This window comes from Malaclemys terrapin, chromosome 3 (assembly GCF_027887155.1).
Source record: "Malaclemys terrapin pileata isolate rMalTer1 chromosome 3, rMalTer1.hap1, whole genome shotgun sequence".
Classification (NCBI taxonomy): domain Eukaryota; kingdom Metazoa; phylum Chordata; order Testudines; family Emydidae; genus Malaclemys; species Malaclemys terrapin.
In genome coordinates this window covers 180,341,212-180,413,300 of record NC_071507.1, presented here as the reverse complement: position 1 = coordinate 180,413,300, position 72,089 = coordinate 180,341,212, and the positions used below count along the sequence as shown (strand labels likewise).

The 72,089-nt window shown below is 42.6% G+C and overlaps 1 protein-coding gene across 2 annotated transcripts; it reads right to left on the bottom strand.

Annotated features, from left to right (window-relative positions):
- Positions 1 to 20,843: 20,843 nt before the first annotated feature.
- Positions 20,844 to 42,516, bottom strand: TRIB2 (tribbles pseudokinase 2). Of its 2 annotated transcripts, none has more exons than XM_054023132.1 (3): positions 40,902 to 42,516; positions 36,621 to 36,913; positions 20,844 to 23,216 (listed from the first exon to the last, which is right to left on the bottom strand). In XM_054023132.1, the coding sequence occupies exons 1-3, from the start codon at positions 41,169 to 41,171 to the stop codon at positions 22,748 to 22,750; spliced, it is 1,032 nt and encodes a 343-aa protein (XP_053879107.1). In that variant the 5' UTR covers positions 41,172 to 42,516; the 3' UTR covers positions 20,844 to 22,747. The 2 variants fall into 2 exon arrangements, with proteins under 2 accessions (XP_053879107.1, XP_053879108.1); XM_054023133.1 differs by having other exon boundaries at positions 42,374 to 42,511.
- Positions 42,517 to 72,089: the final 29,573 nt, after the last annotated feature.

Sequence of the window (72,089 nt, the reverse complement as noted above, 5' to 3'; positions counted from 1 at the left end):
AGCAAAGTTTATTGGCATAATAGAGAAAATACAGGGAAAGTCATACAATGAAACTGGTTAAACAAATTGATATTAACTAAGCATGCAATCACAAAAGGTGCTGTTAAAGTGGCTTAAGCAAAATTAACAACTTAACAGGCACAATGACCCATCTTCACAGCAGGTAGTCTCTGATCTTTATCCCCAGCAACAAGCATGGTTCAAGTCCCAAAATGTCTGGGTAGATCAATAGGGGATTTTTTAAACTTTTTAAATTTTTTTTGCTGTATAGGAAAAACAGATTATCTTTCACAAAAATATATGGTTTATCCCATAATCTTTGTAAGTAACAGACCATCTCTTCTTTCAGGCACCTCTTTTCAAAACTGCAGTTATTAGCCTAAACGACCCACCATCACCTTTGTTCCCCTCTATGGCCCTTAGGTTTGAACATTTCAGCCCTTGCTTCTATAATGATACCTAGCTCTTATACAGTGCTCTTTATCAGTAGGTCTCAAAACACTTTACAAAAGAGGTAGGTATTACTAATATTAATTTACAGATGGGGAAACTGAGGCACATAGAGGTGACATGACTTGCCCAAGGTCACCCAGCAGACCAGCAGTAAAGCCCAGAATAGAATCCAGGTCGCCTGAATCCCAACACAGTATTCTGTCCACTAGGCCACACTGCTTCCCATCTGAGTCATTTTGGGATGTCCCAGCAATGTTTTGTACCTAGTGGGATACCTCCCTTACCTTTATTTCTGCAAATGTAGCCATTTTGGATGCCAGAGAGAAGGGCTACAGTGGGTCTCAAACCCCTGTATTTTACTTCCGTACACAAACAGCTATGCAAGATCTGCTACACATGCAGCCTTTACTGTGGAAAAGGGAACTGCAGTAGAACTTCTCTTTACATTTAGCCTTCCCCTGTGTTTCCAGATGCTTTACTCACACATATATTTGTGGATCCCAAAATATCACTAATAGTGAAATTTAAACAACAGTAGACAAATTTCACACAGAATGAAATTCACTGGTGTGCATGTGACAAGAGCAAGGCCTTTGCACCACCTGAGTTCCAAGTAAGCCTATTTTTTAGGACTTATGTGGTGACGAGTCCTTGTGCTGGCTCTCTGCATGTGGGTGAATTTTCATCCTATGAAGAAGTCATGGTTGTGTTGATGGCCTGGTCAGCTGGAGGGAACAAAATTGTTTATGAATCTCAGAATTCCAGTTTCATCAGCTGCAGATGGTACCAAGCTATCAGTGGACTTCTCTGAATCATGGGGGCAGGTGATAACAACGTTCTTGTGGTCTGCCCTGTTACGTGCTAAGGCACAACCATCATCATCAAACCAGCATGTGAATGTCGCTCAGCAAAGTCCTGGATTCAACAGCAATGGAAATAGTTACTCTGCAAACAATGACTGCTTCCAGAGTCATCTTACAAGAACTGTAGGCCCAATTCTATCGATTTGTCAACTGAACCTCAAAGGTTTCTCCTGATGTGGAAGTGACTACCTAGCTCACATTACGCAAGACAACAACTAGTTCCTAGTCAATTAAATAGCTATTTCATGGCATTTTTATTCTGCTGTAAAATCCCAGTTGCAATCTATGCTATAGTACTTCAAGGATGTATTCCTTTGATCAAATCACATAATGCGTAAGAAATAACATCTGGCATAGCATGCAAGTGACCTTAGATATGTTGATTTGAGTGGCCTTCAATTACTGAAGCAGTGCAGGTACTTGATGCAACTAGCATTTTGAAGTGTATGGTTACTTTAATAACATGCTGTTTGATACGTTAAACTATACACCAATACAGACTGACTTCTGCAGCTATACTAGACACCAAGAAGTTGGACCCTTTCTCTACATATACATTCCACCTTTCATAATACCCCATTGTAAAAGGATCTACTAAATGATAGGTCTCAGGCACCTTTCATCAGAACAAGTTGAAAAGCCAACATGATTAATGAACAATGTAACCAAACTCTATGGAAAATCTAGATATAATCTGCAGTTACTGTGATTACACATATGAGTGGGTAGTATACAAGAAACACATTGATACAGGTACCTGGATTAGTCAGCTGGGGTCTAGTAAATATTCTTTCTCCTTTTCCCTCCTTAAGACTAGACAGATCTCACACTGGACTTCTAAAATTAATGTTTACAATATGAAACATCAAATTGTACTGTACAAAACCCACTTAGATCCAAGATACTAATTTCTGTTCAACATTCTGATTTCTGAAATATAGGGCCAGTTTCTACCCTGTTTTACACCTGGTCATGAACTTAGAGTGAAATTTTAACCATCAGATCTTATATAAGAAAAATTCAACATAACTAAACTTTGGGAGAAAACAAAAGATTTGAAATGACATGCATCAGTCACGTAAGAACTAGGTAGGGTATGAATCTTGAAATCCTTTTCACATGCAAAATTCCCATTTACTTCAATGGGAGTCACAAGCATGCATAGGCAGCGAGATCAGGTACTTGAAAGGAAATTCTGAACTACCTTATCCAATTTTGCAAAGCATTTAAGAACGTACTTAAGTCCATTCCTATGCGGCAAAGCACTTAAATCTATGTTTATTACTCATAGACTCATAGACTCATAGACTTTAAGGTCAGAAGGGACCATTATGATCATCTGGTCTGACCCCCTGCATGCTGCAGGCCATAAAACCGTCCCTACCCCTTCCCTGGACTCTGCTGTTGAAGTCCCCAATCCTGTTTTTAGTGACTTCAATCGGCAGAGACCCTCCTGCTAGAGATCCCTGCCCCATGCTGCGGAGGAAGGCGAAAAACCTCCAGAGGCTCAGCCAATCTGCCCTGGAGGAAAATTCCTTCCCGACCCCAAATGTGGCGATCAGTAAGACCCCGAGCATATAGGCAAGAGTCTCCAGCCCGACCCCGTTAGCCATTATACTATTTACCCACCATTGCTTGGCTTTCCTTGACTACTATGTTTTACCATTAAACCATTCCCTCCATAAACTTATCTAACTTTATCTTAAAACCAGACAGGTCCGTCGCCCCCCCCGTTTCCCTCGGTAGGCCGTTCCAATATTGAGTTGGGGCCCAGGAGAACAGCTTTTCACAGATATGCCAAGATATTATTTTGAAGTTTCCACAATTAGAGGGCCTGATCCAAAACCTTTGAGGTCTTTCTTTTGATTTTAATAGGCTTTGTATCAGGCCCATAAGGAACAAAAAAGTAAAATGCTTACTCCCCCGGTACACACATATACAAAAGCAAGTCTAACTTGATGTTATCCTCAGCAAATGACATCTTGAAGAGCCCTGAAAAGTACAACTATATAAAGTATGCCACCTTGAAGTCTTTTATAGCATAGCTATGAATAGGTGCAGATGCAAGTGACCTCTTACAGACAAGTTTATCATAGCAGTGTCTTGAAAGAAAAACAGGGAAAGAAATCTAGTCACTTTCCATCCCTGTGTGTGTGTGTTGCCTTCCAAGCCTCATGTAGATTATTTTGCCCCCCCCCCCCCTCGCACTTCAAAATAAATACGCCAAATCAAAAGTGAGTAGCCTTTATACTCTATGTGATGGGTTGGATCACAGAACCCCCCTTGGGAGCTGCCAACTGATGTGCCATGACTACTTCTGCCCCTGCTTTCCAGCCCCCTTAGCTTAGGACCTCAGTGCCCTGCCTGGTTTGAGCCAGACTTGCTAGCCTGCTGCAAACCCAGACCCAGGTCTGAATCACGTCCCCTAACAGCTGTAAGCTTACCTGAAAGCAGCTAACAGAGATGTTCTTGTCTTTAACACTCAGATGTCCAACTCCCAAAGGGGTCTAAACCCAAATAAATCTGTTTTACCCTGTATAAAGCTTATGCAGAGTAAACTCAAATTGTTTGCCTTCTATAACACTGATAGATATGCACAGCTGTTTGCCCACCCAGGTATTAACACATACTCTGAGTTAATTAATAAGTAAAAAGTGATTTTATTAAATACAGAAAGTATGATTTAAGTGGTTCCAAGTAGTAACAAACAGAACAAAGTAAGTCACCATGCAAAATAAAATAAACCACGCAAATCTACGTCTAATCAAACTGAATACAGATAATTTCACCCTTAGAGATGCTTCAGTAAGTTTTTTCCTCAAACTGGACACCTTCCAGGCCTGGGCACAATTCTTTCCCCTGGCACAGCTCTTGTTCCCGCTCAGGTGGTAACTAGGGGATTCTTCATGATGGCTTTCTTCTTTGTTCTGTTCCACCCCTTTATATATCTTTTGCATAAGGCAGGAATCCTTTGTCCCTCTCTGGGTTCCCATTCAGGTGACATGATCACATGTCACTGTAAGACTTCAAGCCTTCATGCCTCCCAGCCTGACTCACAGGAAGGCTTGCCTGCAAACAGAGCCATCCAGTCAATTGTCCTGGTTGATGGGAGCCATCAAGATTCCAAACCACCATAAATGGCCCACAATTTGCATAATTACAATAGGCCCTCAGAGTTATATTTCATATTTCTAGTTTCAGATACAAGAGTGATACATTTATAGAAATAGGATGATCACACTCAGTAGATTATAAACTTTGTAATGATACCTTACAAGAGACCTTTTGCATGAAGCATATTCCAGTTACATTATATTCACTTATTAGCATATATTTATAAAATCATATACAGTGCAACGTCACACCCTGTTTTCATGGTGTAACATTCAGGTGATTGCAGGCTCCAGTTTCTGCCTTTTTTTCCTTCCTGGATTCAATAATTTGAAAAAGACAAAACTGAAATTGCATGACAACCTGTGAAGAGAGACCATGAACAATCAAACATTTATATGTCAAAACTAAATGTACATGTTTTATAGTAACATTTGGAGATACTGTAGGTCCAAACTTATTCCTAGTGTAATTCCACTATCTGCAAAACCCTGTATCTCACACTAAGTATCATGGCTTTCCCATAAGTGACTGCTCTGTTGGGATGCCAAAAAGTGAAGCAATGATCAAAATATCATTTCCCTCTTTGTATGCTTGCTCTGCAGTACATATTTTGCTAACCTAATCAGATGAAGATAAACACCTTGTGATGTATTGTAAGTCTGGTTGAAGTTTTATTTTTGTACTTAGTATGTTGCCAACTCCTACTTGAGAAATGCATTTAATGTTTGCAGTGGTGTAATAGCCATGCTGGTCCCACGATACAAAGGGGAAAAGGCTGGGGAAGTGTTAACCCTTTGGGGTGCAATCCAGACCAGTGAGAGGTTGTCACTTCTTACCTTGAGTGCTTCACAATGCTTTGCTACTGTAGCTCTCTGCCTGGGACACTTACAGTCAGCAACAAGCATACATGTCATACTCTGTGTCTGTGTGCTATGCAGCGAGCCCTGCTTCACCAACTCTGACCCCAGCTGCCTGTCTACAGCTCCATGCTGGCTTCTACCTGCCTGGGTTACAACCTGCAAGGTGACCCCAACACACTCCCAGTCCTGAATTTCCCCAAACTGTGTGCCCTGAAGTATCCAGTTATTTCCATTCAGAGAAATGAAGTTACTCGCCTTGTGCAGTAATGATGGTTCTTCAAGGTGTGTCCCCCTCTGGGGGCTCCACTGTTGGTGTGTCTGCATCCCTGCACTACTGATGGAAGAATTTCGGTAGCAGTGTCCGTTAGGCCAGCACATGCACTGTTTCTCCTCGTGCCCTGCCATGAGGGCAGTCAGCGCGCAAGGCTAACCCTCTTTAGTTCCTTCTCTACCGCAGAGTCATTGACAAGTAGAGGGGAGGAGAGTTGGTTGTGGAGCACTGTAACAGGACAGGGCACTCACCGCCACGGTGCCTCCTGCTCGTCAGTCCGGGAATTAGCTCACCCAGCTCAGGAGCGCCCTCCTCTGGCCTATTTCTTCCCTGCCCTTACCTGCTCCTCTGCAGTCACTTTATCTCCACCAGTTCAGGCCCCACGTCCTCCCGGACCATGGTGCCCCTTACCTCAGGGTGCTGCCCCAGGGCGGTGTCCCCACACTCTGGGTCTCCCCTCCCAGGGGAACCTCAACCCCCTATACCCACCTTGCCTCAGTGGCTACTGCCAGTTGTTATATAGTCACTTCTCTCAGTGGCAAACTGCAGTGTGAAATGGCCCCTAATCACTGGCAAGGGGGTTGGATCTGCTTCCTTTTCTTGCCCTGGCTGCCTCCCGGCAGCCCTAGTGCCTCCTCCAGCCTTCACTCAGGTGGAGCTACAAATAGTTCATCAGCCTAGGCTCTGGTTCAGAGCCAGGCAGTAAACAAAGTCTCTCAGCTCCAACCTGCACTCAGGTGGGGCTGCAACGAAGTCAGTTAACTCAGGCTTTCCTTCAGCTAGCCTGAGGGAGGGGGGAGACTGCCACCCACCGCTTGAGTGGCAGTGGGGATGCAGGCACTCCCACTGCACTGCATCCTGGCCCAGGGCCCTCGGGGTGGCGGAAGCGTCTGCCACCACATCAGCAGGGATCCAAGCCGCAACACGCTGACTCACTCTCTGCCAATGTTGCAGCCAGACAGGGGTCTACTACCCCTGGGACACTTCAACTCTCCCCCTCCAAGGGTACTTGCTGATCCAGTGAGGTAAGGTGATCGGCAGGGTCTCAGTTGACAGCAGAAGCTCTGTTGGGGTTGGACCAGTCATCTGTCTCCTGAGGGGTCGGGTTGCCAGGAGTCCAGGCCAGTGGTCTGCTTCCTGTAGGGCCGGGTCGTCCAGGAGTCCGGGTGGTCTGGGCCAGTCGTCTGCACTCTGTGGGCCTGCTGCCACCTCCCAGTGCGAGTGCTCAGGGGACGCGTCTCTCCCCTCCAGTGGCTGGGCCCCTACTGAGCTTCCGGGTCCTGCCTTTATACTTCCGGCCCTGCCCCTTGACCTCTGAGAGTGGAGCTAGGGGTAGGGCTCTGCCCACAAGGGGGTAGAGCCACCCTCTTCCTCTGTGTCGGGCCAGTCCACCTCACTACAAGAACCCACAGGGAAACCCATCTCGAAGAATCATTGTTACTGCACAAGTTGAGTAACAACTTCTTCTCTGAGTAGTATCCCTATGATTAGGGCCCTACAAATTTCATGGTCATAGGATTTTAAAAACCGTAAATTTCATTATTTCAGCTATTAAAATCTGAAATTTCACGGTGTTGTAATTGTAGGGTTGCTGACCCAAAAAGGAGTTGTGTGTGTGTGTGTGGGGGGGGGTCCCAAAGTTATTGTAGGGGGGGTTGTGGTACTGCTACCCTTACTTCTGCGCTGCTCCTGGTGGTGGTGCTGCCTTCAAAGCTGGGCAGCTGGAGAGTGGTGGCTTCTGGCCAGGATTCCAGCTCTGAAGGCAGAGCCGCCGCCAGCAGCAGTGCAGAAGTAAGGGTGGCATGGTACGGTATTCCCACCCTTACTTCCATTCTGCTGCTGGCAGGTTGCTGCCTTCAGAGCTGGGCACCTGGCCAACAGCTACCATTCTCTAGCCACCCAGCTCTGAAGGCAACGCAGAAGTAAGGGTGGTAATACCACAAACCCCCAGCAACTCTCTTTTGGGTCAGGACCCTCAATTTGAGAAATCCTGTTCTCCCCCCATTAAATCTCTATAGTATATGGTAAAAGCATACAAAAGACCAGATTTCATGGGAGGAGACCAGATATCATGGTCCGTGAAGTATTTTTCATGGTTATGAATTTGGTAGGGGCCTACCTATGGGTGCTTCACTTTAAGTGATTCCCAAGCAGTATCCCTCTCGGAGGGCTGGGACTTTGGAGTTGGGTCAGTTACAGTTGACAGCATTGTGGAGTTAAAGGTGGCATCATAGGTGGAGTCCCCAGTGATGGCATAGTGTTCTGTGAAAGTGTGGACTGACGCCCATGTCACCACTCTACAGATCTCTGGGACAGGGACATTCTTGAAGGTGGCGAAAGATGAGGAGATCGACCTTGTGGAGTGTGTATGAATAGTATCTCGAGGGGTCATATTGCTAACTTGGTAACATTGTCTGATGTAGTTGGAGTTCCACTTGGAGAGCCCTTGGGCTGATATTGCTGAGTCTTTGGATCTTTCCACAATGGAGAGGAAAAGTCTTGGCGACTTCCTGAAATCCTTCGTCCTATCCAGGTAGAAGGCTAGGGGTCTCTTGATAGCTAGAGCGTGCAATATAGCCTCCCTGTTGTCTCGGTGAGGCGTGGGATAGAATATTGGAAGATGAATTGATTGGTTCATGTGAAACGGGGAAGTTACCTTCAGGATGAATTCTGGAAGCATCCTGAGCGTAACCTTGTCCCAAAAGAATGCCGTGTCAGGCGGATGTGCCATCAGAGCTGCTATTTCTCCTAGATGAAGTAATCGCTATCAGGAAGGTTGTTTTCATTGAGAGGTATGTAAGCGAACAGGTGGCCATAGGTTCAAGGGGGGGGGGGGAGGGGGCTAGTCAAATCTTTCAGTACCCGGTTTAGGTCCTACAAGGGGATAGGCAGTCAGGGTTATGGGAAAAGATTTGCTATATCCCTGAGGCCTGGTCTACACTACGTGGTGAGGTCAAATTTAGCCGCATTAGGTCGATGTAAAAATGACTGCGTCCACACAATCAACCCCGTTCCGTCGACCTAAAGGGTTCTTAAAATCAACTTCTGTACTCCTCCCCAGCGAGGGGAGTAGCGCAAAAATTGACCTTGCTGGGTCAAATTTGGGGTAGTGCGGATGCAAATCGATGGTATTGGCCTCCGGGAGCTATCCCAGAGTGCTCCATTGTGACCGCTCTGGACAGCACTTTGAACTCTGATGCACTAGCCAGGTACACAGGAAAAGCCCCAGGAACTTTTGAATTGCATTTCCTGTTTGGTCAGTGTGGCGGCAGCACTGGTGACCATGCAGTCCCCCCAGAAAACGAGCTCCAGCATGGAGCGTACGGGAAACACTGGATCTGATTGCTGTATGGGGAGAAGCATCTGTGCAGGCTGAACTCTGATCAAAAAGAAGAAATTATATTTGCCAAACTCTCACAGGGCATATTGGACAGAGGCTACAACAGGGACACACAGCAGTGCTGCGTGAAAGTTAAGGAGCTCAGGCAAATGGTTGCTCCGTGTCAGAGCCCCATACATGCTGCTTCTATGATGAGCTGCATGGTATTCTAGGTGGGGACCCTACCACAATCCCACCACTGTCTGTGGACACCTGCAAGGGGGGAGTCTCACACAACAGGGAGAAGGATTTTGCAGATGAGGAAGAGGAGGAGGAGAATGCGCAGCAGGCAAGCAGTGAATCCATTCTCCCAGGCAGCCAGGAACTTTTCTTCATGCTGGAGCCAATACCCTCCCAAGGCGGGATCCCCGACCCTGAAGCCAGAGAAGGCACCTCTGGTGAGTGCACATTTGTAACTACAGTACAGGGTTTAAAAGCAATAGTGTTTAATGTTTGATTTGCCCTGAAGAACTGGGATGCATTCGTGGCCAGCACAGCTACTGGAAAGGTCTGTTCACATGTCTGGGGATGGAGTGGGAATCCTCTAGGGACATCTCCATGAAGCTCTCCTGGAGGTACTCTGAAAGCCTTTGCAGAAGGTTTCTGGGGATGGCTGCCTTATTTCATCCTCCACGGTAGGACACTTTACCATATCAAGCCAGTAGCAAGTATTCTGGAATCATTGCAGCACAAAGCATGGCAATGAATGGTCCTGGGTTTTGGTCACATTCAAGCAACATTTGGTCTATATCTTTCTGTGTTAGCCTCAGTAGAGTGATATCATTCATGGTCACCTGATTGAAATAGGGGAATTTTTGTAAGGGAACAATAAAAGGACCCCGTTCATGCTGGGTTGTTTGCGCTTGGCTAAAAGAGATCATCCCAGAGAATAGACACACGGAGGGTGGGAGTGGTGAAGGGATCATCCCGGAGAATAGCAACGCAGCAGAGGGAAGGGAGAAGGGATCATCATAGAGAATAGCCATGCAGTGGGGTAGGGGTAGGTGTGTGCTGCACATCCGCCTGAAAACCACAGCCCCTCCTTTTAAATGTGAAACCCAACACATTGCTTGCTCTGGGAAAGGAGGGTTCTGCAGCTTGAAAACATTCTCACATGTTATGAAGGTGTTAGAAGCCAAACGCGCGTACCCTTTGGCTTACCATGGCTGACTGGAAACCGAATTCTGTTGCCCAGCCGTGTGTGATGTGTCACCATACCGCCAGGCGCTCAATATAAAAGGCAAAATGCGACCTTGTACCTAAAGCACGTGTTGTCTGCTGTGAATTGCTTCATTCCCTGTGAAAGAGTCTCCTTTTTGTTCTCAGAAATGTATCATCTTAAATTTTACTCTCCCTTTTTATCTCCCCCCAGGTGCAAATGTTTATACACTCCCCCTATCATCTCCGTCCCTGAGGTTATCGCAGATTAGAAGGTGAAAAAAATTCACTCGCGATGACATGTTTTCCGAGCTAATGCAGTCCTCCCACACTGATAGGGCACAGCTTAATTCATGGAGGTATTCAGTAGCAGAGGCCAGGAAAGAATTAAGTGAGTGCAAAGAACGGAGGTAGGACACGATGCTGAGGCTAATAGAGGAGCAAACGGATATGATGAAGTATCTGTTGGGGGAGCAAACGGACATGATGAAGCATCTGTTGGAGCTGCAGGAAAGCCAACAAGAGCACAGACCCCTGCTGCATCCACTGTATAGCCGCATGCCCTCCTCCCCAAGTTCCATATCCGCCTCACCCAGACACCCAAGAACGCAGGGGGGGAGGCTCCGGGTACCCAGCTACTACACTCCAGAGGATGGTCCAAGCAACAGAAGGCTGTCATTCAAACAGTTTGATTGTTTATTGTAGCCACACTAAAAATGTGGCCTTGTCCTTCCCTCCTCCCTCACCGCACCCGGGCTACCTTGTCCGTTATCTAATTTTTTTTTTAATTAATAAAGAAAGAATGCATGGTTTCAAAATAATAGTTACTTTATTTCGAAGGAGGGAGGGTGGTTGGCTTACAGGGAATTAAAATCAACAAAGGGGGCAGGTTTGTATCAAGGAGAAACACACACAACTGTCACACCGAAGCTTGGCCAGTCATGAAACTGGCTTTCAAAGCCTCTCTGACACACAGTGCACTTTGTTGTGCTCTTCTAATCGCCCTGGTGTCTGGGTGCTCAAAATCGGAAGCGATTTACCTCAAGCTCCCACCCCGCCATAAACATCTCCCCCTTACTCTCACAGATATTATGGAGCACACTGCAAGCAGCAATAACAATGGGAATGTTGTTTGCGCTGAGATCTGACCTACTTAGCAAACAGCGCCAGCGAGCTTTTAAACGTCCAAAGGCACATTCTACCACCATTCTGCACTTGCTCAGCCTATAGTAGTCTTACTACTGTCCAGGCTTCCTGTGTAAGGATTCATGAGCCATGGGAGCAAGGGGTAGGCGGGTCCCCAAGGATAACTATTGGCATTTCAACATCCCCAACGGTAATTTTCTGGTCTGGGAAGTAAGTCCCTTCTTGCAGCTGCTTGAACAGCCTAAATATGCGCGCATCATGCACCTTTCCCGGCCATCCCACGTTGATGTCGCTGAAACGTCCCTTGTGATCCACCAGTGTGTGCAGCCATTGAAAAGTACCCCTTGCGGTTTATGTACTGGTTGGCAAGGTGGTCCAGTGCCAAGATGGGGATATGCGTTCCATCTATCGCCCCACCACAGTTAGGGAACCCCATTGCAGCAAAGCCATCCAGTATGACCTGCACATTTCCCAGCGTCACTACCCTTGATAACAGAACATCAATGATTGCATTGGCTACTTGGATCACAGCAACCCCCACAGTAGACTTGCCCACTCCAAATTGATTCCCGACTGACTGGTAGCAGTCAGGTGTTGCAAGCTTCCACTGGGCTATCGCCATTCACTTCTCAACTATCAGGGCAGCTCTCATCTTGGTATTTCTGCGCTTCAGGGTGGGGGAAAGCAACTCCCAGAGTTCCAGGAAAGTGGACTTACGCATGCGAAAGTTTCGCAGCCACAGTGAATCATCCCATACCTGCAACACTATGCAGTCCCACCAGTCTGTGCTTGTTTGCCTGGCCCAGAATCAGTGTTCCACTGTATCAACCAGCCCCAGTGCCGCTATGATGTCCCAATTGCCACAGCCCGTGCTTTCAGGAACGTCTGTATCCATGTACTTATCAAATCCTCCTCGTGCTGGCGTCTCTTAGCCTGGTTCTGCATATACTCCAGGATAATGCTCAAGGTGTTTACAATGCTCACAACAGCAGCGGAGATGGTGAGCTGAGCGGGCTCCATGCTTGCTGTGGTATGGCGTCTGCACAGGTAACCCAGGAAAAAAGGCGCGAAACGATTGTCTGCTGTTGCTTTCATGGAGGGAGGGGCGACTGACGACATGTACCCAAAACCACCCGTGACAATGTTTTTGCCCCATCAGGCATTGGGAGCTTACCCAGAATTCCAATGGACGGTGGAGACTGCGGGAACTGTGGCATAGCTACCCACAGTGCACCGCTCTGTAAGTCGATGCTAGCCACAGTAGTGAGGACGCACTCTGCCGACTTAATGCGCTTAGCGTGGACATATGCAATCTACTGTATAAAATTGATTTCTAAAGATCGACTTCTATAAAATTGACCTAATTTTGTAGACATACCTTTTTAGTGGTCGGGTGTGACAGCACCGAGTATCCCTCTACTAGCTTTTGGGAGGCTGTTGTAACCACCAGGTGGACTCAGAGAGCTAACAGATAGACTATGTACTGACCCTAAAAAGATCGGGACTAATATCTCAAGAAGAACCACAGGTGTAGGGGAGATCTGTTGGGAGGTACACCAAAATATAGAACCTGGACCATTTTTGCAGGTAAGTGCTGCATGTCAAGGATTTCCTACTGTGTAGCAATACCTCTTGTATCTCCTTTGAATAGGAGTCTCTAGGTGTCGGAAACATGAAGGAGCCAGGCCTTGAGGTGAAGAACCCCCAGGTTGGGATGTAAGATGTGTCATCTGTTCTGTGAGAGGAGGTATACAGTGGACTGGAGAGAAATTGGCTGGCACATCCCAAGCTGTGACAGGTAAGAGTACCAGGTCTGTCTTGGCCAAGTAGGAGCAATCAGCATGACGTGTGCTACTTCTCTTTTTATTTTCAACAGGACTTTCGACAATAGAGGAAAAGGAGGGAAGGCATGGAGAAGGTCCCCCACGGGATAAGGAGAGCGTCACCTAGAGAGTGCTGTCCAAGCCCTGCTCTGGAGCCATAGTGTGGACATTTCTTGTTTAGGTAAGTAGTGAACAAGTTTGTGGTCAGTGTCCCCAACCACCTGAACAAATCGTGAAGTACTACTGGGTCTAGCTCCCACTCGTGGTCATGTGGGAATTTGTGACTGAGACTGCTATCGACAGTGTGTGCCCAGGAGGTAGGCTGCTGGCAGTATGACATTGTGGAAGATACATCAGTTCCACAGTTTCATCACTTCTGCGCAGAGGGAGGGTGACCAAGCTCCCCCTTGTCGATTTATGTAAAACATGCAGGCTACGTTGTCTGTCGGGACTCTCGTGTGATCCTTTCCATCACTGGGAGGAAGTAGGCACAGGCATTCCTGACTGCCCTTAGCTTGAGTATGTTGATGTGAAGGGATATCTCCATGGGTGACCATTTGCTCTGTGTTGTAAGACCGTTTAGATGTGCCCCCCCAACCCTATAAGTGATGCATTAGTGGTGAGAAGCAACAATGCGAGGGGGTGCAAAAAGGGGGTTCCTTTGTAAACTTTGGCTGGGTCTTTCCACCAGTCTAATGAATTCTTGATCCTGGTGAGTAGCAACATGGGTTTTTCTAGTCTGTCCCTGTTTGGTCTGTAAACTGTGCTGAACCACATCTGGAGGCACCATACATGAAGCCTGGCATGTGGTGGTATGGCTATACCTGTTGCCATGTGCCCCAAGAGTTATAGGTAGTGTCTGGCTGATATTTGTGGGCTGTTCTGAATAGTCTCCGAGAGTGTAGCCAGAAAGGAGGCTGTAGTGAGATAGGAGAGCTCTGGCCCATAGTGAGTCGAGGTCCGCGCCTATGAATTCCAGGTGCTGTAACGGAGTAAGGGTTGATTTCTGGGTGTTGATCTGTAGGCCCAGTTCTGTAAACAAGTGCATTGCAGCTTTAGTCAGCCTCTTGGAGAAACCTCTGATGATGCAACCAACCATCCAGATAAAGCTAAATCATGATCCTTTGGGAGCATGCGGGGCCACCACTGAAAGAACCTTTGAAAATACTCTTGAGGACGATGATAGCCTGAAGGGGAGCTGTAGCGGAGTGATCACCCGCTCCTGCCCAGGAGGGTGGGGTGTAGCGGGGTGATCACCTTCTCCTGCCCGGGGGTGGGGGGGTTAAAAGTAGCCCTAGGAAGAGCTGTGGTTGGAAGAAAGCAGCTACTAGGCCGATTGGGGAAGCAGCTGCAGCTGGGCCACGCCCCAATCAGGCCACAGCTGGCCCTATAAGAGGCCAGTGAGCCAGGAGCTAGCAGAGTCTCCCTCTAGCTGAGGAGGGAGATGGACCTAGCTGCCTGAGTCCTAAAGGGTACTGGAGTGAAGCAGGGCTGGGGAAAGACCAGAGGAGCAGGGGAGCTCCAGGCTGGCAACTCCCCAGGCTGCAGGGCCTGGTCCAAGGCCCATAGAGGTACTGGGAGGTAGAAGAAGGCAGCAGGTCTGAACCCCCTTGCCTGTGATGAGTGGCTTTTACACTGCAGTCTGCCCCAGGGAGTGGGGGCTTGGTGATGACTGGCAGTAGCCCGGACTGAGGCAAGGTGGGGATTAGAGGGTTGGGGGTTCCCAGAGAGGGGAGACCCATAGAGACTGGTGGGGGTATTGCCAGGAGGCAGCCCCAGAGTAAAGGGATACCGGGGTCCGGGAGGGACATGGGGCTAGCGACAAGTGGGACACCGGCCTGCAGAGGGTGCTCCGGAGGCTGAAAGAGCTAATTCCCTGAGACGACAAGCAGGAGGCACCGCAGGGGTGAGTCCCGCACCTTTACAGGAACATCCTGCATTGGTAGTGGTCTTATCCCAGAGCAAATATGAGAAATCATCTGTGAGTCGGTAGGACTGAGATATGAAAATGGGCATCCTGAAGGTCGAGGGTGGAAAACCAGTCTCCCTGTTCCAATTCTGGAATGTTCATTTATAAAGTGACCTTATTTAATTTTTGAGCCTTGACAAACTTGTCCAGTATGTCTTCTGGAGGATCCAAAGCTCTGGATGCTGTGGCTGAAGGGGTGTGTCTCAAGGGTTCTCAGGCAAGGCTTGAAACCCAAGAGGCATGCTGGCGATATGTCACCAAAGGGTCCCAATATGGCCACTGGGGTGTTGTGGCAGAGAGCCTGGTGGTGGTGCCTGGAGGTGGCTATATTAGGATGGCAGTGGGGAGGCATCTGAGGGTATACTTTAGGGCCATGTGGATACTGAGCACTGTATGGAGCCTGAGACTGTGATGCCACCTCCTCTGGTTCACTGTCTGAACCCCCGCTAGAGAGCGGGGGAGCATGTCATGGTGGCGCTGATGATTCCCGTGCTAGCTGGAGGCTCGGTGTGAAGGTCCCGGTACCAAGAAGTAGAGACTCCAGCACGTCCAATATGCAGAGATCCCTCAGTGGCAGAATTCTGACGATACTGACCAGCTCAGTGCTGAAGGCGCTGCCAGGGTGGGTGGGGATCTTGCCCAGGTTGGTTGCTCTGGTGCCGGATGAGGCATCAATGATGGTACTGATGTAGACTCGCGTACCAGGAAGTATCTGTTTAGTGGAATGCTTACTCCTGTACCCCGGTGCCGATGACATAGTGCCTATGCCCATCTGGTCTGTGGGCACATCAACAATACCGTCTGCCAGGGCCATCCCTAGAGAGCGTGGGCCCCGGGGCAGAAGTGGCGGTTTCGTCTTTTCCGGGATTGACACTGGCCAATCACACCGGCCCGTGGGGCCTTCCAAAGCACAGGGCCTGGAGCGGAAGTGACGGATTAGTCTCTCGTGGGACTGACCCCACCGGCCAATAGTATTCACCTGCGGAGCCCCCCAAAGCACAGGGCCTGGAGTGGTCGCCCCCATTTGCCCTACCCAAGGGATGGCTCTGCTGTTGGTTTCTGTGAGCCATGGGTACTGGACTGGAATGGTCTCTGTGCTGACAGTGCCAAAGATACTGGGCAATACTGTGAGGACTTCCCGCTCTGTGAGAGGGGTCAACCGCTTCTTTCTTTGACCCCACTGCCTTTAGATGTAGAGGGCTGTAGGAAATACGCCCATCTGCTAGGTGACTCCTGGCGCAGGATCTGAGAGCCACCTCCATGAAGATACTCTTCTGAGATCTCTGTCCTTATGTGATGGTGGCCAGAGTTGCTGGCAGAGACCACACTTTTGCTGGATGTGGCCTTCCCCAAAGCAGCGAATGTACTGGGAGTGCTTGTCTGCAATCGGGATTGCCGCCTTGCAAGAGAGGCACTTCTTGAAGCCCAGTGAACCTGGCATACCACACTGAGGGAAGAGTCCCCAACGAGGAAGAAAAAAAGTGGAAAAAGAAAATAAAGGGTTTTTTTTTACTATTATTATTTAAGATAAAAAAGGGGTAAAGAACAAACTACGACTACACTATACTAAGAAGCTAACTATAGAAATGCAAATAGAGAACAATGATCCTAATGGACTGTGAATAGCTCTGTCTCTAGCCGGGACAGTTGAGAAATAACTGAAGGGGTTAGCCCACTGTGCTGACTAGAAAGACAGAACATGTGCAGACCTAACAGAAACTGCTACCAAAGTTCTCTGATCAGGAGCGCAGGGACACAAGCATGACTACAGTGGAGCACCTATCAGAGGGACACTACTTGAAGAAGAAAATAAGGTTCATTTGCTCCTTTAAAGAGACAAAACCACAACACAACTTATTAACTTAACTGGGGTAAATACACCCTTCCCACAAACATAGCTCTGATTATATATATAAACATTTATTGATCATAGGATATAGGTTAAGTGATGCCATGTAAAAGAAATAAAATCAGAGGCTGTTACAAGCAAATAAAGGAAAAACACACAAAACAGTCTAGCAAGGTACAGGCTTTGTTCATGATGGTTTTTCTCACCCAGTCTTCCAGCAAAATGGCTGATCCTCCACCCTGTCAGGATCTCCTCCAGAAGCAAAAAGTGCTGGTTCCTCGGTTTTCTTAGGTGAAAGAGAGAACTTGGGGTTTTCTGCCCCTTTCTTTTATAAACCAGCAAACCTTTGATTCTTCTGAAGGTTGCCCCTCAAAGTAAAGTTAATTCAAGCTGTGAGGAAGGTAACCTGGAGTCTGGTGGTGAAGGAGAGTGTGGAGCTCTTCTTCCCTTGCTGGTGTTTGCTAAACAGCAAATTGTTCTGTTTCCTGCAATACCTGCCCCCCGCCCCCCATTGCTAGTTTGATGGCCCTATTTACTGTTTATATGTAAATTAAGGTAAACCTACATTCTTTTGTTTAGGATAGACCTGTTTAACAAATCCCTCTGACATGCCTGGTTTAAACACACTTTACTCATAATTACAGCATATATCCATAATTCTTAACACACACAACATACATACATCATACAAGAATATTAATGATCAGTGAGTTTAGTTTTTCAAATGATACCTCACAAGGCGTATTTTGTTAAAAGATTATTATAATAGCATGTAGAGTGTGAATATCAGTGTGTTTAGGGTCACACTTCCCTCCTCATTTCAGGCACCCAGAATTATAGGGCAGGCAGTGACAACCCCTCAGTAGTCCGAACTGCACCCCAGAATGTTGGTAGGGAGATATCTTTTACTGGACCAACTTGTTTGTGGAAGAGAGAAACAATATCATGAGCAGAAATAGATTGTCAATTGACCTACTACTTTCCATACGTTACTATATCAAGATCAATTTTTTCCCCATGCGATAAATGTTGTGCTAAGGAAACACTTGTCAGGAAGTTGTGGTCTGTTGCTCTACCAAGGCCACACTAAGCCAAATTCAGAAGCAAGTCTACGTGAATTTAGAGAAGTATAAGCTGGTGTAACCAACACCTTCTTCCTGCCCACTCTGAATGTCAGGTATACCAATTTCGACTCTTAAGAGTCAAATTTCTGTGCTGTTACACTGGCATAAGTCATTTAATTGGAGTTACTAAGGATTTACTCTGGTATAGCTCATAGCAGAATTTGTCCCTTAGATACACACCCATTTACCAACATAATCAAACTTACACATCCCCTGAATTTGGTCCACCGAGTTTCCAAATCCTGATCCTATGGAAGTCAACAGAAAAACTCTCATTGACTTCAATAGTCAGGATTTTAACCAATGAGTCTATATTGGTTTAATTCAAAAGTCAAGGAACTGGAAGACAAGGATGTAACAGGAAAAGTACCTAACAGGAAGATGTGAAGAAAGATGCAAGTTAACATGGGGAGTGGTCTATTTTAATCTATAATTTATGATTACCTCTTGTAAAATGCTTTTTGTGTTACAGGTAGCATACCACATTGCAGGTGACTTACACTGTGGTTCACAGACTTGCTTCTGAATTTGCCTCATCATATTAGTAATAATCTCTAACATTTGCTTTTGCTGAAAGGACAGGACAGTTAAGTTAGTCAAGTTGTTGGCTATATTGACAGTTATTAAATTAGCGAGTTTCTTCCATAGAAAGCTTAGGAAAAATTTTAAAGAATAAGGAACCAATCATTAGTAATTCTTTTGGTAGTCATTATGCTATTAGTCACAAAGCTCACTCACGCATTTCCAATTTCTATATAATCATTTCAGGGTGAATGGTATTTTTTCTCTTCCCAATAATTTTCCCTTGGCATCACACTGCATACCCTTCCTTTTGCTGCCTGCCAGGAAACTGTGGGATTTTTTTTTTATTATTATTATTATTTTTTAAGAGAATTTTTTTTTTGGAAGCACAAGTGACAGGTTTTACTGTTTTTTCACAAAGACACTATTTATAATTTAAATATGTTTATTCACAAAGTTGGTTCACCTCCATATTTCAATGTGATCAACATACATGATGCAACTGTGCTGAATGAATGACTAAGTTGTTTGTGTCCTCTGGGATGAGAAAGTCACAAGAAAAGTTGTGCCTGCATTAAAAACCACCACAGTAAATACTGCAAGACTGGTAGCTTTTTGTCTCTGAAAACCAGCTGTAGGGTTGTGTCCTGATGAATGATTTCATTTGTGAACGAGGCTTTTCATTCTAGTTTGTTAGACACTTGCCCATATAACGAACCAACACTTCACTGAACAAGGTTGGCAGTCTTTGCTCAGGAGTGTACCAAGTCTGGGATAGCAGTTAGCATCCAAGTCAGGCTTGACCTGTATTAGCAAAGCCATTGGGAAGATACCACGATGCCTGATCCCTAACTAGTAGTACTTTCAGGAACACTAAATGCACTTATAAGATTAAATTGAAAAAAGCCAAAGAAACTATTTGAAAACCAGCCCTTCCAAGGTTAAGCTCTGGGTTCCCGAAAGTTCAGAGCTCAGGCTACAAGGATAAGGCATTCCATCGGCATTGCGTAAAGAATTGACTCCCAGTGCCAAAGGCTTCCTTCACAGCAGCATCAAGCATACTTTATTGTTTAATATAAATCACTGCAAATGAGCAGTCATTAGTCAGCCACATTTTTTTTTTTTCATATAATTACTGGCACTGAAAAAGAAAGCTTACAGGTTGTTGTAAAATTAAATCCGACTATTTCCACCCGAACAGAAGCTGTTTGCATAAGTTTTCGGGGTAGGTTGGTGGGTGTTTATGGGAGTGCTGAGTGGGAGGAAGGAGAAGGGAAGAGACACCCCCGCACACACACGTACTTCCCCAAATCTCCTTTTCTGTGCGGGATCACAATCTGCTTTTTCCTATAAAGCACATTTATTGTAGGAGTTTGATTTGAAAGAGTTTCAAGTCATTTAAACTCTGGCTGCAGACACTCAAATCATTTAAAAGCTAATTTCTTCAAGAGTTTCCACATATTAATGACATTGTAGGATGGCATTACGAAGATCAATTTGTATTTCTCAAACAACAACCACCCAGCATATAAGATGTGTGCCAGAAAATAAACTAGGATGAACCAGCGTGGTACAGAATTAGCCAACATGATATTAATGGCTGTAATATGCACCAAGGAGTGGATTTTCACTGAATGTACCATTATTTTGAAGCATTACTCTAAATGTGAATGCTGGTCTAGCAGTGGCTCTTCACGCTAGCAGACATGCCCAGAACAGAATGCTTTTTTCAGAATCCTGCACTATTTTTTACATAAAAGCTCAGATTCCAACACCCTTACTTGCACACCCTGAATTGCACCTTCCACTGAGATCAACTGAAGCATTTGAGGAGTAAAGTACTAATAAACATGAGTAAGGGTATGAGACTCAAGCGCAAAACAAAGACAGTGCTTTCCTCAGCCATGGCTTTAGCTCCTCTGGTATGGAATTTAGGGGTACCATGACATGTTGGACTTTGGTAATTATCAGTATTTCCTCTGGACTTGAGGAGCAAGATAGCACATTCATCCTGCAAAGAAATTAAATTGTCTCACTGGAGAAGCATAACTCTCATTAATGGAAGCTATTCAGGTGCACCAAGAGGAAACTGTCTTATCCTGACATCCTAACAGGCCTCAAGAAAACTAATTTCATTTACAGAAGTAACACTGACATTTAGGTCTGAAGACTTAAGGGTTCTCTGATAAGTAAAGACAGGCCTCAAATAGCTTAACAGCAGCAGTTTGGAGATGATATAAGCTAAATTATGAGAAATGGGCAAGATTGCTGCAGAAGTGTGGAACATATAAAAAAAATTCTTCACAACATGGTTTAGTTAAATATGCACAATTTTATTTATTGAAGAGATTAGGACAAAAACATTAAACCAAATACATGACAAAGCACCAGAGGCAGTAAAACCCCACCATGCACATCACCAATCTTTCCTCCTACAAGGTACTTATAAAATTAAAATAAAATAAAAAAAAAGTCCTTCTTGACACAGCACCATCTTCAGAGTGTAAAAACATTACTCCCTTTATAGTCTTAGTTACCAAAATAGAACCAAGGCAGGTCAGCTGCAGCTAACTTCATCTTTTGATAAAGGCCCGTGAAACATCTTCGAGAGTGGGACCGTAACTTCCCTGCCGGGCAGGCAAATAGCATCCATACGTCAAATGCCAAGCAGCTGTACGCACATGCCACATACTATAATTGAGCACAAATTCAAGTAACATTTACATACTACAGAGTCCACATGTACCTACCCAAAAAACATGACCACTTCACAAAACGTATACAGGCAGTAATATCAGAACAACTGAGGTACTGGAAACACAAATATTTATGCCAAGAGATTTCAATATCATACAGCAATATAAAAGCAGTAATTAAAAACATTTGCCAGTCTAAATCAAATAAAGCCATCTAGAAAAAAAAAAAGCTAAATAAAAAGTTATTCAGGGACAGAAATACCTGAACAGAAAAGAAATGTGTTAACTACAGCATGTAACATGTCATCCCAAGTCAACCCGTAATTGAAGTACTGGCTTAATACATCACAACTGTGACATTTTCTTCAATAAATAGAGTAAGTCTTGACAATACAAAAGGTGCATATTACTGCGTATGTTTCGGGAGAAGTATCCATATAATAATAATGTTCAGCTTATTAATACCCTTTTATTTCTTATTCAGGGCATAACAAAATAACCCCCCAAAAACAAAGAAATAAAACAGTTGCCTTCGCAAGCGGAATTCAAAAGAAAAATGTTAATGTTTTTCTTCAATAAAGAGCCCCCTATTTACATGTGGGCCAGTCAGTTAAACAAAAGCTTGGTTCTGAATCTAGAACTGATGCAAGGGCTTTCTGCCCTCTACAGTCACATACGTGCAGCATGGCAAACATGGCAGCCAGTATTTCAAACCCTTTTAAAAATAACATAGGTTTTCTTTTCTTCTTTTACTATGATAGCAGTAATGCATCTGGAAGTTTGAGTAATAATAGCTTCCTGCAACAAACCATTTGACACAAAACAGAACAGCTTGTTAAATGACAGTTACTTCCCCTTAAGGGAACAAAGCATTAAAATGTCATTTCCTGACAAGAATATTAAGTAGTATATTTAGAAGAAATATGAGTTGAAAATAGCTATCAAGAGACATGAACTGAACTTTTGTTTATTTTTTTAGCACCCACTTTTCATGTCTATGTGCATCTAATTTTTTCTTAAATGAATCCCGTTAATTATTAGACATCAGATTTTAAAAAAAAATATTAGCCAATTGTACTTTCCCTGAATAATGGCTGAAGTTAAATATTTAACAGTGCGATGCCAAGATGCGTGTTGAGGCAAAAAGTTTCTCTACTTGTTGTGAACTGCAACTATTTTAATGAAACAGAAATAGGAGTGATACAGCTGCACTGGAATTGGCATGTGCAGTCAGTCTCCTTGGCTCCAAAAGGTGAGAAGCTACAATTGCTTCATGCTGCCTTTCCCCCCCCTCCAAATCAATCTAACCTGATAGCAAGGCTCCCTCCCCCCCAAATCTGTCCCCATGCTACATTTGTTATATTAGCTCCTTGTGGAGATTCCTTCTCAAACCAAGGAACTCCAAGTGTCTTTTGCTACCAAGCTAGGCTGATGCAGGATGTGATTTAACACGGTCAGGAAGGACTCCTTCATGTGGCCATCTCTAGGTCATTGTACCTTCTGAACACCAGTCTTGGTGCTCAGTTAAAGAATGGGTCCAAATCTTCTTCCATGTTGACATCAGGCACCAGCTGATCTGATACTTCCTTAGCACCGTATCCCGAATTAGAGACATTAAAATCTGTAGAAAACCAGGGATGGTCCAGAATTTCCTGTGAAGTCAGCCGTTCCGATGGCTCCCGGCGCAGTATGCTACGTATAAGGCATTTTGCCTTGGGGGACAGAGTCTCTGGAATGTTAAATTGCCCACGACGGATCTTGCTGAAGAGAGAACTAGGCTCAATGTCATGGAAAGGATAGCGTCCAACTAACATGGTGTAAAGCATGACACCTAGACTCCAGACATCTGCTGCTTTGCCAGAGTAGCTACCATTTGTGTTCAAGATCTCTGGACTCACATAGGCCGGGCATCCATGCTTATCAGAAAGAGAGTCATCGTTTCCTCGTAAAATATACGCATCTTCTAGACTTTCCAATTTTACTCTAGTCCTGAAGGGCAAGAAAACAGAGGCAACCATTAAACCCACTGATGAATACCAGACTATTGCAGTTACATAATTATGATACTAGTAAGTCAGAAAAATCAATAATCCTAAAAAGATGCATCAGTTTGGAATCCCCATTCTTCGGCTAAGATTTCCTTTATTTATAGTAACATGTGCATTGTCTCTTCCCTCCCACTTAGACATTTGATTTTATTAAGAGAATAAATATAACCCCAATCATACGCGCCTACACTTTCTGGTAACAGTAAGGCATGTCTGAGAAGTCACTCCAGAGGAGCTCTTGCTAAAGGAGTATGGTGGAGTCTTTCATTGCCAAGTTCACTAAGATTGTAACAAACAAACGGGAGTTGGGGGTGTTTTAGTTTGTTCTTGTGGCATTGATTCTTCCCCTTTCATTATGCAAGTTAGGGTGGTTTCTTTGTTTCCAGAGGGAAATTACCCAGTTCATTGAAAGTCAGGAGATAGCTTCTAGCTTATGAAAACTAGAGAATTTTTTTTATTGCAAATTGACTACAGTTTTCAGATGAAGCATTTACAGTCTGTGTCTGGTGAAGTGACATCTGAAAGAGGATAAAGCCCATAATCAAGGAGCAGCTGGTACAGTAATAATCTACTTGCAGGAGAACACAGCCTTTTCCTCACACAGACCACAAAGGTACATACCAGCTAAGGGCTACAGTACAGCTCCCTTATTCACACTGGTGAGCAAGCACTCACATTAGTTCCACTGAAGTCAACTGAAATAATGAAGTCACAATCTCACCTTAAAATATCTTTTCTCTTTAACCCCAACACACAATACAGGAAGAATGAACTATACAAATAAAATGTAAGTCTTCCCAAACATTCCTTTAAATGGCATCACATTAGCTAGGTATGTTAAAATGGTATTTAACAGATTAAAACAAGACTATCCTGCTTAGGGGAATCAAGAGAAATAAGGCAATACAGTTCTTTGTGATGGACAGATTCACAAAAAACGATTTTCAGCATGACCGTAGAAATGGCGTATCTAGATTGGAAGCTCTTCATGTCTGAAGTGTCATGCACTTGTTAGCACAATGCAAGAATAATCTTGGCAGTGGCAAATTCTCTTCTTTTATTTCAAACTAAAGTGAAAAATGACTTCAAGCTTCCTTGTTACATTACTATATTAGTTCAGTCTAACGATACATATCTATATAGCATTTAAAATTGAGATCCCTTTTCACTGACAGAGGGGACACTGACACTAGTTACCCTTTAGTCTATAGATTTTATTCGCCAGTAATGACAGTTATTTTAGAAACAATTTTAGTGTAATGCAAGCACATTGGAATCCTTCTTCTCTGAATGGAAAAGAAGTGTGACATTTATCAGGATTTTCTTTTATGAGACAGAGTGTTCAATGTAAAACATTCACATCAGGGATCATAACCCAACATTGGCTAATATGGTCCTAGTCTCTTTTCATCATTGATCTATGTGCTGTGCCCCGGTAGGCCCCAGGACCAGAACAGGTGCTGTATAAGACAGTATTCCAAAACCATAAATTCACAGATGGGGCTGTGAACAGACTGCAGGCCACAGCCCCTCATATTAAACAAGGTGCTTTCTAAAGTATTAGGACAAAAAACGGGAGTCCTATTTCTTAAATGTTTACTGAGGAGAACTTTGCTTGGGCTTGAGTAGTAAAGGCAAGCGTGACCCACGTTGGCTTTAGAACTGGATCCAGGACAGCTCAGGGCTATATCTGTAGAACCAATCGTGGTATTCTGTTGTAAAGTGCTATATAGCAGACCGCTCTATAAACTCTCCAACCACCCTCAGACCATTTCGACATCTAGAGACATTTACTAGTCGAGGTCAAAGCCCTTTTGGCAACGTGCCTTGAATAAGGAAGTCATAAATACCTAATTCAGAATTCCTGGCTCCCAAATACAGTACATAAAGGCAGCTCATACTATGATTAAATAGGCCAATGTCTTCTCCCTAAGTGCATAGTGATGGGATGTGTGCCACGCATCAGCCTCCTGATTAACTACCCATTGCCGGCTTATAGACACCTCTGGTGGCGATGGACAGCAACCAACCTTTAGAACTCCAAACAATCTACTGCAGTTATACTTCACACAGGAAAAGTTACAAGATCACGGTCAACTTCCTTCTGTGTCAAATTCAGAACCTCTTTATGCACAAAAGGGCTGAAGAGGGAAGCGGACTAAGAATGCTGGGAGGATTTCCTCTGCAATCCTAAATATACACTCTCTCTACACAGGAGAATAGAAAAGGAGGGAAGATGAGAGAGGAGAGAGAAAAGGACAAAGGAGAGGAGAGAAAAGCACAGGGCAAAGTGGGACTGAAACTGAAGGCAGAGACATGAGTGGTGGTCCCAGTACTGCAGCCTGTCACATTTTCCACCAAGATGTAGAGCAGAGTTATTCAGATGTGCACTTCGGTCACTAAACTGCCAAGCAGTAAAGCCATCAGTTCACCTTTGTTAACTAACAGAGTAAAATACACACCCCCACATACACAGAGGCTGGAGAGGAGTATTCTATTTATAAACAACTTGTGGGAGGGAATCCAACACATGCACTCCCTCCTATGTATTTCCCTGTGCTGTTGACACTCAGATGGTATTTATTCCCTTATCATACTTTACATTTCCAATAGAGCTATGGATTAAAAAGGAAAAAGACAGACTAGCGAGTATTTTTGTGTTTGTTTTTTTTTAATTTTAAAACCAAGTTATTTCAATTCCCAAGCATTTATGTTCTTGTGACTGAGTGGTGCCGTACAAAACTGACACCGTGGGACCAGAAAGACTGCTCCTCTCCCTTCAACAATATTTGATTCCTAAGGAATCCAATGAGAGAAGAGGCTTCCTTTTGTTATAAAAGCAAGCAATGCACACACACACACACACACTGGAAATGGAAAATCTTATTATGACCTTGAGCCTTATGCAAGGTGCCCTGCATTACAGGATCAAGCCCTATATGCATGCTATTGCAAGTTTGGTTTAAGCCAGTAAACTGAAGAGCAGCTGGCCATTTTTTGCTTGCTCCACTGTAATCTGTGAGTGAATAAAGCAAACAGCCATGTTTTCATCCTTCTGAACAGAGTGGACTTTAAACACAAACAGACCACCCCCAATCTTTTATATATATTTTACAAACACACACACACACAAACACTCACTCTCTTTTTTTATTTATGGATTAAAGCAAGGAAATGGTGGCCTTGCTAGAGGCAGTGTTTCAGTGAAGGTGATCACTAAACATGCAAGCTAGTATATTTGCATTTCACTTTGTATAAAACTAGTAGCTTGCTTTCTTAAGCTCTTACACATCAGGTGCACTGACTATAAATTAGTACCTACTCACATACCATGAACTGCTTGGACATTTTAGTTAGCTAGGTTGCTTTTGTGAAAGATCCCTAAGACTAGCATAAACTTACAACGATGAAACATTTTCACCTATTGGGGAACAACATTAAGGGTATGGGGAAACCAATCCTGTTGTAAAGCTGTCTACACTCAGACACAGAACATGTGCAGGTATTTCCAACGCTTTAGATGCCAAGACCCATATTCAATGAATTCAGTGGAGAAAAGAGAGAAACCCGACCTCCTTAGTGCTTAAAGCAATGGAGAAAAATAACCTGGCCTTCATTTTCAGAAGTGAGAAGTGATTTTGGATGCCTCCGTTTTGGAGTGTCTAACTTAAAACATTTGATTTTCAGAAGGCATGAGTACTCGCCCTTTTAAGGCACGTCACATTAGCAATTTTGGGCTGTCCAGTCATTCCTGAAAATGTAGGTTTCTGCATAAAGGGTGGGAAAGTCATCCAGTTTCAGAGTAAATAGACAAGCCTAAATTTGATTCTTAGCAGGCAAGAGACACGCTAGAGCAATTATTTTAAAATTAATTCATGATCAGTTTTGAAACTCTTCACATTGTGCTGTTACCAATTTGGAATAAAAGAAAATTAAAAAATTAATTTTGCAGTTAAAATCCTTCCTTTCTCCCAATAAATCCACTAATGACAGAAGTAGGAACAGTGTTTAAACATTACTATAGGAATGGCTGATGCAAAATTAATCCCTAAAGTTCAGATGTACACAACTGGCAAAGCCGGATGAGAGTCACTTTATACATATACTGTAGTGCAACAAAGACTTTTGTGAAGGCCTGCATAATTACAGTACATAATTTCAAGTTTTAATGCAGAGACTGAATAAGCACTTGAAAAAAGAACATTATGCATCTATCAGATCATTGATAAAACACTGCATTAGCCTAATGCATTAAAAAAATACAACCCTGAATCAAGGCTATTTAAAAAGGGGAAGCTATTCTGCCTATGAATGCTTTCCCATTACTGGTGAATGAAACCACAGAAGTGCAATCAGAGGGCAGCAGTGGTACTCAGACGGGAAATGCGTCTTTGTCCCCATAGAAACCGTCAGGGAAACCCATGAAAAACAATACCACTCTGAATTTCTTATCAATATGCCATTCATTACTTGACTGCATTCAGACTGTGCTCTTCAGTAATGTAACAAAACCTGATCAATTAAACCTCTTCTAGAAGATTCTTCAATGTAACCTCCTGAGTTGGCATCAGTTCCTGGCAGACAGCTTTGTTATCATACAGCCTACACTTTTTCACAGTGATTCACATTATTCCTCCCTGCAGAGTTTGGGGATTACTGACAAATTACTACACTGCCTTTTAACACACAGAAGCCAGGGCCACAAAAACTCTGCAATCACATTCTAGCTTCACTCATGTTCTCCAAAAAGCAAACAATTTCCAGAACTACAATCAGTGGAATTATTCAGAGGCCTCAAAGCTCTATAGTTAGGAAGGCCATGCGTGAACTGAAGGGGTGATTAGTACAGCATCTGTTTCTTATATTTCTCCAATACAGTGTATACGGACTTCTTGGCTGCAGCAGCTCAACGTAGCGTGAACATTTTAGGAACATAGGGACTGCAATACTGCACCAGACCAGTGGTCCACCAGTAGCCAATACCAGCTGCTTCCAAGAAAGGGGCAAGAAACTACTCTCCCGTCTAACTTGGTAGGTACATTATCTACTTGCTAGTCAAGCATTGTTGGGAGTGGGTGTTCAGAAATGACAGTAATTTAGCCAGTAGCCCTGTGCTCCAAGAGACCAGAAAGCAATTTCTATTGTCATCTGGTCACATCTCTATAGTTATGCACTAAAGAGCAAACCAATGTCAAATGATAGTTTGTGGGGAGGAGAAAAGATTACCTCTTCCATCCTAAGACTCCTTCCTAGGTTAGACCACACACACACACACACACACACACACACACACACACACACGTCATAGGCAACATCATTCTGGCTGTGGACAGAATGGCATTTCCTTTGGCCCCCACAGACCTGGCTCTCACTGGAGAGAGAGACTGTTGTTGAGCCATACTCTTTCCCCACTCCAGGGACAGCGACTACTCAGGCAGGATCAAGAATTGCTCCTACATAGCCAATAATCAAGTCCAATCAGGGTAATTTAGTAGCAGCTCACTCTAAAAGGTAAAAATTGAGCACGAACTGACTGTGCCATCAGATTTGTGAGAAAACGCTGGCACTGCTCACTATTCTTTGTAGCGAACTGACTATTGTAAATAAGAGAAAAGAACCTCTTCTAAACAAACCAGGCCAGCAGTTTGAAGTGAACGTCTACTTTAGAAAAACACACTATGAAATCCTGACATTTGCTAAAGTGAGCATATAATAATTTAGTTCAAAATTCATCTCTGCTCCAAGGACCATGCTATCTTAACCAGGGCAAAGGGGACAACCCCTTCCTTCCCCCTGACACTACTCAGCAATGGAGTGCAGAAGGGGAAGTGCTGCATTCTCAGTATTAATCCTCCTTTCCCCTATGTCACAGAACCCTTTCGGTAGGGATTAGACTCCACAGTGAAGGCACAGGCTGGCAGCTCTCCAAAGGCAAGGAGCAAGGGGGGAGGTGGCTGAAACAGCGCAGCTTTGGAGGATACTTGTTACCAAAGGAATGGAAAGACTCTCCCACCACCCCACTACCATGCAGTGATGGGAAGGAACTGTGCAGATTCCCTCACCATCCTTAGATGAATGCCTCTGCAAGTGCAGACTTCAACCCAGTTGCTCAGACTCCAGGGTGAGGAGCATGGCTTAGAAATTTAGGGCCAGACCCTTAGCTGGTGTAAAGTGACATACCTCCACTGACTTCATCTGAGCTCACGTCAGCCAAGAATCTGGCCCAGATTGCCCTGCATTCAGGATAGACCCAGGGGAGGGATGATATGGCCCCCACTATCTTGTTTGTACAGCATCTGAACAGAATTCCATGCAATGGTACTGTTTGTAAGTGCATGCTGCAGCAGAAGTACCTTATAATGCATCTGTCTGTGTTCTTATAGATTTAGGACACAAGACCTTCACTAAAGGGAATGTAGTTCCGGTTCTGTACCTTTCTAACTGAAGAGGATCTCAGTTTTTTTCAGTGAGGGATAAGACTTTGTTAAAAGACCACAAGGATTCCATTATTTGATAAGCATCTGGGATAAGGTGGCTATCTTCCTTAGATCACCATTAGAGATCAATGGTTTTAAAGGCTCCACTTACAACTCTGCACCTGTATCCACCATGTTCTCCAGAGCCTTTTACACCAGGAGTGGAGGGAAGGAACAAAGACAGGCATTTGGTTTAGTTAAGATAGCTGTCCACAAGAAACATAAAAACGAACCCCAAGTTTACTGCCTCAGGAGACACACTAAATAAGCAACCCGATCTTCAGTGGCGCTGAGCACCGACAGCTTACATTGTGCAAAAAAGGATCTATGTAAAACAGTCTGAATTTTGAAAAACAACTAGATTTTGGGTGCTCAATTTGAGACACTTTACAAGAGGCTGGTTTTCACAAAATGCTGGGCGCTGCAGGCGGCCTGAAAATCAAGCGCCTTTCAGGTGTCTCAAGTTGGGCAACCGAAAAAACACTAGTCACTTCTGAAAATGTAGGCCATGCATATTGGCCAAATATTTATTTTGGAAAGTGAAACAAATGTCCAGTAATCAACACTTACGGGGGGGTGGAAGGGAGGGGGAATTAGTTACCATCGTCAACAAAAACCCTGCGGAAAGTCAGCAATGTAACTAGAACGTGACTGACTTGAATTCAAAACAAAATGCTGAGCACGGTCAGAATTACACAGTTCATTCAGGAATTTGCTGATGCAATATTATCGCCTCAGCACAAGGTGAGAGAGAGCAGCCCTCTCAGGGAACATGGTGCACGCCACTTGCTGACTTGTCTGAAACACCCAAGAAGAGGAGTGCCAATCACAGGAGAGTGCCCATAAATGATGCTTCATTCAGTCTATGTGCTTCAAGCACAGCAGAGTATGGAGGCACCTAGGCACTAAAGAGTAACAAACCCCTCAGAGAAAGGGGGGAATAGTTATGGAGGTGGGAATGATGAAAGGTGGTCTCAGGAAGTGGGAGGGAGGAAGGGGGAAAAATGCCTTCCAGGTAGGTGGGAGTGGTGCAGGTATTCCACAAGGCATGGTCAACTCCTGTTGGAGGACCCAGTCTTCTCTAATCGCTGTCTGGTCTGTTTGGTGCTATCACACTCTCCCAGAAACCAGTGCTTCAGTACTGGGATTAGAACAGCAAAGAAGACTCCTGGCTTCTATTCACAGCTTCTGCTACTCCCTCGTTTGTGACCTTGGCCAAATCACTTAACCACAATGACCACATTCACCCCTCTATAAAATGCAGAGAATAGTTACCTACCTCACAAGGACATTCTGAAGCTTAAGGTTTGTCGATTGGTTCATGGGCTCTGGCAAAAAGGCACTGTATAAACGTCTGGATCAAAAAGGAGGCTTAGCAATCAAACGACACAGAGAGCAAAGGGATCATGAACCTGGCTGCTGACAGAAGTTACTTAACTGTTCTGTTTTATATTTGAAGTTTGATGAATGAGATTTACTGCCTGGGAAGACAATCCAGCTTTCCCACACACTGTCAAAGGCAAAATAATTAGAAAGAGCCTCAGTTTCTGGATTGAGATTCGCTCTATGCTTAGACCCTCCACAGTTCAAGTTACACTATTTAAGGCTACCTTTTTCCTCTCAGTTTAGGTTAACAGAGGATGATAGAGCGGCCTATAAAAGAAACCTACTTTTGTTTCTGAATCTTTATTTTAAGAAAGCTCTATTTACACAACTTCCATTGCTACAACTGAAAGCTCTTTAAACAGTTTCCCGAACTCCTAGGAAAGCTTGTTTGTTCACTGTGTGTTCTAAGCAAGGTTAAAGGTTGCTAAAATCAGAATGCAACCAGCTGACTGCAACACAATTTGACAGGAGTGTGTGGGGAGGACGCACGGTGGGTGGAGGGGGGGAAGAAACAGCACTGCCCGAAGTAAGAGAAATAGTCACTTAGGGCAGGTCTACCTGCCCTAAGTGACCTTAAAATACTGCAGTACCTTAAAATACTGCAGTGGGACAGCTGTGCTGCTGTAGCGCGTCAGTGAAGATGTTACTATGATAATGGGAGAGCTATTCCAATCAGCATAGTTAATCCACCTCTGGGAGAGGTGGTAGCTATGTTGACAGGAGAAGCCCTCCGGTTAACACAGCGCTGTCTACACCGGGGGCTAGGTAGGTATAACCGCATCACTCGGGGGGGGTGAATTTTTCATGCCCCGAGTGACGTAATTATACCAAATGTACATTTGTAGTGTAGACCTTGCCTTAATAACCAGTAAGTATGCAGCAAATTAAATCTCTGCTCCAATTTTCTGTGGGATCCGTTTTACTGCGCTAGGATGCCAAAGAACAAAACTAAGTTACCTTAAAGCAGAATACACTAGCTCCAAGGAACTGAGCAGTTCCAGAAAAACAAAACAAAACTGCTCAGTGTACCAACTAAATACATATTACACTACCACAGGCTTTCTAAATGAGTGGATTGTGCTGGATGTGTTGCCTTGGCATAGGACGAAGTGTCAAGTTTATTTATTTTGATTAACTCTCACCTGCTTGCAATTTTCCATATTTACTAGAAGAATAAGGAAAAATTACAATATCTGGAATACTAACATTATTTTCATTTTCCCTCTCAACAATGATTAATATGCAAGGTCCTTACGCTTCAAACATTATGACAGCTAATATTTTAATATAATTAAAGTATTTAAAATGCTATAAAGAAATTAGTAATTCCCTGACAGGAGAAGTGTTACCTATGTTAGGAAAGCCAATGCAAAGAGCATGCTACATACACAGACTGATTTGATTCTTAAATCTTCAATGTGGCTCCTCCTGGAACAATTATGTTTTATATAAAACTGATGAATTACTTTAATACATATACAGCAATACTGGGCACACAGCTATTTTTAGCATAGTCCAATAAAGACTCTACCATTCTCTGACATCATTCGGGGGAGGAACAGCTGGGAGAATTGCACATTTTCTCTGCCCATAGGCACAGAGTATGCTGCTAGGTCAGTTTATAGGAGAAAAATACCTCATGACAGGAGCATACATAAAGCCCCACAAACCTATAAAACAACAACCTGCCTGGTGGTTTTTGCACATCTTGTGCTGTTAGTGTGTGTCAACTATTTTCGTGGTATTTTACAGCAGTCAAGTTTTTAAAAATTAAAATGTTAGGACCAGATTTTTAAAAGTGTACGGCACCCAACAGAGCTCCTAATTAGGCGCCAAAACAAACAAACAAACAAAGAGCTCCTCAGCTCCTACATGGAAGCTGAGCTGTTTTGAAAGTCTAGCCCTGAATTTTATATAGCAAAGTCACAGCTATCACTACATAAACAGATGTGCAGCTGTCCTCTAACCCGGCCTTACAAAGTGTTTCCACCCACACAGCAACATCTTAAAGGTCTTTACTTCTTCAGAGATGAGGTATGAATTTAGAAGTCTAACTCTGAAATCCCAACGTTAAGCTCAGTCCATTTCACCCTGACAATTTGTATTTAAAAATACCCTTTAAAAAGGGTAAATTAAATGCAAAAAAATGTATGTTAAATAAAACAGTTAGATTGCATAGTTCAAGTCAGAAAACGCAAAAGTACTATTTATTGTACTCTACCATAACATTACCCTGACTACAGTGCATATCTGTATATTTCATAGAATTCAATTAACAATGCTCAAATACATAGGCTCTCAAAGCTGGATAAATTAACACAGCTGTAAGACCCTAGGGCCGGATTTGCAGAAGTGCTAAGCCCCCCAAACTCCAAATGAAGTTGACAGATGCAATAACCACTGGGGGAAAATAAATCTATCACTCTTCCCATTTTTGGTTTAATTTGAACTGTGCAACAGTAATTTTAGATTGCAAGGTCTTTAAAACTGAATCCTAAGCACAACATGTGCATACTAGAGAGAGTGTGAAACTTAATGCACCATCACATTCTAGCTTTGCTTTAGGATATCACCAGATTGCCATTAATGGAATTAGGGCTCAAACCTATGATGTGCTGAGCACCGTCAACTACCACTGAGGTCAGTGGGAGTTAAGGGCACTCAATACACCTTGCTGGATTGAAACCCTATATCCTTCTAATTTACAGCTGTTATATAGGTTCAGAAAGGGTAAGAAAGGTTCTAAATGTGCATGTTTTTAATATAACTTCAAATGTTAGGACTTGGTTACTTATTCCTAGACATCATTAGACCCAAAGAAGAGAGTAGGCACTAAGAAACCCTGAAATTGATTTTTTTTTAAAATGAATTTGAACTATTTCTGAAGAATACATAGATTTATTGATTTGGTTTGGGAGAGGAGAGGACAGGAGAGGAGAGGAGAGAAGCCCAAGTTATTCAGCAGGCATACAATTTTACACTTTAAAAAAAAAAAAAATTGCTTCCTCCTACTTCCTGGTTCATTACAAATGTCACAGACAGCAGTAATCTGCGACACCCAAAATACCATGCATTCCAAGCAGACTGCTGGTTTCTGTGATGATGTTTCTCAGAATGCAACATCACAAGCAGTACCAGCCTTGTTGAAATGCCTGGTATTTTGGATGTCACCGAATGACGCACTCTACATCTTCTTCAGTGAACTAGTAAGTTGCAAGAAGATTTTACAGAGAGTACATACAGCAGCAGCAGATTGAAAGTGATAATTGATTGCTTTCTGATGGTTTGGAGCATGTGAAGAAAAATAAAAATAGAAGCTAGTTCTTCTATTTCTGCCTTTCACTATCTGTTTCACCTGACTGTGTCTCAATTTGTTCAGATGAGAAATGGTTTGTAAATAGTTTAATGTTTGTAAATCACTCTGACACACCTGGATGAAAATTAATTTTCTTGTTACTGGCTTAAAAATAACAAGTAACAGCCATTTAACCTCTAAGCATATGGTATTTTAAAAATCAGAAGAAACATTCTCTTTTAGTTAATAATTGATTGGGTTTTGACTCTCCAATTAATGTTAACAATAAAGCAGTGCTATTGTAGCACATACCTATACTTTGGCCTTGTGCCTTATGATGTAGTCAAATCTTGGGAAGCATTTAGTGCAGGATTTCCAAAGGGCAAAGTTCCATAGTAAATCTGCTCCCATTGATCAACACCCACTGACTACAATATATAACCACACATGTTGTGAGCATATACTATATTCTCTGTGCTAAATTTTTTTATTAAGAGTAAAAATGACATTGCCAATTTAAAACATTAAGTTTTCTTACCATACTTCTAAACCAAGTCTCTATGTGCTATCATGATATAAATATTTATTAATAATAAAATTAACAGAGAGAATTGCAAAAACCCGATTGTTTCCATTTTGCACTTATCTCAGACTGGGCACAATGTTAATCATTAGTGCTCCTTTCCCTTAAGCTCCCAGTGATGGAGCTTCTAGGTCTTATGTATTGCAGTGGAGGAGAAAATGGGGAAGAGCTATTTGTTTCTAAATAACTGTTTATATGGGAATTAAATACGAAAATATTTGTTTGTCTTAGGTTTTACTAAAAGCCTGTATCTATTTAACTTTGAGTTTTAAGTTGACAGTACCCATAAAACTAAATTAGAAAAAGAGAAAGTTTCTATTCCTCATGGTTGAGAAGAAACTTCCAAATCTGAATTGATGCAGCACTGTCTTCCTCAGCCTGCAGACAACTCAACAGAATCATGGGACTGGGAGGTTAGAGAAACAGAAAACTTAGACGTGACTCTTGTGTGGAGAAAGAGAACTCCCTCTCTCTCCCAGGAACCAGCTAAAGGACTTCAAACTGATCAGAAGTCTATCAGCCATGGCTGATTTGAACAAGGAAGCTCCCAAACAGGGTCAAGACCAGCCTACTGGGAAGAACACCCCCACACACACTGTTTCCAGCAGCTGGGGATGAGGGCTGCACTTCTCAGCAGATTGTTGTCTCTATGCCTTTTTGGTGTGGCCCATCCATCTTTTGGGTCAGCCTGCAGCTAAGTAGGCATAAATCCTCTGCGTGAAAGAAAGAAGGGGGGGGGGGAGGGAAATGCAACCCCAAAACAATACACATCATAAAAAAGGAAAGAAAAGCACAAAGCTCCACCTCTTTCCATTCCCTTTTATTTTAAATTCTTTGATGGTCACCTTCAAGTTTAATATTTCTCCCATGTTCCACACTGCTTCAGCAGGACTCAATGATGTCACTACCGAAATGCAGGATGGAACACAATTAATGGGAACTGGTAGCCACAGAGAAAGGATTCTAACCTTCAAGGGCCTGAAGTCTGCTATATCCAGAACCATCTCCCCACAAAAGCAAGGAGATAGGAAGAAAAAAAAAAAGTCAGTTCTCTAAAACCAGCAGCACTATCACTGCACTCTCCTTGCCACCTCTGGTCCATAAATGGTATTAACAATGCTGAGAGTTCTCCTCAAAGAGTTCATGGTTCTTGTCAGCGTCAGTCCCCCTTTCTGGTGGATCTCCTAAGGTCAAATCCCGTGAGGAGCTCAGGGCCCTGAACTCTAAGTGAAGTCAGTGGGAGCTGTGGCTGCTTAGCAACTTTGAAGATCAGGCCTCATGAATCTGAAAGCTGAGCACTCAAAAGTTGACACACCCAACCACCATAGACCTTTTATGTAAATGCTGGCCACGCAGGAAGTCTGTGCCACAAACAAGAGAAAAACAGACCTCCCAGGGCAGTGCCTTAACCATTAAGCCAATTCTTCCCTCCTCCCCTCTTAGGAATGGGCAGCAACTTTAGTCTCCAAATCCTACAGATCTTGGGGGATCTGCCACAGGCCTCTGCACACTCTTAACCTAGAATTTGTTGGCTGTAGAAGAGCAAGGAGAGAAACTAACCCATACGAACAGCAATCCCAAGTCCAACATGCAAAAGGTTCTTACCTTTCTTCATCCTTAAAGATAAATTTTCGCAGTTTGAGATCCCGCAATACCAGTCCACCATCATGACAGTGTGCAACAGCAGAAGCTATTTGGTAGAACAGTTTGGCTGCCTCTTCTTCTTTTAGCTTCTTGCAGGTACGAACAAAAGAATGCATGTCCCCATAGCCTCTTTCAAAGAACACGTACGCTTTTGTCTCCCCAAGAATTATTTCAGTAATTTGGTTGATACTGTTGTGTCCAGGTAGACAAAAACACGGCGCTAATGACTCTTGGTAGCAACCAATATCAAATACCTAGAAAACAATGACAGTAAAACAAGGGTTAAAGATAGCATAAAAGGTACAAAGCGGTAGTTATATCTGGCACTCAGCACTGTACAGAAATTTGTTGTTGTGTATCTACATTGCTTTTACAACTCTTTTGCCATGTGTGGAATTGTCAGGTGCATTTGTCCATGGCGTTGGGGGAAAAAAACACCAGAGACTATACCTCCTAACATGGAAGGGAATGCTAAGCTAAGTAGAGGTTTTTCTCCAGAAGTAAGTGTGAATGGCTTGAAGACCCAATATGTGATTAAACCCAAATTGTAATATACATTATGGTTTGAGGGCCATAGTTATATATAAAGATGTCAGGCCTCAAAAGTATTCAAATTAACCTTCTGTTTGAAGAAATCCAACTAAGACCTCAGAGACCATGAACAACCTGTGGAGATTTGTGCTTAATTTTTTTTTGTCAAACTAAAGCCAACAAATCTCTTTACCTATTTTACTAACTCCTTAAAGCCTTAACATTTTTTCATGTTCAAAATCAAATTTGTCACCATTAATATTGTTTACTTCCTCTTACTTATGTTCATTGCAGAGAAGAAAAATCAGAGAAGTCAGTTTCACTTTCACATTCTCAGTTTTGCAATGATTGTTTCAAAGGTTAGAAAAGCATTATGGAAATACTGGTTTTAGACTGTATACAAGCTTTCTTTTAAAAAGAAATTAAATCTTCGGGCAAATATAATTGAGTGTCCCTTTAAAAGTTGACTGTCACTTTTACAGTAAGCAGGTTATCAGTGATCTTGTGAATGGGCTATAAAAATGCATAAAGGATGCTGGGAAATCCAAATATAAAATGTTACTATAGTCTAGTGATTATGAATGAATCAGTATTTGAGTCAATTAAATAATCTAAAGCAGTGGAAAGAGTCCATAGAAAATAATGGAATGCTTACACTTTCTTACTGCAGAGCAACAGATGACAAAGAGTGTATTATATTATACTTTTATACTGCCCCAGATGCACTGTAGGGTACAAAGGAAGGGGTGAGTGTTTCCAGCACCAGTGAAACACTATTACTGTCCAACACATTCTGGGGCGTACTGCTACTTTCATAACAGTAATCTGGTCCCACTAGAGATGCAACTGGCTACTCTTTGTATTTAGTTAACAGCATTGAGAGAAGCTGGTATGTCCTTAAACCAAACTCCATTAATATGATTGCTTTTCATATCCTAGCTTGCCTCCTTTGGGGGCAATCACTGTCATTTCCTCTGAAGCTTTAAAAGCTTTTAAGACTAAAGTCTTCTGACATGGTTCAACAGCAATTTACAAAAAGCTTCTAAAACAAACTAAGGTTTTTAATGTTTCAAAGCACAGTTTTGACAAATTCCTTCTTCAGGAGAGACTCCAAGATGGCAGAACACTTGACATAATGGGCCAAAAAAATACTTACCTGTGCTGCTATACTCCATCACAGGCAACAGTCATTCAGACAGGCAGACGCCCAACTAATCCAACTCATTTTATAAGAGGGAAGATTAGCATCAAGGGGTTCTGGTGACATGATAAACCACAAAGGCAGCACTCAGGGTTTGTTGCTAAAACCCCACTGCATAATTCATTCCAGAGGGAAACTCACTGACACTTGGATCTGTGCAGAGGTCTCAAAAACTTAATAATTACCACATTAGAAGTGGTCGGAATTACTAAAAAGTAGCTGCCATAACAATGAAAAAGGACTTTCATAACCTCCCAGTATTTTAACTGTCTTCATTTGAAATACCATTTCCACAATTCTTATGCAACTGTAGTGTCCTTAAAAAAAACACCATCAACCACCTATGTTATACTCCACAGTTCTGAGGGAACATTGATCAAGTAGGTCTCTGATGTAAGACAACAGACCATATGGGTTTTGTTTCTCTAAAGTACTATCATACTGTCACTATCCAGAAGTTTTTTTTATAAAGGGCTTTTTTGTAGTCAACCTATGTAATATCCCTAGACTCAGTTCAACACAAGTTCAATAAACAGCAGTTTGATTTAGTTGTTAGCAAGGGGAAGTGATCAAACACCATTGTTCAAATGCCACTGAACCCAGAAGCAACTAACGGCATTTGTAGCTAGTGGGTGCAACCAAATGGATCTGAACATCATCAGGATGTGTGTGCTATTTCACCCTATGCCCATGCAAGAAACTAGTTAAGCCTGTCTCAGTGGGATACCAGACAGTAAAACTTGTTAGCTTTCTTAACAGGGAGGATATTTGTCAAATAGGAGCCATGCTACTGTAGGGTATTTTGAAGTATGTGTTAATTGAGATAAATTTAGGAATGTGATCACTCCTCAGTTAAACTAGAGATTCAAGGCAAGTTAAATATTTTCAGGATATGGATGACAAGCAGTGGCTCACACTTATGAAGGAAATTGAATGGTGTAAAGTTTAAAAAAACCCAAGCATCTTAAGTGTATGGCTCAATAGGAAAACAAAAACAAATTCACCCTTTGAAGAACTGAAATTTTGCTGCACTTCGCCACAAATATATCCTGAAACGCTGCAATACTTGCAGCTAAGGGAGGAAAAAGCTTGCTAAAAATAGAGCACAGCAATGAAGTTACTACTGGCCATGCAAGTTTTTATATAATTTCATGCAGAGAAGCAGCAGGATACCCTTATTTCATAAGACAATGCAACTGTCCTAATATGTAGCTCTATTCTACTGTAAGGAACGGGGCTTTTATTCTAGAAATTCTATTTCAACTTGTATTTATTTTGGTAACATGATGTATGCATTTGTACAACATGCAATATCATTCAGTTTCCAAGGACAAAAGACTTCTCCCCCCCCTCCCCCCTAAATAATCAAGTGTAAATTACATCTTCATTAAAATCAGGGTTTCTGACTCATAACTGAGGAGTCCATTTATATTACCCTCTGAATCAAAATCTTTTACAAATAGATGCAAGGAGTAAATTAGCACCCCCCTTGCACTATGTGCTACTCATAACTTCTTGTGAATCAAATTTAAAAGTATGCAATAACCAACAATGTTATGATCAATCCTTTGAATAATTATGAGTGTCTGGCTACTGTTCATTACACAGACAACTCAACACCAGAAATTTACAAAAGATTGCTAAATGGCATAATTATATATTTTGGGGACAATACAAGCATTAAAGTGCATGTTGCAGGGTTGCAATTTGCTATACAGTCACACTACTCCTGCTTATGTGAATGAGCATAAGTCTAATGCACCAGAGACAATGAAAAATGTAACCAGTGCAGTTTAGGAACAAAGGGGAACAAAATATTCCCTCAGACTGAAAGGGAAATACATTGCTTGAGAGAGGTGCAGGCATGTGGGTTTCCTTTTCCCATGGGTCACCTTCGGATGTTAAAAGAAAATGGGGGAGGGGGGTGTTGAAAAGCAAGCAGCCTACAAAGAGTGGCTTAGGTATTTTGTCTGCTCTTCTAAAAAACGTAGGTGTACAGCTTTTATTCTTGATGAATTGTGCAACGGGGGAGGATGCTATTTGCAACCAACCTCAATAAGGAGGGCTCAGAGCTCAGCAGGATTAATTCAAGGTGGATTTTTAACCACTTTTCAGACAAAGCGGTCTACAACCTGCAAGGGTTTCAAACTAAAGAAATAAAGTAAGACAACACAGTATCTTCAAATTAGCAGGGGGCTCCATTTTGAAGAGAGTGGGGAAGGATCAGGCTATAGCATGATCAAACTAACATTTAAACATCTTTTAAAGATGGTTTTTCCTAGTACAGTTCATCTTGGGTAGAAGGCAGCTTGGCTCCAGGCCACCGTTATAACGTGGCCATTGTCTAGAGTGAGGGGGAAAGTTATAGGGTGCCAGTTTAATTCTGTTCGTTTGGGGTTTGGTTTTATATTGATTTAACAATCGAGCTGGTCGATATTAGTTGACTATCCGATCAAATATAAATCAATACACGATCTGGTTAAAAAGATAATAATGGAGAAAGGTGTTACCTTGCAAACCAGCTCTTCTCCACTGTGCAGATGCACGGCTCGGAAAACGTGGTCTCCCTCAAGAGGCTCCAACAATAAGTATTTCCCGATGCAAGAAACGCAATGCGACAAGTTAGGAGTCTCTGGTGGGCTCGGAGAGCCTAGGTTAGGACTAAAACTCTGGCTTGGCTCGGTAGATCTTATAGACGAGAGTTCTTCAAAATCCTGGTTTTTATTCCGAGGTCTCCCATATCGCGCTATTGTGATAGGGGTTGACCTTTGTATGTTCATGGGTATTGAAAGAACCAACCAAAGTTATATACCAAACCCCTGGGTTAAGATCAGTCACTTGCCAGTCCAGCTGCAGCTGCCTTTGTGTTGTTATTAAAGGGGGTGGGTTACGTAGATTAATAGTACCAAAAATAATAACCCACAATAATATCAAAGCGATTGTTTTGCAAGCGGGTCAGCTTCAGAGCAGCGTGCTGAGAACCGTGTGATCAGAGAAAGAGGATTTAGTCGCAGGTCCTTTTGTTTCTTGTACGGCAACCGACTCGTTTGACTGTTGGATTTTGTCTTTTTTCAGAGAGCAACAAAGTAACTAATTTGAGAACGTGGAGAGCTGCAACGTTCCGTTTTCGAACGCAGCCTCGCAGGGAGACTGTAATATAAATAGAGCAAAGAGGGGGGAAAAGGAAGGGGGAGGCTGATTCGGTATCAGTCTCTGGTGCCCTGAACGCCTACTAAAATTTTTAATACACTCAACCCCAAAAAGGTTAAGTAACGTGCTGCATAAAGGACTGGATTGTCCTTTCTCTTTCTCTCTTTTTAATACAAGGCAAAAGAAAAAAAAAGTTGCCTACGTTTTAACTGTAGATGGCGTCTGAACCTTTCCTCTGATAGCAAGGGCTATCCAGAAATTCAACAAAAAATAGAGGGAGCATTTAACTTAAAAGAGCGGTCAGCGGCAGCAGCAGAGCCGACAAAAGATACAGTATAGCTATAAAAAAAAAACCCGCACAAATACTTCGGTTTGCCTTGGATTTCTTTTTTTCCCCCGAACAGAATGAACTGCAAAAGCAAAAAACAAATGTGCACAAATATCCACACAATTATGCAACGCAAGATTTTTGTTGTTGTTTTAATCAAAGAAAAAGTGCAATCAAGGACACGATCAAGAGTCTTAGCTATCCATTGCACGAGGTTTTTTTTTCGTGTGTTTTCCCGCAGGGCCTCCAAGCGCTTTAACAGAATTCACGCACAAAAGAAAGCAAAACAAACTGCAGGGAGAAAAATCCTGGCGGTTTCTTTTCTCTAGGGTCGGGGAATGTGCAAGGCGGGGGAGGAGGGGAGAAATTGCAATCACTCTCAAAAAAATATTGCAGGGATCTGATATATTTCCTAGAGGCAGGAGAAGGGGGAAGAAAGGGATGGCCGGGCCGATCCCTTTCAGCAAGACATCATCCCTCCACCATGTATTAATAGTTACTTACGTGGCTGGGATTCTCTCTCTAGCTCGCTCTATGCCTCACTACTCAATGTCAGCAGCTACAGCAGCACAGTTACACCGTGCCCCAGTGCAAAGGCTGACTGCACAATCCCCACCGCCGCACAGCGGACTGGCTCAGAGGAGAAGCCCACCCCACACTGAGCCGCCTCCTCATTGAGCCAAGGCACCATCAATCACAGAGCGAGCCTGCCAACCCTGCCCCCCCCCCCATCTCTTCCCTCCCCACCTCCACTCACTCTCTCACTGAATGAGCCGGTTTCAGGGTAAACAAGGTGAAATATCCTTCCGCAGCACAGGCTGTGAAATAGGAGCGTTGTAGTTGCTGCTGGCAAGTCACTGGAGCTGACTGAGTCAATGCTTGGATCTGTGCATGTCGAGTTTCACTGACCTCTGCTTTCCGTTCGTTTTATTTGCCTGGGATCTGGTATATTCTGGTTGGAAACTGTGTGAACCTTGCGGTTGGGGATGGTTTATTAACCTTTTTAAATAGATTTTGTCCTTCATAAAAATGGAATAAACTCTCCTAAAATAAGAACCCAACATTTTTTTTTCCTTTTGCAAGCATGAATGCTGTGTGTGTTAGACGAGGGCATGGGAGCCCAAGCCTTTTTTTTTTATTCTTTCTTCTCAATGAAGAAATCAGTTTTTCCAAGCAACGTGGGTTTTAACATATTGAAGCAAGCACCAGCAGTTACGTCCCAGTGTAATTAAGTGGGAGGAGTTGCCCTCACTCCAGGACTAGTATAATCACCATTCCAAACCTAAAAGGTGTTGTAGGGGGGAGGGGAAGGTAGCGAAAGCAAACTCATTTGTATTACATAAAGGAACCTATGAATGAGTCATCCTCTAAGCACAAGTGGGGTTCCTTTTCCTTGTTAATACTCCTCTGTTTTTACCACTGATTTTGGATGTATGTAAAGTTTAATGAATAGCTCCCCAGGCCCAATGTTTTCGCCCTCGAGTTTGGCTTCCTGTCAATTCTGGAGCCAGGAAAGGGAGCGGTGTTAAAAGCAGAAGAGTGCAATCCAGGCGTGAATGGCAGCCTCATGCAACAGAAAATGGAAATGTTTTGCCGTGCAGCAGTGAGGCGATGCAATGCAGGGCAATACAAACTGGGCATTCACTGCTCAAGTCCTGATCAGGGTTTTGTTATGACAGATGAGAGGTGGGAGGGGTATTATCTGGGATTCTGGGAGATAGCATCCACTGTTTGGGGCAATGACCTTTGTCTGTGTGACACAGTTCTTAGCAAAAAAAAAAAAAAACCTTGGGGTGTTCTAACAAACATTAAATAACCCCAGTATAAGAGACTTTATCTGCCTTTTGCACACAAGAAATACATTTTAATGAATGCAGCATATAGGCTGTAAATGAATCCACAGGGAGGTGTTGGCATGTGCAGGGGAAGAGACATTTGGAAAACACTTTAGCAAGAGCTCTTTCTAAGCCAGCAGCACCCCTTCCGCTTCAATTATTCCTTCCCATGGTGGTTTGGGTCTTGTGTTATCCCAGAAAAGCTCTGAGCTGCAGCTATCCACTGTTAATGTATCAAAAATGTAGATATAATAAAATAATATTGAAAATTAATATGCCAAACCTTGGGCCAAAATCCTGCACAGGGGAATCAGTGCTGAGGAAACTGCAGGGCTTAACCCCTTGTAAATACCAGTTCCTTTGTTTAGGGGAGCAGGTAAGGGAGAAAAGAGTATAGCCATAATTTGCAACAATTTGTGAAGCTCACCTCTCATTTCTCCTGAAATACAAAGCACAGTTTAGAACCACCACTAGTGTAAGTTTTCTCAATGCCTCCATGTTCCATTGTTAGACCTTAGTCAATTTGTTCTTCTCTTCTGAAGATTTAATGATAACAACTTGTATTATGTCTTTAATATAGTTTGGTGCCCCAGGCACCTTGGGGAGAGGGTCTATTATAAATAAAAAGTTACCTGAAAGCTCATTTACCATTCAGGGAAGGTATTGAATTCACAGCCCAGTGGTGGCATCCTCTATGAACAGAACAGATGCAGAAGTGAGGAGCAGCATTGCAAGTCAAGCCAAGACAGATCAACCTTGACCTAAAGGGGTTGCCTCAAGAGGATAATAGGAACATAAAAATAACCATACTGGATCAGACCTGTGATCCATCTAGTCCAGTATGCTGTGTTTGAGAGTGGCCAGCACCAAAAGCTTCAGAAGAAGGTGTACGAAATCTTCCAGCAGGCAGATGTGGGATGCTCTGCCCCTGAAAAAATCTAGTTTTAGTAATTAGAGATTGTTTTACATCCTGAAGCATGATATTTTACATTCCTTCAAAAACATAGCATTGACATTGATAATTCTGAATAGCTGGGTTGGCCATATAGATGCCTAATCTCTTTAAGTATTTAAAGTTCTTGGCCTCAATGATACCTTGTGGCAATGAGTTCCACAGTCTCATTATGCACTGAATGAAAATATATTTCCTTTAATCAGTTTTGAATTTACCATCCTTCAGATCCACCAAGTGTCCCTAATTCTTATGTAATGAAAGTGAGAGAACTGAACCTACCAACCTACTTCCTCCTGGGCCATTTTTTTAATGTTTTTCCTTTTCTTTTTTTACCATGTCTCCTATTATTGGTCTCTTTTCTAGATAAACAATCAAATCTTTTCAATCTCTATTAACGTGGAAGTTACTCCACTGAGTAACATCAGTGTAAAACTTGGTGGAACTGATAGAAGACTCAGAGTCTTTGTAACCTGCTGGTCTGTCTCCTCAGTCTAGGAAGGATTAAATATCACACTCAAGGTCCATTAATACCCTTTCTTCAGGGCAACATTTATTGGTTGCACCAACAATCTGTAGCAAACCCCAAAATAAGAGTTCAGCATAAATCTCACAACTACCCTTCCCCTGACCCAGGGGCTTCCTTGTCAGAAATCCCCTACTACCAGGAGCTCTTCCCCAATCCTCTTTTAGACTGTCTGTGTCCCATGCCACAGGGACCACCCTGGGTCTAGTAGCTTGCCCCAGGGTCTCCTGCAGGAGCCTCTTATAGCTCTTCACTCTACACTGGCCTAGTTGCTGGCTTTTATAATTACATGATCCCAAGCCGATCAGTCTTAGCTGGGAGGTAGTTGATCTGTCACAGGAGAAGCTGAGCTCAACTTCTTTTAAAGGGCCAACCACTCTGTGACAGTCTTATCCAATGCTGGAGAGCAAGTAAAGCACAACTCAGCTCTCCTGGCTAATTTCTCTACTCTAACCATGGGTTGATAGTCCTGCCTCTCTACAGCTGTGGTGTTTATAGAGTCCAAGGCCAGAAGGGACCATTGTGACCATCTAGTCTGACCTCCCATATAACACAGGCCATAGAACTTCCTCAAAATAATTCCTAGAGCCTATCTTTTAGAAAAATATCCAGTCTTGCATAGGTGCCGACTCCATGGGTGCTCTGGGACTGGAGCACCTACGGGAAAAAAATAATGGGTGCTCAGCACCCACCGGCAGCCTCGCAGATCAGTTTCTCCCTCTTCCCCCCAGTGCCTCCCTCCCCCCGCTAGCGGCCCTGCCGATCAGCCTCTCCCCCTCCCTCCCAGTACCTCCCACCTCCCACAATCAGCTGTTTAGCAGTGTGCAGGAGGCGCTTGGGGGGAGGGGGCGGAACAGGGCAGGAAGAGGCCGGGCAGAGGTGGAGGTTTGGGGGAAGGGGTGAAGCATCCCCGGAGAAATCCCAAAGTTGACACATCTACTTGATTTAAAAATTGTCAGCGGTGGACAATCCAGCATAGCCCTCCATAAATTGTTCCAATGAGTTATCATAGAATAGAATCATAGAATATCAGGGTTGGAAGGGACCTCAGGAAGTCATCTAGTCCAACCCCCTGCTCAAAGCAGGACCAATCCCCAACTAAATCCCCAAATGGCCCCCTCAAGGATTGAACTCACAGCCCTGGGTTTAGCAGGCCAATGCTCAAACCACTCACCCTCACTGACAAAAATTTACATTTTATTTCCCATCTGAATTTGTCTAGCTTCAACTTCCACCCACTGGATCATGTTATACCTCTCTCTGCTAAATTGAAGAACCCATTGTTAAATATTTGTTCCCCGTGTACATACTTATAGACTGTAATCAAGTCACCCATTAACTTTCTCTTGGTTAATCTAAATAGATTGAACTCTTTAAGTATATCACTATATGGCTTGTTTTCTAATCCTTTAATCATTCTTGTGGGTCTTCTCTGAACCCTCTTTATCAACATCCTTCTTGAATTGCAGGCATGAGAACTGGACACAGTATTCTGGCAGCAGTTGCACCAGGGCCAAATACAGCAGTAAAATAACCTCTCTACTCCTTCTTGAGATTCTCATTTATGCATCCCAGGATCACATTAACTCTTTTGGCCACATGAGCCCACATGTTCAGCTGCTTATGCACCATAATTTGTAAATCTTTTTCAGAGTTAGTTTTCCAGGATAGACACACTGCCAACCCTGTCCTGTAAGTATGACCTACATTTTTTGTTACTGCATGTATACATTTACATGTAACTGTATTAAAATACGTTTGCTTGCGCCCATTTTACCATAGATCCAGATTGCTCTGAACCAGTGATCTCTCCTCTTCATTATGTACCACTCCCCCAATTTGTGTGTCATCTACAAACTTTATCAGTGACAATTTTATGTTTTGTATGTTAAATAGCATGGGCCAAGAACAGATCCCTGTGGAACCCCACTGGAAACACACTCGCTTGATGATGATTCCCCATTGACAATTTAATTTTGAGACCTATCAGTTAGCCAGGTTTTGAATACAGTTAGCGTGTTCCATATTAATTTTGTATCGTTCAAAATGTTCTGCTATATTAAGTCATATGCCTTACAGAAGTCTAAGTATATTATATCTGCACTATTATCATCAGCCAAACATGTAATCTTATAAAAAAAGGATATCAAGTTAATTTGATAGGATCTATTTTCTATAAACATATGTTGATTTGCATTGATTACATTGCCTTTCTTTATTTCTTTAAAAATCAAGTTCCGTACCAGCTGCTATGTTATCTTGCCCAGGATTAATGTCAGGGTGACAGGCCTATAATTACCCAGGTCATCCAATTTACCCTTTTTAAAAATTGATATAACATTAGCTTTCTTCCAGTCTTCTGGAACTTCCCCAGTACTCCTACACTTATTGAAAATCAACATTAACAGTTCAGCGAGCTTCTCAGCCAACTCTTTTAAAACTCTTGGATGCTAGTTACCTGGACCTGTTGATTTTAAAATGTCTAGCCTTAGTAGCTGCTGTTTAACATCATCCAAAAATACTACTGGGATTGAAAGAGTGATCTCATCACCATATGTTGAGACTATATAATCTGTTTCTTCCCCAAATACAGAATAGAAATATTTATTGAACGTTTCTGCCTTTTCTGCATTGTTATTGATAATTCTACCATTTCTATCTAATACTATTGTCAGAATTATTTTTATTCCAAATATATTTTAAAAAACCTCCTTATTGTGCTTATCTCTGCTGGCCATAGATTTCTCCTTGTGTCCCTTGGCTTCCCTTATCAATTTTTTACAATTCCTAACTTCTGCTTTATTTATTTATTAGTGAGACACTATGTCTGGTGGTTAAGGCAGGAGACTGGGGACCAAAAACCCTGAGTTATAGTTCTGACTGTACTCTGATTCACTGTGTGTCATTGGACGAGTCACTTAATTTGTCTTGGCTTCAGTCTCCCTGTCCATACAAATTGGGATATCAATATTTAGCCCAGCTTTATAAAGTCCTTGGAGATTCTTGTAAGAAAGGAGCTCTCTTAGTGTTAGGTAATAGTGTGTTATATTTTCTCATCCAATATAAGATGGATATTGTTTTTCAGTGTTGCATTACGCTAGGCCATGATACCTGGAAACAATAATGCCAAATAACTGGTAAATTATATGCTCAGTGAGAAAATATTTAGATGATCATAATCTCCTAATAATTCTGAAGATAATATGCTTTAAAAATATAACTCATGTCCCTCCTTCTACTAAGTAAATTAATTTGTGGATGGTATCTGTTATAGGGTAGATTCCAAGTACCTTTATATCTTTGGGACATTATCCTATGGATCTACTTTGTCTGGAAACTAACCTGCAGAGAGATTACCATCTGCAGTTTCCCTATCTAGATCAGGCCCTGCAGTTCTTTGTTCCACTACTTATACTCTCCATGTGGAGACTTCTTCTTTGGTAGCTGTGTGTGACCCAATAGAACTTTTCCTCCAGGAAGGTGCTAAGTTTTCCCTGAGTAGCAGCTGCCCTCTTTAAAAGTGTGCTATTGCGAGGAATTTCCCTGGAACATGTTTTCCTTTTGGTGCCCTCCCACAACCCAATCACAGAGCCTAGTCCCATCCAGGGGTAAGAGGAAACTTATATTTTCCTACGTTGCCTTGGGGAAGTACACACCTTTCCTTTTCCTTAAGGGAGGAGGACCTTATTCAAGAATTTTCTATCACTGCAGACAGAAAGCACCATGCATGTGGAAACTGCAATTTCTTATAGCATTTTGGATTTTAAAATATTAGGCAAAAAGGTGTGTTGCTGCTTTATCAACAGAAAATCCAAGATTGTTATTTGGGGGAAGGGAGATAGAGGAGTTTCTTGTCCATCTAACTTTTTCAGTTTTCTTAAGCGTGAGAAGTTTATTTTGCATCTGCTTTCGTATTTGCATAAGGGAACTCTCTAAGGACATGATCCAGAAGACCACCGAAGTCAATGGGAACCCCTTTTAATTGACATCAAAGGGTTCTGGGTAAGGTCACAAATCTTATGAATGACCCCAAAAGACAGTTTTGTATAGATTCTCTTTTCCAGGTCAATCTGCTCTTTATCCCTTTTGAATATTCCGCAAGCAAATACAAACCAAAAACAGAAAGGATGGTAACTTTTAAAGTGGCAAAATAAATACCTTCTTTTTTTGCTGACTTATAAGGTCTGCCATTGATCCTATCAGAAACCTCAAGCAATGATTAAGAGCATACAGTGTTCTGCAGGTGGTGTTGAAAACTTGCATATTGAAAAGGGCAGTTCATTCCAGCAAAAGTGAATAAATAAATCTAGGCCAAAATGTGCTAGTAAACACCGCCCACCTGTCCACAAGAGACTAATTTTAATACAGGATCCTCATTGTTTACAGACCATATCAGATTTGATTTTTTTAAAAATAATTTGCAGTATATTCCTAATATGCTAGTTACCCATAAGGATGAAGACTATGAAAAAAAGTTGTTGATCCACAGTTTACAACAGAAACGGGTGGTTCAAAGACATGGAGACAAACAGCAGTTTTAAAACAAGGGGCTTGGTTTTTTATCCTCTGGTGAATGGGTGCGTTTCCTGTCAAATCAGCTACTATGCATGTGTAAACACATGCAGTAGAGCAGTGGTTCTTAATATGGGGTGCATGCACCCCCTGGGGGTATGAGATGCCCTTTCTGTGGGTGCGAGACATGCCCCAATTTTTTAGAAGGTAAATCATCAAAAACATAAATTAAGCACAGGCATGTAAGTACAATTACTTTGTTTCATCAAACCTATGTATTTATTAACATTATACATTTTTTAACAATTACTGTGTTAAATTTTAACTGTGAACTTAAAATAAATATATAATTCTCTCTCTTTCATTCTATAGTTAGGATATATCTAGGTTTAAAGAACTGACCTACTTCAGCGATTTTTGATAAGGGGTGCGAGAACATATTTTTGAGAACCAAAGGGGTGAAGGATGCAGTAAAGAACCGCTGCAGTAAAAAACCACTGCAGTAGAGGATTGGGCAAAGCATGTGACGATATATACTTGCGTTCCATATCTGGAGTGAGAATCAAGCCTCAGGCTCCATTCTTCACTTGAACAATAAAAAGTGTGTTATTGAATAACTCAGTTCAAGATTTACAGCTGACTACAGAGCATAAAAAAGAAACAATATACAAAGTAATTTATGTACTGCAGCCAGTTAAATGAGGTAGAGAGAACCAGGTCCAACATTTCAGCAAATGGCTTTCTTTTTATGTTGCATAGAAATTGTAAAAAAAAAAAAGCTATTTGCTCAAGTGTCAGGAGATTGTCTTCATATATTTATCTAGCATGGATATACGAAGTACATTACTATTCTGTAAGACAAAACAAAACAAAAAACAGACTTACCCCTTCCCCCCCCCCCCCCCCCCGCAAGAATTAGTGATCTTGGTCTCTGGGTCCTAGCCCCAGTGATGTAATAGCAATTTTAGAAGTGGATATTGTTCTACGGTATACTGAAACACTGGAGTTTTGCTCTGCTATGAGCCACTGATGGATCACTGCTTATATGGTAGTTTGGGAACAACACCATCTGTGTTACTAGATCCATGTTGATGAATCTTGGACAGCATCAGCATGGACAGATCAAACTACCTTGTCAAATAACAGAATCATCGTCTCATCTGAGGCGTGGTCAGTGGTCTTTATTAATAAAAATAAAATAAACATACAATAAATCTGTCAACACAATGGACTATTAGCTGCTTGTACTTCTGCTCTCTTCTAGAACTGCCATCAGCATATGGCACCATTCACAGCTGCTAAAAGTGGTTTCACTATGTATATCCATGTCACTGACAGCCCCCTACTAACTGAAACCAGCCTTACATGACAGAACTTTCTCTCAAGAAGGCTTTATTGTTGCTACCAAACTCCTAGTTTGTCTGTGTAAAATTACAAAAGGTTCTCTCTGCTTATTCTATATTAGATGTAATAGTTACACTTATCTTAACATCAGCTTATCAACATCAGCTCACTAATAAGATGGCCATACTTTTTATAGTTATTAGTAATCAGTTACAAGGTAATAGGGAATTAAAAGATATTGTTTTATTACTATCGAAAATGCATAAGTGAACAACACATTTGTGCACAAAATTCGGAAGGGAAATACCTTTTATGCTTGTTCCATTTTTTTTAACATTCAGGACAAATTATGAAACACCACTATTAATTATAAATAACAATTTAATGGATTATATCTAACTCTAAAATATACACAGTAGCTTGAACAGACTCAAATAGCTTCTCAGTCTACCCTTACATCTTCTTCCAGCCTGTTCAAACCAATTATCTCCTTTCAGGGAAGTTTGTTCATTGGTTTTGCACCTTGGTAATAAATTCCCTTATGCTATTTTCCAAACAGATTGTGCAACCAACTGTCCTTCCCTAGGTAGCACAGGTTCTTCTGGCATTAATTCCTTCCTTATGTATCATTGGAGCTTGAGGCTAATTTCCAAAGGACTCAGAGTTAGGTAAACTTCTAAAAAATTCCCTTTTAGAATTTGCATGCTCAATTTCATGGTGACACTGAGGGATCTTTAGGTAGGATTCCCTGACACACAACTAAAACTATACACTCTTATAATGCACAAACAGCACCATGATGAACCATAACAGCTGGATATCTAAAATATATCCATGACCGAAATGTATTGAATGCTAATACAAATATTTTTATTTTCTTTATTTTTAAAATTTAAATTAATTTACTTTTCATTCATAGATTTTTAATGGGCCATTTTGATCATTTAATTGGTCTGACCTCATGTATAACACAGACCATAGGACTTTACTATATTGGTTCCTGTTTGAGCTAGAGTATATCTTCTAGAGAAAAAAATCCAGTCTTGATTTAAAGATTTCCAGCAATAGAAAATTCATCACAATGCTTAATAAATTGTTCCAATGGCTAATTACCTACCCTGTTAAGAATTTGTGCCTTATTTCTAGTCTACAGTTTTCTAGCTTCAGCGTCCAGCCATTGGATCTTGTTATACCTTTGTCTATTAGACAGAAGAACCCTCTATTATCAATTTTATGTTCTTCTGTGTAGGTCACTGATTCACTTATAAAACTATGATCAAGTCACCCCTTAACCTTCTCTTTGTTAAACTAAGTAGATGGAACTCCTTGAGTCTCCACTATACAGCATGTTTTCCAGCACTTTAATCATTCTGTGGCTTTTCTCTGCAATTTATCAGCTTTCTTGTATTGTTGTCTGTGACCCTGAGAACACCCCAACTCCAGAAGACAAGGTATCCCTGCTATCTAGCAGTGAGTCTTAGATGGCTTGATCAGCCCAGTGCAACCCAACTCAACTATTGTCATAATCTGTATCTAAAAGGTGTCATGTAAGATATCATATGCAAACTGGTAACATGCTGGTCATTAATATTATGGTGTGGTGTATGTATGGATGTTAAAGAAAGAATAATAAATATGTGCCGGAAATATGTTCTTCAAAGGTGCTTAAGTCACTCTGTCCTAGACAAAGGAATGTGGTTGCATGTGACTCCAATGTAAATTGAGCAAGGAGAGACAATGAAATTACATTTAAATGCAAATTAGACAAAGCCATCAAGTAAACCAGAACAGGAGTCACTTCTTAACAATCTTGGCAGGCCATGGAAGCTGCAGCTCCAGGAAACCTTTCTACCTTCAGAAGCAAGATCATTGAACTTTGGAAGATACCAGCAAGGACAGACAGCTGTTTTGGCATCCATTACTGGGCAGATATGAGAGGCCATAGCTCTTGTACATGGGAGAAGAGTGGAACCTTTCAACCAAAGGGGTTGAAAGTCTCTGGAAACCAAATATAGGTGAGAAACCTGCTTGAACAAAAGACTCTAGTTTAAGTTAATTTTACTTCTAGAAATGTGTTTTTACTTTTGTTTGTAACCATTTGTAAGAGTGCAGACTCACCCCTGTGGCGCCTCCCACTGGTCTCTCAAGGAATTAGCTCAATTTCCAGCCCAGAGCACCCTCTGCAGGCCAGTGATCTACCACAAGTAGGCCCCATGTCCCCCAGGGACCCAGTGTCCATTTTCTCTGGGGTGCTGCCCCCTGGCAATATCCTAACAATCTCTGTGGGTCTCCCTTCCCCAGGGAGCCCCCACCCACTACCCCCACCTTGCCTCAGTCTGGGCTACTGCCAGTCCTCACCTAGCCCACTCACTGGGGCAAACTGCAGTATAAAAGCCACACATCACAGGCAAGGGGGTTTGACCTGCTGTCTTCTTCTACCAGCCAGTACCTCTATGGGCCTGGGACCAGGCCCTGCAGCCTGGGGAGTTGCCAGGCTGGAGCTCCCCTGGCTCTTCCCTAGCCCTGCTTCACTCCCAGGTACCCTCTTACTCCCCTGCAGCCAAGCCAGTCTCCCTCCACAGCTAGAGAAGAGGCTCTGCCCAACTTCTGGCTGCCCTGGCCTTCTTATAAGGCCCAGCTGCCCTGATTGGGGCATGACCCAGGTGTAGCTCCTTCCCCAATCAGCTTGGACTTTTTCTCCTAGCCCTTAACCCTCTCCCAGGGCTGGCTTCTACCCTGTCAGGGCTGGAGCAGGTAACCACCCCGCTACACCATTTCTATCCCTGTTGCTTCTACTTGTTATCTACTTAAACCTGCGTCCTTATGATAATAAACTTGTTTTACTATAAACCAACTCAGTCCTGTGATTGACGGGAAGGGTGAGTTAGCCCCAGTTAAGTTAATAAGGTGCTGGGTACGGACTCTTTAAAGGGGCAGCAAACTTGACAAGGTTTTGTGGGTTCTGTAGTAAGAGGGACTGGACACGGCAGAAACACATTTCTGGGGAGAACTCAGGGGTGGAAGGGTTGTTGAGATCCCTCTACAAGGAGACACTGGGCGGTGGAAGCCTGGATGAGAGCTCCAGGCTTGCAGCCTGGCTGTTGCTGTCAGGACTGTGAGCCATAGCAGCATAGCATTCTAAGTACCCAGAGTTGCAAAGCAGGTGATGACTGAACCCCTTACTAGCCGGGGTGAAGCCCAATGTGTCACATGATCATCAAGAGTGGACACTATATTCCAGTAGCAGTTGTACTAGTGCCAAATGCAGAGGTACCATAACCTCTCTGTTCCTGCTCAATATTCCCCTGTTTATGCATCTCAAGATCCTATTAGCCCTTTAGCTACAGAATCGCACTCAGCGCTCATGTTCCGCTGACTACCTACCATGACTCCCACATCTTTTTCAGAGTCACTGCTTTCCAGAATAGAGTCCCCAAACTGTAAATAGGGCCTGCATTCTTTGTTTGTAGGTAGACATGCATTTGGCCGTATTAAAACACACGTTTGCTTGCACCAATTTACCAAGCGATCCAGATCACTCTATGTCAGTGACCTATCCCCTTCATTAATTACCATTCCCCCAAACTGTGTCATCTGCAAGCTTTATCAGAAACAATTTTACATTTTCTTCCAGATCATTGATAAAAATGTTAAATAGCAAAAGGCCAAGGCAAAAGGCAATCCCTAAGAACACAAGAACATACGAATGGCCATAACTGGGTCAAACCAATAGTCCATCTAGCCCAGCATGCTGTCTTCTGATGGTGGCCAATACCAGATGATTCAGAAGGAATGAACAGAACAGGGCAATTACCAAGTGATCCATTCCCTGTTGTGCAGTTCCAGCATCTGGCAGGCCGATGTTTAGGGACACAAAGAGCATGGGGTTGCATCCCTGACCATCTTGGCTAATAGCCATTGATAGAGCAAGTAGTAAGATGAGGCCCTGAAACAAACTCTTGTGTCAAAGGCCCAGTCTGAGGCCTGAAGCCTGAACCAAAGTACTTCTAGGCATTGCTAAGCAAAAGCTGGGCTGTGAGCCAGAGGCAGGCCCCACTCACAGAAGTTGGCAAGAAGAGGGCTGCTAGAAGCAAGTGCATCTTAAAGACAGGGTCAAAAGGACAGCGTGATGGATAGAAACAACATCATCAAAGGAGGAGACAGCCCCCAGTGAGTCAAGGGGCTGTACCTCAATACGTCAGTAGGGATGAGGAATCTGTCCTGTAACTGTATAAAAGTAGATCCTGGAGTACACATCTTTGCCCAGCCTAGGGGCAGTGGAAAGTCCTGCCACTGACTGAGCTGTGTCCATTGCCAGGGGTCACATATTTGTAGTATGTCCTGTAGAGTCTATATAGGAAACTATTACTGTGCTTCGTTGACAATAAACCTGGCTCGGGTTCCTTCGTACCTTACTAGAGTCTGTGGTCTTTGGCGGTTCTCTCGGGGTCTGCTGTGTCAGCTATCTGCACAGAGCTGGGGCAGCACACAGAGGGAACACGCACGCAGCCGACTGTTATCATCATTGAACAAGAGCAGAGCACCACACCGGTAGCTACTGACACCAGAGCGGTCCTCCATGAATTTACCTAATTCTTTTTTTAATCCAGTTATAATTTTGGCCTTCACAACATCCCCTACCAATGAGTTGCACAGGTTGACTGTGCATTGTGTGAAGAAGTACTTCCTTTTGTTTGTTTTAAATCTGCTGCCTATTAACTTCATTTGGTGACCCCTGGTTTGTGAAAGGGTAAATAACACCTCTTTATTCATTTTCTCCACACCATTCATGATTTTATAGACCTCTATCATATCTCCCCTCAGTTGTCTCTTTTTCAATATGAAGAGTCCCAATCTTTTTAATCTCTCCTCATATGAAAGCTATTCCATACCCCTAATCATTTTTGTTGCCTTTCTTTTTACCTTTCCCAATTATAATATCTTTTTTGAGATGAAGCAACCAGGACTTCATGCAGTATTCCAGGTATGAGCATATCAGGGATTTTTTATAGTGGCATTATGATATTTACTGTCTTATTATCTATCCCTATCCTAATTGCTCGTAACATTCTGTTATCTTTGTGACTGCCGCTGCACATTGAACAGATGTTTACAGAGAACTGTTCACAAGGAATCAAAGATCTCTTTCTTCAGTGTGATAGCTAATTGAGACCCCATCATTTTGTATGTACAGTTGAGATTATGTTTTCCACTGTGCATTACTTTCCATTTATCAACATTGAATTTCATCTGCCATTTTGTTGCCCAGTCACCCAGTTTTGTGAGATCCCTTCGTAACTCTGCTCCATCTGCCTTGGACCCAACTATTTTAAGTAATTTAGTTTAATCTGCAAACTGTGCCACCTCCTTTTTTTTTTTACTCCTTTTTCCAGATAATTTATGAATACATTGAACAGCACTAGTCCCAGTACAGATCCTTGGGGGACCCCGCTATTTACTTCTCTCCACTGTGAAAAATGACCATTTATTCCTATCTTTTAACCAGGTGCAGATTCATGAGAGGACTTTCCCTCTTATCTCATGACTGCTTACTTTGCTTAAGAGATATTGGTATGAGACCTTGTCAAAGGCTTTCTGAAAGACTAAGTACACTGTATCCACTGAATCCACATATTTGTTGACCCTCTCAAAGACTAATAGATTAGTAAGACATGATTTCCCTTTACAAAAAGCGGTGTTGGCTCTTCCCCAATATCCCTACATAACCCCACTAGAAACACACCTGCTCATTGGACAATTCCCAAATTACAGTTACCCAGTTTTTAGCCATTTAATGTGCACCATGTTGATTTTTTATCATTTAGTTTCTTAATCAAAATGTCATGTGATATATGTAAATAAAGCCTAAGTATAGATCAACATTATTACCTTTGTCCTTGATGTCACTTCTGTCTTGAAGTATCTGTTGGCTGGATATGGTGCTGCCCACATACATTTTCTTGATGTTTTTACCGTCTAACATAATGTTATTGCTTTATGTCTGGGTTTCAAGGATGTTTATTTTGGTGTAACTGATTTTGAGCCCTGATTGGCTTGCTATTTTGCCAAGCTGTTCATCTTTGTTTGTAGCTTTCTGGGGGTTTTGCTCAATAGTGCGACATCATCAGCAAACTCTAGGTCCTCTAGGAATTTGCCATCTACCTATGCTATAACAGTGTTTGTGTTGTTTATATGCTTCTTCATTATCCAGTCTATGGCAATGCCTGACAACAGCAGAGATAGAATGCAGCCCTGTTTCATGCCAGTGTCCACGCTGAACCACTTTGTTGTCTGGTTGTTCACCTTTAAGTACACTTTGCATTGATGTACATAGCCACAGCATGCACTAAACTCAACAATATATGGAAATCAAAGGTACACATTACCAAAACAACTCAAATGTAATCTCAGTGCTAACATACATCTGTTAACAACAGATGTATGTTAGTAACATACAGATGTTACTAAATGTTAGCTAAAAACTAGATGCCTTTGAAAATAAGTGCCTATGAAAGATTCCGAGCATTGGATGGAGAGACTTTATACACAGCAAAGAGATCCAACAAATTACCAACTATCAGCTTGTCTCCACTAGTATCATAATGAAGCGTTACACATATTTGAGGTGTGTACTCTGGATGCCAACAAACAGACACACACATGAAACTGTCAAGTGGAAACCAACTGGTGTGAGGAAAGAGGGCATTGAAGAGAGACCTTAAGAAGGACTCTTTGCAGGTAGGTAGGGCAGAACAGTTGATCTCAACACCACAGAGCAGATTGAAGCAGTAGCTAATGACAGAGAGGAATGGTGGAGATTGGCATAAGAAGGGTGTAATAGTAATAATAATAATTAATTTCCTTTATCCAACAAATTTACAATCTCATAAAAAATATCAAGTTAGTTTTACAAGATCTGTTTTCCATCTGACCTATGTTGATTGGCATTATATTGCCCTCTTTGGATAGTCTACACATCAGCGAGTCTGAGTCCAGATCAACTGACTTGGGCTTAAGGTATAGGGCTAGAAATAACCATGTAGTTGTTCAGGCATGGGCTTGCTGTATTTCAGAGCCCAGGGTCCAGCCCAAGCCCAAATATCTACATGGCTATTTTTAGCCTCATACCACGGGCCCTATGAGCCTGAGTCAGTTGACCCAAGTGCTGAGACTTGCTGCCAAAGTGGGGAGAGTTGCTATGTAGATGTACCCTTTGAGTCCTGTATCAGCAGTTTTGTTATTTTTCCTAGGATTGATGTCAGGCTGACAGGCCTATAATTACCCAGGTTATCCTGTTTACCCTTTTAAAATATTGGCATAACATTAGCTTCCTTCCAGTCCTCTGGAACTTCCCCAGTGTTGCGAGAATTATTGAAAATTAACATTAGCTGTCTGAAAGCACCTTGGCCAGCTCTTAGATACAGGTTACCTGAACCTTCTGATTTAAAAATGTCTAACTTCGGTGCTTGCTGTTTAATATCTTTCTGTCAGTGGTAGAATGTAAAGTATTTAATTATTATATATGATGAATATATCATCTGGTTTTTCCCAAATAAAGAACAGAAATATTTATTGGACACTTCTGCCTTTTCTGGACTATTGATCATTTTACCATTTATGTCTAGTAATTGACCAATACAATTTTTAGTGTTCCTTGTGTACTCAAAATCTCCTTCTTATTATCTTTAACTCTGGTGGCCACTCTGCTCTCCTTGTGTCCTTTTGCTTCCTTTATCAGTTTTCTAAAGTCTTGCTTCTAATTTATATTCATTGCTATCAACTTCCCTTTCCCCCACCCAGTATTTTAAAATTATTTTTATTGCTACTTTCACTTTCCTTCAAAGTTATTATTATTATTATTTAGATCAGAATAGCCTTCTCTCTCAGTTGTGGCTTTCGAGGGATCTAATATAATGTTCTTGAACAATTCCTGATTATCATTCACATGTTTTTGTTTAAATTCTTTCTCCTGGCTGATCTGGCTCATAGTTGTTTTCAGCATTATGAAATTGGCCCTTTTAAAGCACCAAGAATATATATTACTGGTTTGGACTCTATTCTGTTTGCACATAAGAAATGTAATCAAGTTCTGATCATTTGCATCTAAGGAACCAGTAACTTTTAGTTTTGTGGTCAGTTCCTCTTTATCTGTCAAGTACTGGTACTGGTTGGAGAAGAACCCCAGCATATGTTGCTCAGTTTGAAAGTGACAGATGTAGTGAAAGGCTTTCAAAGGGCTAATCTGAAAAGCTACACTACACCCAGAAGCAGTCAGTGTTGACTATCTGAACCACTTCCACCATTGTTTGGGACAAAGCACTTACCTTATATTAATCCCTGTAAGTACCTACCAGCATATGAGGCCATCAGCACTGTATCATGATGAATGGAACTGGATTCAGAGGGCCTATGACAGAGTGCTAGCAGCAGGAACATGATCACTGACATTACACCAGCATGAAGACGGTTGCAGGCCCAGCTGGTGGCACTTTCTGTTGGGGGATTATGAGCACCTGGGTGGCAATTGTTGAACAAATGATGTAACTGGGAGGCTATAAGTAGGAGGAGCAGGAAGCAAGGTGGGAAGGTAAGCAGTGCTGAGGAGGGAGACTATGGAAAGTTGCTGTTACATTCTGTGTGTAGAAGTGTAGAGGAGTAAAAGATACACGTGGTGAAAGGAGAACAGTTTGGGTGTGTTAATGACCATGAGCTGACAGAAATGGCCAGACAATGTGGCATGCTGGATAGCTGACTATAACCCACAGCTCTCTGGGAGACTGCTTTATCCTGGCTTTCCTTTTTTTCTCTTCTATTTCCCCTTCTTATGTTCTCTTCATTTATTCATTGGCAAGTATTTGTTAAAGGGTCTCCAAGAGAAGCCAAAAGAATTAGCAAGAGTGGAAGAGAGAGAGCTAAACATCACTGCAAGGTTTTATAACATTTCAGGAATAGCTCTGGTTTCCTGGTTACTTGCAGTGAACCACAGGTCCTGCCTGCAATGTTACATGCATAGGGAAAGCAGGATTACACTATACTGTATCATCTAAACTGGAACACTGTCTATCTGAAGCACAGTATAGCTGATCTATAATTTACAGTCTCTTATTTTGACAGGCTGGCTCACAGTTTTCAGTGGGCGTGTGAGGAAGTAACAGTGCACAAAACTTACATTACTAATACCATTGCCATATAAAACAAATGTTTGAATAGGAGGTTTAAGATATGATTCAGTTCTCTTGCTAATCAAGATTATTTTATGAATATATTAAAGATAGGACAAACCCTATTTCCCCACCATGGGCACAAAAGGCTCCAAATGCTGTGGAACCAATGCAATTCCACCGTGGTAGATGCAAGAAACCTGCACAGAGGGCTTTTGGTCCTGTGTGCTGCTAAGTATTGCTTTAAAATGACTCCTTCACTGTTGCAGAGGGGATCAGGTGGGGTTCCCGTATCCTTGTCAAGGTGAAGGGTGGGTGCAGCAGGTGGAGAGGTTAAGGAGTCCTGAGCTGTAGTGCATTACTGGTAGCAAAGAGACTCAGGCACAGTGCCACCATCTGGATGGAAGATTCTTCCCATCCAGCCCTACAGACTTTCCTAATCACATCTACAGCAGTTGTTTCACTCCTGTGGTTATGTGTCTGATCTCTAAATATTGACTTGCCCATAATTTTTTTAATAGCTCCCCCATTAAGTCTTTTTTTTTTTTAGTTATAACAATTTTCTCTTAGACAACTTCAGTAGTTTTATTCAGCTATTGGCATAAGCTGAGGATTGCCAGACAATTAAAATGTGATCTCCAACACAATGTTCAGTGATAGTTTCTGTGTTTCTAGCATTGAACAGCCTGTAAAATTATCAAGATACTGTAGTTTTGACATTTTAAACTCCATCTCTCAGACTGGAGACTTCAAGTCACAATAAACATTTGTTTGGAAGTTAGTCGACAACTAACTACACAAGAGTCTTCCCCCTCCCTCCCCCCCGCCCCATCTTTGTGATCCTGGACAAGTCTGTGGCACTTTTCTCTGACTTGAGAAAATACAAAGCATTTTTAGATTGAAATGTAGTTAATTTTTTTTTTACTTGTATCTATTTTGAAGTTCACATATATCTGATACTGCAGCAGGTGGCTTTTTGCACTTGGAGAAGAGGTTAAAGCTATAAGTTCAGGATCTTAAAATAACTTGTGTATTACAGGAACCCTTTCAATTAACTTTAGAAATGGAGTGGTTTGAGGAAATGAACATAAAACTTTTTGGTCTGTCTCAAACAGACATTACTAAAAGACTTTTGTCACCTAATCCTCCATGCTGATCCCAGCTGACATTTACTTGCTGTGTTGCCTTCTGTTCCTCAGTTTGCCCATCTGTAAGGTGGGGATAAGAATATCACAGAGAAGAGTTGTCAGAATTAATGTTTTCACAGTGCTATGAAGCTGAAAGAATATTGCTTTTTATATATAGATGTGAGAAAATTGCAGGAAAAAATCATTACCATTGAATAAGATGTACATAAATTAAACTAAAGAGCTTGTAGTATCCTGCTGCAAGAATGATGCAACAGTCAGTAAGTGCTTGTCTACATAGTGAGATATTATGGACTATGAGGATGTGATTTCTAAAGCGCACTAGCATGCTGCACAATCCATGTAGATCCTGCTGGTGTTCACTGAAGATTATCTGCTTAGTGGAGAATCTTTAGTGTGCACCAGCAGGTTCTAAATGGAGCAGTTAATGCACAGAAAGTTAGTGCACTTTAGAAATCACACCGTCCCCATAATCTGCATTACCCCACCATGTAGATAAGTCCTAAGAGTCTAGCTGAATGGCCGAGTGTAACTCTGCTCCCTGAAACTTGCCAAAGTGTGATGCTGGCTGACTTCCAGAATTATGGGGCCCCCAAATACGCGTGCTGCCACTTGTGGAGATTTTAACCCCAGCAAATGACAAGTATGATCTAGCAGAGTACAGTCACCACTGTAGGATTACAGCAAGAGATTGATCTTTGCAGTAAATGGGTGCCAGCTACTGTATAGCTCTATATGTTGTGGCCAACACCTTCAACCGAACTTGGAAGCCAATAGATACAAGCATGTACCAAGGGTTGTGTAGCGTACCGGCTCATCCTATTAAAGAGATGAATCGATATATTTTGCAGTAGTTAAAGTTCTTGAGGCCTTTTCAGAAGATAGCCTGTAAGCATGTAGCACTCCCAATCTGCTTTGAAATACTCTACACACTACAAAGAATCCAAACTCTCTCCACTTCCTGGGGTTTGGCTCTATTAAAACAGAAATTAACAGCAATTAAAATAATGTTCAGTTCAGACCTTCTCTCCAGGCTAAGCTACTTCAATGGCTCCTACCTCAGGACTGCTCAGTCCACATCCTAGATCAGGGATCGGCAACCTTTGGAAGGGCGGCCAGCACATCCCTCGGTCCATGCCACTTCCTGCAGCCCATATTGGCCTGGAACGGCGAACCGCGGCCAGTGGGAGCTGCGATCAGCTGAACCTGCGGACACTGCAGGTAAACAAACCATCCCGGCCCACTAGCAGCTTTCCCTGACGGGCCGTGTGCCAAAGGTTGCCAATCCCTGTCCTAGATCATCACTCTAGGGGAGGACAGAATGCTTCTGTCCAATTACTTTTTCCCAAACAGGTGGGGTGTTTCAGGTGTAAGCCACTGATTAGTGTCTGTTACTAGTCCCCATCTGAGCTGATTCACAGAGGATAGGAGTTGTTACAGACCCCAGCTTCAGAGATTTGGTTAAAGCTGGGACAGTTCATACTTTTAAATCTATGGAGTTCCGGTTCAATCCCCAGTGTGTTAATCAAGACGGTGGCCATCACACAGGCAAACACTTCCAGCTTGTTACATAGCCCTACTGATAGCGAATCACAGTAATTTTAGCTTCAGATCACAATGGCTTGGAACAAGATGTACCTCAGAAAGGTACTTCAGCCACTATAGACCACCACCTATCTGAGAACTCATGTTTTGTATCATCTCCCCGGCCAAAGAAAGCTTGTTCAGAAGCTGGTTATACATCAGCAGTAGAAGTGACATTCTACAACAGTGATTTTCAATCTTTTTTCATTTGCAGACCTCTAAAAAATTTTGAATGGAGGTGAGGACCCTTTTGGAAATCTTAGACATAGTCTGTGGATCCTCCAGGGGTCTGCAGAACAAAGGTTGAAAACCACTGTTCTACAGCACAAATTATTGGGCTCACTACAGGTATTAAACTTTGCTCAGTTATGGCCTTTGATATAAAGGAGGTCAGACCAGATGATATTATGGTCCCTTCTGGCCTTAAACTATGAGTCTATGAATTCTCAGTCCAAGTTCATTCAGCTGATATTTTCCTTGTCCATCAGTATCATCGCCACCACAAATCTGAGCCAAATCTACATCAATTTGCTCCTTTGTCAAACACTGAAATAGCCAAAAGACTGCATTATTTGTATGAGTCTCCTTAACCCCTTTGCTAAGCTGAATGACTACACCAGCACCCCAAATTCTGTTGCCTTGCTAATTCAAATGAATAATATTGAACAACATACCGTGGCTGTAACAAATGCGGATCTCCCGGGAAGTCCTTTGCATGAGATAGTTGGTTAGAAACTGGTTTTAATTTTATCAAATATTATGGCTCTTGCCAACACCTTAAGAACATTACATCTTCAATTAAGAGCTCAACCTGTTAAAGAGAAAACTAAAATGAAAGTAAATGATTATAAAGAATAATACCAAAGTGATAGGCAATTGGAGTGGGCCACATCAGCTTTTAGAGATAAACCTTCAAGATTTTTTCTGATTAAACAGTAAGCAACCGCTTAAGTGTCCAGGTAGATGACTTTTATGCAATCAGAACTAAATGTCAACTTAAAAAAAATGCAAACTGAATGACTGTTTGGAAGCAGGAACAGCTATTCCTCCACCTACCCCTCAGCTGCTGTTTTATATAATGAATGAGTCTTCATTTATAAAACATTATTGTCGTTCTTACCAAAATCAGAAAATAAGAGGGCAAAGGTGTTTCAAGATACCTAACTGAACTTAATGTTATGGTCTAGATTCTGATAAGCAGGATTCTGATACTCTTACATTGAATAGTTGGTTATAATTATTATCAATGGAGCTTGTACACTATAATTAAAGTTAACTAATGCTTTTCATTTTAAGACCCTGTTTTCAGTTGCTTATAATATTGCAGAACTCGATCATTTGGGGTCAAGTTTTCCCTACCATATGTCTGCTTCCAGCTGAATTTATTATTTATTATTATGAAAGTTTCAGCTAAAATGGTTCAACCATTTCTGAGAATGAGATTATGAAAAATACATTTGTTTTGCCCATGTTAAAAAAACAAATAAACACTTTTACAACCATATACTTGAGACACACTAGTTCCCGTGTTTGGAACAAGGGCTTGAAATTTGACTGGGGGAAGAGGTATTGTCACGGATGTGCCTTTTTCACGGGAATGGCAAAATTTGGCCTAATTTCCCAAGGTATGAGCCTCTGAAAAATCTCACACATGCTCAACAGAGACTTGTTAGAGTTTGGCAGATAATTTCATGGAAGGTTCTGTCTGCAGTAAACATGTTCCAGCCCAGGGATGCTGGGGATGAGCCTGACTTTCCCTGCAATTATTCCTCCTGGCAACTGGGGCCACTGTGGTGCCAGTTACAGGAACTGAGAGCAAGAAAGATGTCTACTATGCTCTCTTTGGTGGTATTGAGGCCACTCAAATGCAGAGGGGGCTAAGAGCCAGTGTGTGGCATGATGGGGGTGCATAGGAGTAAAGATGAGGTACATAGTTATAGGAGGGGATAAGAGAAGGAACCAGGGGATGGAGTTTGATAAAAGTACAGATGGAAAGGTTGGGGCCATAAAAGTCTGTTACCGCTAGAGTACTCCCCTCTAGAACCTGACACTGAACCTGAGTCCCCCTCTTGACATTCCTCTGCTGTCAGCAAATAGGTGTGATACCCACCAACAAAGTGTCTCTCTCATCACCCTTAAGTGGCTGGCCACATTGAAGATAACTGCCTGCTACTGCTACCAGTTACCTCATTAACTGAAGCAGTAGAGGTCTGTGCTGTGGATCTAAAAGTCCAGCCTCTGCCAATGAGCCAGCTTGGGGTTCAGTATGGATTGCCATGATAGAAAGCACAATTTCTAGTTTTTTTTTTTAACTAGGAATTTACATCCAAAAGAGCTATGTTAAAAACATTAAGGTTGCAAAGTCAAGCACTCAGAAGTTAGGAAATATCAGATGTAAGATTACCTGTGCCATTTTAATTTGCCCCCTGTCCAGGCTGGTTTGACCTTGGGCTGGAGAGCATGGAGCTAAGCCAATCCTGATGACAAGATAAGACCACCTGAAAGGAATTAGGAATTCCAGTATAAAAGCAGCGGGAAGCTTCAGAAAGGGAGTGGATGGTTTAGAGAGGTATTTGTGATTGCCAGAGGCAGGAAGCCTTGTCGTGAGCTAGGGAGGCCCAGTACAGGAGACTAGCCAGAGCTGGAACTGAGGAGGGACTTTGTTTTGAGACTTTGAGTTCTACTTTGGACTAGCTCTGTTGTTGCCTTAATGAAAATTTAATTAAAGGACTTTGGGCTGAGAAGGTGACTGGAAAATTTTGTTCTTAAAGAGGCTCTAGTGAAATGGAAATAGAGGGATAATACTACTGCTCTTACAGGGGGACTGTGAAGACAAGGTCATTAGTGTTTGTGAAGCATTCAAATATATGGATAGAAGCACCAGGAGGAAATGAATAGTATTATACTCAGTTCGGATTGTGTGTGTTATATGATACCTGGGACACATGCTGAATGAGGAAGATTGAAAAGAAATAGTGACTACCCATTCACTGAATGAAGCAGAGGTGCTGTGGAAAAAAATAGCATGTGATCTTGTAATTAAAGACTATATCGGGGTTCTCAACCTTTTTCTTTCTGAGGCTCCCCAAACATGTTATAAAAACTCCACGGTCCACCTGTGCCACAGCAACTGGTTTTCTGCATATAAAAGCCAGGGCCGGTATTAAGGGGTCACAAGCAGGGCAATTGCCCAGGGCCCCATGAACAGGGGGCACCATGAGTCTAAGTTGCTCAGGGCCCCAGGCTTCAGCCCCATGCAGTGGGACTTTGGCTTTCTGCTCTGGGCCCCAGCAAGTCTAACACTGGTCCTGCTTGGTGGACCCCCTGAAACCTGCTCATGGCCCTCCAGGGCCTCTGGACCCCTGGTTGAGAACCACTGGACTATATCATAATGTTGATAAGTGCAAAGTAATACACATTGGAAAACAATCCCAAACAAAATGATAGGCTCTAAATTAGCTATTAGAATAATAGAAAATTAGGGTTGGAAGAGACCTCAGGAGGTAATCTAGTCCAACCCCCTGCTTAAAGCAGGACCAATCCCAACTAAATCATCCCAGCCAGGGCTTTGTCAAGCCGGGCCTTAAGAACCTCTAAGGATGGAGATTCCACCACCTCCCGAGGTAACCCATTCCAGTGCTTCACCACCCTCCTAGTGAAATAGTTTTTCCTAATATTCAACCTAGACCTCCCCCATCGCAATTTGAGACCATTTCTCCTTGTTCTGTCATCTGCCACTCCTGAGAACATCTTAGGGTTAGCTTCAGGTAGTTGAAGGATGATATCAAATGCCCCCTCACTCTTCTCTTCTGCAGACTAAATAAGCCCAGCCTCTCCTCATAAGTCATGTGCCCCAGCCCCATAATCATTTTCGTTGCTCTCTGCTGGACTCTCTCCAGTTTGTCCACATCCTTTCTGTAGTGGGAGGCCCAAGACTGGACACAATACTCCAGATGTGGCCTCACTAGTGGTGAATCAAGAGAAATAATCACTTGCCTCGATCTGCTGGCAATGCTCCTACAAATGCAGCCCAATATGCCACTAGCCTTCTTGTCAACAAGGGCACACTGTTGACTCATATCCAGCTTCTCGTCCACTGTAATCCCCAGGTCCTTTTCTGCAGAATTGCTACCTAGCCATTTGGTCCCTAGTCTGTAGCAGTGCATGGGATTCTTCCGTCCTAAGTGCAGGACTCTGCACTTGTCCTTGTTGAACCTCATCAGGTTTTTTTTGGCCCAATCCTCTAATTTGTCTAGGTCCCTCTGTATCTGATCCCTACCCTCTAGTGTATCTACCACGCCTCCTAGTTTAGTGTCATTTGCAAACTTGCTGAGAGTGCAGTCCATACCATCCTCCAGATCATTAATAAAGATATTAAACAAAACCGGCCCCAGGACCGACCCTTGGGGCACTCCGCTTCAAACCGGCTGCCAACTAGACATGGACCCATTGATCACTACCCGTTGAGCCCGACGATCTCGCCAGCTTTCTATTCACCTTACAGTCCATTCATCCAGCCCATACTCCTTTAACTTGGCGGCAAGAATACTGTGGGAGACCGTATCAAAAGCTTTGCTAAAGTCAAGGAATAACACATCCACTGCTTTCCCCTCATCCACAGAGCCAGTTATCTCATCATAGAAGGCAATTAGGTTAGTCAGGCACGACTTTCCCTTGGTGAATCCATGCTGACTGTTCCTGATCACTTTCCTCTCCTCTAAGTGTTTCATAATTGATTCCTTGAGGACCTGCTCCATGATTTTTCCAGGGACTGAGGTGAGGCTGACTGGCCTGTAGTTCCCCGGAGAACTAGCTGGACTGGCTGCTGGTGGGTGCAGAGCACCCACTAACTTTTTTCTATGTGTACTCCAGCCCTGGAGCACCCATGGATTTCAACAGTTATGACAGGAAGTATAAAAGGCAGGCCCTGCAGCTCAGTTGGGCTGGAGCTGCTGAGGGAGACAGACGTCACCCACCAGCTGCTGGAGCAGGACCCCAACACAGATCTCTGCAGCACTGAGGACCCAGAGGAACTGCCAAAGCTGCCTGCCAACAGGAACGTTGAGGAGCTGCTGAGTCTGCCATTAGCTGTGTGCCCTGGGGAAATGGAAGACAACCCCAAACCACAGTTACACCACGAGGGGAACGTAGCATGTAGAGAGGGATACCAGATAGTAGTTTGATTTTGTCATTGCCTAAACCTCAGCCAGCATGTTTCGGCCAGATCCCTGCTGACCCAGTGGTGGAACACTCTGCCACTGTTAGGGCCCTGGGCTGGGATGTGGTGGAGTAGGGTGGGCCTGGGTTTCCCTACCCCTTGCCAACCCCACCCCTGGGGTGGCAGCCTCCACACCTTAGGCCAAGAGGCATTTGTCTGCCATCTACCAGAGCTAGGATGTCAGACTGTTTGGTGTTCTGCCCTACCTGAGCCCCTAGACTGTTTGGTGCTCCACCCTGCCTGAGGGCCTAAGCCCCAGACTGCTTGTTTACTGACTGCCTTAGCCAGGAGGCTTAGGTGAAAGCCTGCTCTGGACAGTGCCCCATCCAGAGGGCTTGAGCTATAGACAGCTAACCAACTGTTGGTTGTCTGACACACTGTCACCAAGTGGCCTCCCTCTGAGCCGGAATACAAGGGACCACTACAGAGCATCAGGAACAGACCCATTGGTGAGAGATAATGCCTTGATATTCTTTCATGTTTCTAAGACAGGTATGGCATATGCAGAATATGTGACTGTGTGGTTTGGTATAAAGATAAGTATTCTTGGGTTGAGCAGTCCAACTCATTTGTGAGTAATGCTTCCATTCCAAGTTCTTGCTGCTAAAACTTTTATACCATACAATGCTATCATCTATTCCCCAGTAGGAGATGCCACCATCTCAGGAAGAGGTGACAAGAAAAAAAAAAAAAAAAGAAACAAGTAGAAAACAGAAGCTGAAAGTGAGGGAAGGGAGAAAAATGAAATATTTGTAGCAGTTAGACACAAATGGCCCCCTCAAAGTTATAGCTATAATCTCTCCCAAAATTTGAGTCAGCTACTAGAAGAGGATGCTGAGAAATGTTCCAATGCAAGAGTGAACCTAAACCAGAGATTTCCATAGTGGTAAAGTACTTGTTGTTTGATACAAATATTTGGGGAGTATCCTAGACAGTGCTGGACTCTGGAGAATACTCAAAAAATATGGACATTCATGTTGTGGCAGAAACTGGTATATTTAGGGCCCTTCAGTGACCTCTGTGGGGACATCAGGACATCAAGCTTGCTACGAAGTTGCAGATCTATACCAACTCTGTTGTACGGAAGCAAAAGGTGAGCACTGAGGAAGGCTGAAGAACACCAGATTGATGTTTTCATTTCTCGTCGTCTTCATCAGCTGCTCCATATGATGTGGCAGGACAAGATCAGAAATGAGGATATTCAGAGCTGACCCCAGCAACTGCCTCCATCAGCATTACTTTCCTTTTGACTAATTTCTTGGTATGCACATAATATTAGAATGGAAGACCAACAAATTCCAAGGCATGTTTACCAAGCAATGCCACTACATAGCTGGCAATCAAGTGTGCACCAAAAACCTCCATGGTATAATAAAATTGCCAGTGATGGATATAAACTGAATATTCAGGCAGACCACTTTGAAGGAGATTGATCCGGGTGGCGCTTGATCTGCAAGGAGGGCATATCCCTGTGGGATTTGCCATGATGATGAAGAAAATACTTGTTGAGAAGACTGCAGATTTTACCTTAAAATTTCTCAGAATATTTTGGAGAACAAAGTGGAAGGTATTCTGAGAGAGGAGGAAGAGTGCAGCAGATTTTCAAAGTGATATCCTTCAGCTCCCCTCAGACATTGTTTATATTATAAAATCCAGATGTTTTTATGTAGTCATTGCTTCCTGTCTTTTAGATTCACCATCATCTCATCACCCATCTATTAATCTTCATGAGAAAGTTTTTTAAAAAAACAACAAACAAGATAATTGTGAAACAGAAAACATTTTCATACCACTTCCCATGAGAAACTGTGCTCCTGAGGATCAGTATCATCCTTTTACATTGCGCTGACTTGGTCTTGCAGTGTGCTTTGTTTTGTTATCCTTCCATTCTCCATGACTTCGGTGGGATTTCATGTGGACTCGGGGGACTGCCTTTTCCAGAACTCATTGCAGGATCTGGGTCTTACATTGTAAAATATTCAGGTGCTTAATTTTATGCTTGCTTGTTAGAGAGTCTTACACATCTACAATGCCAGAAAAATAATAGACAACAATAATAATAGAAAAGGTGCAATCTAAAAATAAACTATTTATAATGACAGGTTTCAGAGTAGCAGCCATGTTAGTCTGTATCCGCAAAAAAAACAGGAGTACTTGTGGCACCTTAGAGACTAACAAATGTATTTGAGTATAAGTTTTCATGGGCTACAGCCCACTTCATTGGATGCATAGAATGGAACACACAGAAAGAAGATATTTATACATACAGAGAACATGAAAAGGTGGAAGTAGCCATACCAACTGTAAGAAGCCAATTTATATTGTATTATAATTTGACATTTAACAAACAGTTATGTTGGAAGAATAAATAAAATATATTCTATACACTGGAAATAGCACAATATAATCACTGTAATACACTGTAGGGAGTTACTGTGCAATGACAGCTCACCTTGTTGAATGACAATACAGGGCTGTTAGCCTTTTGCCTAGCAAAACACCTAGGTATACAATTAGGATTACACAATAGCATACACCCTGTCTTATTGCTTAATTAGGATTTGGCAAATGTCCTTCTCAGATGTTACTATGGCCCTTAGCCTGCAAACACACTTGCATGTTTAAATTATCCCATGGATGGGAATGGGACTACTTGTGAGAGACAAATTGAGCATGTGAGTAAGCATTTGCAGGATCTGGGCCTGTGTGTGTCTTGGATTCTCTCACAGGCGCTCGGGCTGCCGAAGGAAACATGTTCGGTTAGCTAACATAGCACCTTTGCAGTTTAACAGAATAAAGTTTCTGAAATTCTTAATTATTTAAACAGTGAGATGTGGCAGAGGGTTATGGAATCAATGTTTCTACAAATAAGGGGCACAGTGAGGAATGAAATGAAGTGGATTTCTGCAAGCTCCCTTATGCAATATTCAATGCATGCATTCCCTAGAGTACCTCATTACAATTACAGTAGGTACAAGTGTATCTAAAATTATTGATAAATATTCATACGTATAATAGCTAGATCTTTAAAAAAAATGTTTCTGTATTTTAGGTGGATATAAATATTTATTAAAGGTGCTGGACTGACAGCATTGGAATCCAAAGCCTCTCTTCAGTCATGGCTGGGTTGTACTCTGATTTATCTGGCTACTCAGGAATGGGGAGGGAGTAAGGACTGCTCCCTCTCACCTTGTGTGGCCTGAACAAGGATCATCCGGAATTTCAACTGCTGAGTTCAGGGTCTTCTACTGATCAACTCCCCGTTCAAGGAAAAACTTCACAGGAGGAGAATAAGTGGTGTCATGGCCCAATGCCCCTTTGCAGTTGCTGCATGGTGGGAGCTAAGCTGCATCTCTTAATGGAGGTAAAGACCTTCAAAGACAGTTGTTGTTCTTACCTCTCAAGCAGACTCCTCAAGGCATTGTGCTTTTTTTGGGGTTCCCCTCTGGTTCATACAATACACAAACTAGCCCTCAGTGAACAGGAACAGTACAAGCTTCTCCACCTTCTCTCCCAATACAAAACTTCTGGGCTGGAGAGGGTAGTTTAGTTTCTGTGCCCATTCAATATGCCCAGCACATTACTGACCTAGAAGTAAAACCATCTCTGTACATTATTACCAATTCCAGGAACCATCCAGTCCTCCTTCCTATCCCCGCCCACCACTGCACCACTTACATTGGATTTTGTGACCAAGACAACTGTCAAGCATAAGTATATAATAATTCTTTGTACTTATGTAGCGCCCTTCATCCAAACAGTGGAACATGTTTTACTAAATAAAGATGGATAAAAGTTATAAAGTAACTTGAACAAGGTCCCAGAGCCGGTCAGTGGCAGAGATAGAAATAGAACTGTCATCTGACACCCAGTTCCCTACAAACCCAAATGATGTACTTGGGCCTCATTCATTCCCTCTGCACTAGAGTGGATTTCACAC

Excerpts from the sequence above, each read along its gene's own strand:
- TRIB2 (XM_054023132.1), bottom strand. The coding sequence starts at position 41,171 with ATGAACATACAAAGGTCAACCCCTATCACAATAGCGCGATATGGGAGA. Across the intron at positions 36,914-40,901 it reads GAGAAGAGCTGGTTTGCAAG|GTATTTGATATTGGTTGCTA; the intron begins GTAACACCTTTC and ends ATTGTTTTCTAG. Across the intron at positions 23,217-36,620 it reads ATCTTTAAGGATGAAGAAAG|GACTAGAGTAAAATTGGAAA; the intron begins GTAAGAACCTTT and ends CTTGCCCTTCAG.